A 72,089-nucleotide genomic window follows, 5' to 3' on the forward strand; every position below is an offset into this window, starting at 1 on the left:
TGACCTTCATAATTCTAAGTAAAAGGCCTAAGATGACATGCATTTCTGCATGTCATCACACCCCCAAACTTAAAATCATGTTTGTCCTCAAGCATGCGTTATACTCAAGAAATTCTAACTCACCTTCATGCTTTCCTTTGCGATGACCAATTTCTCAGAATATAATTTACACACACCTCTGACCATCACCGCAATGCTCTCCTCCACTTTGGTTGCTTCTTCAAAAAGATCTTTTCTAAGTTTAGATCCGGCAAACCTTTGCACAAAAACTTTTATTCATTCACCGCAATTTTGTGTTTAGCTTTTAAGAATGCGTTCATTCAAAAATACTTCAAAACTTTGCGATGACTTATTCAAATGCGGCGTTGAACCTGGTTATGCCCTTCGTTTTGCCTTACCCCCACGTGTGTCATGCGGGCATCCAACTTCGGTTGCGTTCCATATTTAACTCAACTCTTGTCTCGTTTGTTTTGTCTTGCACCGGACAGAGGAGTTGCGCTTATGCGCTGATCCTGACGACTTGCCTTCGTTTTGGCTTGCCCCCACGTGTGTCATGCGAACATCCAACTTCGAGCAAGTGCCTTTCACAGCTTAACTCTTATCAACATGGGTTTCCCCATTGCGTTGACAGTGGAGTTATTATTCCCAAAATCTCACTTCAAATTTTTTTTTTCAAATGATCGCAATATAATGAACGTAATTCTCCGAGACTGCTGCCACCCCCAAACTTAGAGGTTGGCAGCGTTCTCACCGCAAAGCTAAAAACAAAATTACAAGAATGCGATAATGAATTTTTGAACAAAGGTTTGTGCAAAATAAAACTTAAGACTTTCAAATTTTGAAGAAGCTAATAAAAGTAAAGAATGCCTTATGTTGATTAGTTAGAAGATGCGATGAACTATACGTACCAACATCGCAAAACAATGCAATCGAGAAAAAGAGAATTTCAAAAGGATAATGCATACAAGATAACAAGACAAGACCTTAGGTGGAACAACGCATGCGCTCATGGGTTAGAATCCATGCGATTGAAGCCATGCGTTGAAGGGTGAAAGGAATTCTTCCATTGAACTATGAACCAAGGAGACTTATTGTTGCACCTACAAGAGCAAACATACCACAACCAAGGAAGCAACCATATATCCAAAATAACAATGAAAATAAAATAAATAACCTATACTAAGAAAGCAAGTTAAAGATAGAGTAGAAGATGTCCCTGGAAAAGTAGGAGTGTTGTCACCGCAAGGAGTCTTCCATGTAGGAGATGGTTCTCAACTGCTTGGGTCAAGTTGCCTTGACCATTGGAACTTCCGGTAATTGTTGGGCATCTGCGGTCATCATATGCTTAGAATTACCTTTAGCTCTTTTACGACTGATTGCCCTTCTACCTTGGGGTCAACATTGGCTTTCAGCGCGTCGTCTATACTTCAATATTGTTTGCAACCTGGTCGCACAAGCTGTAATACTCCCAAGATAAAAAGTTTTCTCGTAGAGACACAAAACATAACAAACATTTAGCTGCCAAGTCCCCGGCAACGACGCCAAAAACTTGGTGGTAGGAAATTAGAAGTCAATTTTACTTGACAACCAAAATCTCGTGGACGCGGTACGTGATGCATGTTCCTAAGATATGCGTTGATAGTCATGCGTCAATGGTCATACATTGGTCTGATAATGCGTTAATGAATGTATGCAATAACCATGCGTCCTGCCACAAGTTTTCTGGTACTCACGCTAAGTATAACCCGAACGAAAGTTTCTCGGGTAATCCAAGGTCAAACACAGGGACTTGTAGCTATATGTATGTGATAATGTGCATGCGACGGTTTAAATAAAAGAATGCAAGGGATGTTGCTAAGTTAATCCTACTTCTACTCCTATCCAACAGACAACGCAATGAGAATATGCATGAAAGGTAGAGATATGACAAACTTTGACATGAAATAAATGTGTGGGAAAATAGATAAAATACGGAGATGTTTTCATTGCAACCCTTAAGAGTGACCGCAAGGGCAACCCTAGTTAACGCAAGCCAATGCGATCATGCTACACTCATGCACGACAAATCATTTTCCAATGAAAATGTGGTGCTCCTATGTCTAGGACGCATGTGTTGAATGCAAAAGTGTCCACAGAGCTTATTCCTAAGTCTCTACTCTTTTCCTATGCGATGATGCAAAATGCACACAACGCTGCGGTGACCGCACACAATCGTATCCAATCTCTAGGATGCATGCGATGGGTTAATAGTAAACAGTACTTATTCCTACGCTTCCTATCTCTTGTATTATGAGTTATAATCTGACTTTCTCAAGCCTAGATTCTGACCTGACCTTCCCAAGCCTAGATCCTCTCCTTAGACTACCCTCTCGAGTATCCCCAATGGACGAATGAAGCATACATAATACAAGACAATCGCATGAACTTGGTTGACGCAAGATCGTTACTATCCCTAGTGAACAATGCATGTCTTGCTTAATGCGCCCAACCACTTACGCTCCCGAGCAGTTGATTGTTACTGACTTTACTCATAGACAAGCAATGCATTAGCCTATAGACAGGCGTTGCAGCAGCTTCACACTAAGCAAATAAGTTTACTCTCACACTCACACAACGCACACCTTTCGGTGGGTTGCTACATGCTTCATATCCCTAATCCACATGACTAAGTATGCAATACCCAAGCAGTCCCACTAAGTGTTGCAATGAAAGTAAAGATGCTAAGCAAAGAAGATGGAGATGGAGTCAAAGGAATAGAAAAATGCATTGAAAACAAATTGTATTAATTCGTTAATTCCAAGATGTCATACAATACAATATAAGAAAGAAAGGAAAAGGAAATGACCGGCTGGAAGCAAAGATTTGTTCCCAGCGGATGTGCGTCAAAGCTGCCGGTGGTGCCATGGATGGGCAGAGGAACTAACTCTTTTGAGATCTAGCTCATGTCACAGGCTCCGGTCGTCACTCGGAATGGATGAAAGAGGTGAAGAACTCTCAGCCATCTTCTCACGCGTTTGTCTGGATCGCGGGGAAAATCCCTAAATTACTTGAACTTCTGCTCATCGGCTTCTATTTATAGAGCTTGGGTTGCTGACAGCATTAATTAGACTGCTCTGAGTCTGACGTTTGGCACGTTAGTCCTTTTTTAACCTCTGCCACTAACGGCGTGGTAGGTGAAATGTCAGCATCAGCTTTGGATTTTCTCAAGATAGTTGCGTTGATGCGTTCATTCCACCTACCTTGCGTTGATTCCATTAGAATGCGTTGTTGCGTAGCTGCAATCATTCAATGGTCGCATTCGCTTAATATCGCAACTTTACATGATGACTGCAATCGCTTGACAAGCGCAACTCCCATGTGATGGATGCATATGGTTGATTACCGCAACATCCATGCATTGATCGATACGTTTGCCTTTGCGATGGAGTGTTTCTCTGCATGCGTTCGTCTATGCGATGGTCTGATTTCCGCATTTGCATTCATTTTCTGCATTAGCTACAAAAATAGAACATTGAATGCATAATAACTCAAAATAACGGGTTAGCTGAGATTCAACATGCTAATCAACGCAAGCTCATTTTCTCATGAATTCCTATCATGATTGCCGCATATTCTGCCTAACGACCTTCATAATTCTAAGTAAGAGGCCTAAGATGACATGCATTTTCGCATGTCATCAATATAAGATACGAAAGCGCTCGCTCAGCGATCGTTTAGACGATAGTGCTTCACCGCATCGTTGTCATTTAGATGACCGTATAAGGCTTGCGTTGCAAAGCGCGCTGCACAATCGCGTAGCATCATCGCATAGTAAAAGGTACACGATCGTTGCTAAACGATCGTTTAGCTCTGGAAGCGTAGGTAAACGATTGAGTAAAGCATTTACTTTTTCGTGTAGACAATCGCTCGGTATTTGGTACATGATTAGTGGAGATGCGTTGCTTCGCTTGGACGGCTCAAGACCCGGTTCGCCTGTTTGAACCTGAGACTCTTTGCATTTGTAATAGTTAGCTTTACTTTTTGAGGATTTGAGGCAATTTTTCCCCGTTCATCAACATTTGTTTTGTTGACATGAGATGTATGTGGTTTATATGGCATAGTGTATGACATATATATTTGAAACCCACCTTAGGTTGTGTAATTATTTCATGCATCATGTATTATAAGTGTTATAATATTGCATGAAGAAATTACATGAAAGCATGCACATGCATCATGAAATATAAGAGTTATATTTATACATGCAGTGAGCATATTCATGCATTATCTTTATATTATAAGTGTTATAGTATAAGGGTGAATGGAAGCATGTTTTGCTTGGTTCATTGCTGTTTTGTATAAGTGTTATATAAAAAGGTAGCAATGAATGAACAATGCATGGAGCATGACACTTAGGCTGTTTGTAAAAGTTATGAATGCTTTGTATGTGTTAGCTTTGCGTTGTGGTTGGTTTAAAACTAAAATCTATCTATAATAGAAATTAGATCTAAAATTGATAAGAAAGAGTTACATGCAGACTTAGAGTGAACTCATGTTTTAAAAGGGTTTTAAAATTGGATTGAGATAGACCTAAGTTCAAGGTTCTAATGGGATTAGCAACCTAGTTTAATCTTTTTAAATCGGTTTAATAGGATTAAATTGATTGGCATAAAAGATTAAAATTGTATTAAATCTATCTGTAAGGGACCTTTTGTCTAAGGCGGCTTCTGTCTAGGCTGGGATACTTAAGCTGGCAGAAACGAAAAACTCCTACTTGGGAATCTACCTGGAAAGGTGAATTAGATAAATTTTTTACAAGCATGCGACAGTTGGTCAAAAACTCCATTAAAGAGTTTAATGGATGATGATCAAAAGTTGTTTCAACTATCCAAGGTAAAAGTTACTCTTGGGCAAACCTAAAAAGTCACTTAAATCTTAGCCGTGTTTTTTCCAAGTAAACTAAACCCTAGGTTATAAAATACTCAGTGGGAGAAAGAGATGTATCCGATATTTCAATGATTCCACTCACGTTTCTCCCTGAATGTTCACGCCATGAGATTCATGCTTGGCCTCGTGGTGCCCTGGGAGCATCCCCCTTTGGATGGTGTTTTCATGAGTCAATATCAAGGTGGATGAAAAGAGTGTTTATAGTGAGTGTGTGAAGGGTGTGTGTCAACACGTCCTATGGTCTCTATCATTGATTCGCACCGTGAGATCATTCTATACTCCCTCGTGGCACCCTCGGAGCCTCCCTTTCGGATAGGTTTTGTGCAATTGGTCAAGATCAAAGTGAACTCCAGAAATGGATCGCTTTAGGTTTTGCCCCAACTGGATTTTTTCCCTTCGGATTGGCTGCTTGGGGCGGATCTCTAGAGCCTAAAATGGTGGGTCACACTTACGGAAGATTGTTAAGTAAGTTAATGAATTCTTGACCAAATCAATGATGGCTAGTCATTATAGGAGCAAGAGTTGTTTTGGTATTAATGACTGGTTCAAAATTTCTCAATTCAAAGGAGGAATAATTGGCCTCCCTTCGACGGATTTTTCCTAAACCTTTGAAGCGTCATTGCGAAACTAGATGTCATACGGGGTTCATGTTAGTTTTGCTAAACCTTAATGGATGTTGTTTGTTTTTCAATGGGTATTTGCTTAAAACCTAACGTAGGTCAATGGGTTTTTGTTTTCAGCAACTTGTTTGTATTTCCATTTAATTTGACCGGTTATATATAGTGGAAAGAGTCTTGTAAAACATATTTTGTGGTAAACAACCTCGAATTTGTCATGGTTGAGGAATGTTCTCAAGTCCCGACCCTTGATGCACTGTGAAGTGTTCGTAATGCATATGAGTTGTGGATGAAGGCTAATTCATTGGCCCGACTTTACATATTGGCTAGCATACCTAATGCTTTGGCCAAAAGGTTTGAGAACATGGTCATTGCACCGAGATCATGGACTCGTTGCAAGATTTTTTTGAACATCGGTTCTTACTTTTCGAGCACAAAGGGATGGATGACAAAACCAGTAGTGTCAATTCCCAAGTTAAACTCCAGGAAAAGGAAGCAAGTGTTGTTGACTCTGTTCAGAGAAAAGAAATGTTCTCTGACATGGAACTTGGAGATTATTTAGGTTCTGATACAGATCCCACTACTCTCCAAAAGAGAAAGATGCCTAAAGACAATAAATATGATTTATTGGTCTTGAAGATGTGTTTAATAGAGAATGATGATTCTGCCTGGATCCTTGATTCAGGTGCTACTAATCACGTCAGTTTCTCTTACCAAGGATTTAGTTCCTGACAAACGTTGCCACAAGAAGATATGACTCTTTGAGTCGGTACTAATGAGATTGTTTCAACTGTTGCTATAGGCAGGCTGAAGTTATTTTTAGACAAGAAATGTTATTTGTTACTAGATAATGTTTTCGTAGTTCCTCATATTAAGAGGAACTTAATCATGGTTTCTTGTCTCATTGAAGAGGGTTATACCGTCTTCTTTTCTGAGAATGAAGTGTTTATTTTCAAGAATGGAATGGAGATTGGTTTTGGTTCAATGGAAAGTAACTTATATGTACTAAGGTTGTTAGTCATAAAAGCCTTGTTTAACACTGAAATGTTCAGTACAGCAACAACAGCTAAAAGACCAAAAGTTTCTCCTAAGGAAAATGCCCATCTTTGGCATCTAAGGTTAGGTCACATCAACCTCAATAGGATTGAGCAGTTGGTGAAAAGTGGACTTCTAAAGAGTTTAGAAGAAAACTCCTTGCCGGTGTGTGAATCATACCTCGAAGGCAAGATGACCAAATGGCCTTTTATTGGAAAATGTTACAAGGCCAAGGAAGCCTTAAAGCTTGTACATTCAGACCTCTGTAATCCGATGAGTGTTAGGGCTCAAGACGGGCATGAATATTTCATCTCTTTCATAGATGATAATTCAAGGTACGGGTATCTCTACCTAATGCAACGTAAGTTTAAAGCCCTTGACAAGTTCAAGGAGTATAAGGCTGAAGTTGAAAACTTGTTAGGTAAGAAGATAAAAACACTATGATCTGATCGTAATGAAGAGTATATGGACCTCCAATTCCAGAACTATATGATAGAACATGGGATTGCATCCCAACTCTCGACCCCAGGTACACCTCAGCAAAATGATGTATCAGAAAGGAGAAACAGAACCTTGTTGGACATGGTTTGGTCTATGATGAGTTATGCTCATCATCCAGACTCGTTTTGGGGTTTTGCAGTGGAGACTACTTGCTATATTCTGAACAACGTTCCCTCAAAAAGTGTTTCTAAAACACCTTTTGAGTTGTAGAGAGGCCGTAAAGGTAGTTTATGTCACTTCAGAAATTGGGGATGTCTGGTATATGTGCTTGTGACTAACTCAAAGAAGTTGGAACCACATTCGAAAGTTTTCCTATTTGTAGGCTACCTCAGGGAAACGAGGGGTAGATACTTCTATGATCCTTGTGAGAACAAAGTGTTTGTTTCTACAAATGCTATCTTCTTGGAAGAAGACCACATCTGAGATCATAAGCAACGAAGTAAGCTTGTTTTATGTGAGATCTAGTGAAACTAAGACTACTGAGGGTTCAACAAGAGTTGTTGAACAGACTGACAGATCAACAAAATTTGTTGAGGTCGGTACATCTAGTCAACCAGCTCAAGCGTTGAGACTGCCTCGATGTAGTGGGAGGGTTATGAACCCACTAGATTGCTATATGGGTTTGACTGAAGACCAAAACATCATTTCTAATGATAAGGCCGAGGATCCATTATCTTTTAAGAAAGCAATAGAGGATGTTAACAAGGATGAATGGATTAAAGCCATGAACCAGGAGATGAAGTCTGTACTTCAATAACGTCTGGAAGCTTGTGGATCCTTCTGATGGGGTAAGACCCATAGGGTTTAAGTGGATCTATAAGCAAAAGATGGAAAGGTGCAAACCTTTAAGGCTAAACACGTGACAAAGGGTTATACCTAGGTTGAGGTAGTTGACTATGAGGAAACTTTCTCACCTATTGTCATGCTCAAGTCTATCAGGATACTCCTGTCCATAGCCACATTTTAGGATTATGAGATATGGAAAATAGACGTCAAGACTGCCTTTCTTAATGGTAATCTTGTGAAGACCATCTACATGGCTCAACCATAGGGGTTCGTAGTTCCAGATCAAGAGCAAAAAGTTTACAAGCTTAATAGGTCCATTTATGTGCTGAAACAAGCGTCTCGATCATGGAACATTAGATTTGACAGTGCGGTCAAGTCTTTTGGCTTTGACCAAAACATTGATGAGTCTTGTGTTTACAAGAAGATCATCAACTACTCAATCGCTTTCCTGGTACTGTATATGGATGATATCTTACTCATTGAGAATGATGTAGGGTTTTTTACTGACATTAAAAAGTGGCTAGCTGCCTAGTTCCAAATGAAACATTTGGGTGAGGCACAGTATGTTCTAGGGATCCAAATTATTCAGGATCATAAGAACAAGAGGTTAGTCTTGTCTCAGGCATCGTACATTGATCAAATGTTGATCAAGTGTAGGATGCAGGATTCCAAGAGGGGTTTATTACCCTTCAAGTATGGAATCGTTTTGTCTAAGGATCAATGTCCTCAGACACCTCAAGAGGTTGAGGAGATGAGACGGATTCCCTATGCTTCAACTGTAGGTAGCTTAATGTATGTAATGTTGTGTACCAAACCCGACCTTTGCTATGCAGTAGGGATTGTCAGTCGGTATCAGTCCAATCCAGGATTTGATCACTAGATGGTGGTCAAGACGATCCTCAAGTATCTTCAAAGAATGAAGGACTACATGCTCATGTATGGAGATAAGGATCTGGTCCTTACATGATACACAGACTCTGACTTTTAGACCGATAGAGATTCTCGTAAATCGACGTTAGGGTTAGTGTTCACTCTGAATGGAGGGCCTGTAGTGTGGTGAAGCATCAAGCAAGAATGTATCGCGGACTCTATTATGGAAGCCAAATATGTAGCCGTTTGTGAAGCAGCTAAGGAGGCTGTTTGGCTGAGGAAATTCCTTATAGATTTGGAAGTTGTTCCAAATATGAATTTGCCTATCACTCTTTATTGTGATAACAGTGGGGCTGTGGTAAATTCGAAGGAACCTCAGAGTCATCATCAAGGCAAGCATATCGAACGAAAATATCACTTGATCAGGAAGATTGTGCATCGCGGTGATGTGATAGTCACAAAGATCACGTCGAAGCACAACGTTGCTGATCCCTTTATAAAGACTTTCACGGCTAAAGTGTTCGAGGGTCACCTAGAGAGTCTGGGTCTGCAAGACATACGGCATCTTATCTAGGGCAAGTGGGAGATGATACTAGGGTATGCCCTAGTTTATTGTATATTGTACATGTATTTATCTTGTATTATACATTAGTCTCCCGAGGCATTAGGATAAGTAGGAGATTGTTGGGATTGGTGTCCTAATCCTCCCGGAGTCTCGTAGTTTGTAATCTATACACATTATTATGAATAAAATATGAGTTATTTTATTTAGCATTTACTTATATCCAAAGCTCCATGGTTATCGTTTGTAAACTTAAGCATGTATATGAGATATACAAATGGACCATGCCTTAAGAGATAACCTAAATAGGTTTGTAGTATAAGGATTGAGGAGGGATACCTGATCCTGGTGACACTACGGATACAACCCACTTTGTAGAGGTTTGTAAGTGTTGTAAACTACTACAGATGGTAGATCCTGACCATTCATGTGAAGACATGCGAGCGGGGGTGTCTTATATAAAGAGTTTGTATAAGACCGTACCATGAGATGATTCATCTCTGTATATAACACCGTTGATACTGGAGACTTACATCTCACCTAAACGACCATAGGTGACATGACCTTAATCCTGAGTGTTTTTGGAACTCCTGCCTTTGAAGGCGGTCCTTTGATTAGTATGGGTGAGAGTGGCTAGATTGCCAACTCAACATGCCTACCTTTTTGGGGACTTGTCTAATTTGGGAGCTGGGAACTCAGTTACACAAGGTGGAATTCACTCCTTCCCCAAAGCAGGGGTAAGTAGATAGATTGCTCCCTTAAGGGCTGATTCTGGGTCTTGAACATAGTGGCCACAGCTTCTCTTTGGAAGAGAGGACTCAGTCATAGTAGGAATATGACTTATGTTCATTAGAGGGATTAGTTGTACTTAAGAAGTTAGATGTAACTACATGGGCATAACAATTATTGGTCCAGCTGTACTTACGAGCGATATGTGAAGGGTTATCACACTGTTGATTGGTTGATATGGACACATAATATATATGTAGTAAGGAGAGTTCAGCTGTCGGTCTTTAGTGGAGTGCCTGGTAGTTAACAGATGGTGGATCCCGTGACTAAAGAGTTTAGTCAGTTATTACGTACGGTTGGAGCTTCGAACTACATGGCCATAAGGTGCCCTTGGTAGCTCAGTGGATTCAAGTTGAGAATCAGTTTTTGGTGTCGATTTGAAATGTTCAAATTGACAAGAGGTAATTCGATTGTATATGATGTAATCAGTGTGATGTATGAGATACATCAAGTGGAGGATTAATGTAAATGAGATTTACATTAAGGACCATGAAATAGAAAAAAAAGCTATAGTTCATATGTTTCATGAGATGAAATATTAAAACTATAGGTTATAAATATAGTATGGTAAGTTAGTTATCATATATATTTATAATAATAATAATTATTGGATAATTATCTCTTTTTCTCTAATAACCAATTAAGTGGGAGGTTATTAGTAGTTTCATGGTAACCATGAGATAAAAAGAAAAATGTTTTCCTAAATTCAGGGTGGTTGAAAAGAGATTTTCCATTCTCGAAAGTTCTCATGGTTGGCTGTCAAGTGAATAGGATTCACTAAACAATAGCTGAAGAGAGACTAAACGATCGTGGAATGACACTATACGATAGTTCACTCTACTGGCCTTTAGTTAAACAATCGTGGAGCTTTTGCTAAACAATCGCATAGCATTTTTTAAACGATTGGGCATCGTCTATACGATAGACCTTGTCATCTCCCACTTGCTCAATCGTTTACACGATTGTTCTTCCTCCGGTCTCGTCCTCTAACCAAGTCGACACAGAGCCCACACTTCTGGATTCTCACACCGAGATTACCAAAGTAGCCATTGTGGTGGTGTCGTACTCAACTCAACATAGTTCGAGGTATTTGGAGGTCGTTCGTTGTGTTCGTGGTCTTGGAGTTCATTGTGTTCATGGTCGATGTAATCGTGCAGTGTAGCAGCCATAATGTTCATGGTCGATGTGTTCATGGTATTTGGATTGCTATCTTGTTGTTTGAACGATCGTTCATGATCAAGGTAGATTGAAGATGAGTCTTCAAAGGTATGTGTAATTCTTCCCTTGATCTTATAGAAAAGCATGTTGTAATTTCGTTTTGTGCATAGCCTGTATGTTTCCGTTTCTTGATTGGAATTGTTAATGTTCATATACGAATGAAGAAATGATCATTCTGCTGCTCATGGAAATCTTCATGTCTAATTTCCTTCACTTAAGATTCAAAAAACTATATGATAGAACATGGAACTGCGTCCCAACTCTCAGCCCCAAGTACACCTCAACAAAATGGTGTATCATAAAGGAGAAACAGAACCCTGTTGGACATAGTTTGGTCTGTGATGAGCTATGCTCAACTTCCTGACTTGTTTTGGGGATATGCATAGAGACTGCTATTTATATTTTGAATAACATTCCCTCAATGAGTGTTTCTAAAACACATTTTGAGTAATGGAGAGGTTGTAAAAGTAGTTTATGCCACTTCAGAATTGGGGATGTCCAACCCATGTGCTAATGGCAAACCCCAAAAAGTTGGAAACTAGTTCAAAAGTATGTCTATTTGTAGGCTACCTCAAGGAAACGAGAGGTGGGTACTGAAGGAACTCGTTTTATAAAGAACCTATGAGCAGAAACGGATCATCCAAATCCCATTTCGATTAAAACAAATATTTACAGTAAACAGAACAGATTATGCATCAAAACATAAATTATAGCAAGCTTTTGAATAAGAAAACAAAGTTCAGAGACTATACCTTTGAAGAACTCTTCTTCGCGTTAATCCCATAAACTTGCATGAACACTTCAAACAGCAACTGAACTCCTCGAACAGCAACCAAACTCGAACCAAATGAAGAGGACACTACCACTTAGTTACCTTGGTATTCTCGGTGTGAGAATCTAGGAGCGGTAGACCCTGACTATTTTGGTTAAGAGGGAGTTTGTGGTTTAGAAGAGGAAGACGATTGAAAGAAGAAAATCTCTATTGCATAGATAATTCTTCAATCGTGTAGTGAAAGAAGTCTCAACCAAATCGTGTATCTCTCAATCGTATAACACTTCTCTTTTTGGAATTATAAAATCATATTTCATTTATTTCTTTTGCCACAATAAACCGTTTAACCTCCCACTAAGGTGGTTAGAGAGAAAAGAAGGATTAATTATCAAATAATTAATAATATAAATAAATATGATAACTAACTTATCATATTATATTTATAACCTATAGTTTTAATATTGCATCATATACAATATAAACTATAATTCTTTTTCTCTATTTATAGGATTTAATATAAATCATATTTATATTAAATTTAACAACTATGAATCTTATTCATAGAAAATATATTTGAATCACATTCAAACATTTATTCCTCCAATTAAACTATAACGTATCAAATACATTATGTCAATTATATCAAATATGATTGAATTAATTGAATTATATCATATATAATTAAATTCCCTCATATTAATTTGAACATTTCAAATTAACCCAAAAATTGATTCTCAACTAAATCCTTTGAGCTACCAAGGGGACCTTATGGACCTGTAGCTTGAAGCTCCAACGGTACGTGAATAATTAATTAAACTCTTTAATTACACGACTCACCATCCGTTAACTGTCGGACACTCCACTAAAGACCGACAACTACACTTTTTGTACTACAGATATATTTCTGTGTCCATTGGATATAATCAATCAACAGTACGATAACCCTTCACAAATTGCTCGTAAGTACAGTTGAGCCAATTTACCGTTTTGCTCCTATAGTTACATCTAACTCCTTAAGTACCACTGATCCCTCTGATGAACAATAGATCATAGTCCCACTATGACTAAACCCCTCGTGTGGCGCCACATTGTTCAAGACCCAAAATAAACTCTTAAGAGAGCAATTTATCTACTTACCACTGCTTCGGGGAAGGAATGAATTTCATCTTGTGTAGCTGAGTTCCCAGCTCCCAAATCAGACGAATCCCTAAAATGGTAGGCTTGTTGAGTCAGCGATCTGGCCATTCTCACCCATACAAATCAAAGGATCGCCCTCATAGGCATTCACAACTCACTCAGGATTAAGGTCATGTTACCTATGGTCATCCTAGTGAAATGAAAGTCTCTATTATGAACGGCATTATATAAAAAGACTAAACATTTCATGGTCCGGTCTTATACAAACTCCTTTGTATAGAATATCGCCACTCGCATGTCTAATACATGAATGATAATGATTAGATCATTTGTAGTACTTTACAACATTTGTAACACCTACAAAACGGCCCATAATTGTAGTGACATTAGCATAAGGTACCCAACTTTATTCATATACTATAGACCATTTAGGTTAACACTTAAACATGATCGACATGTATGTCTCCACATACATGTTTAAGTTACAACAATAACCTTGGATGTTAGTTTATTGGTTTGTGATTAATGCAACTAAAACATCATATATTTCATAGACAAAGTGAATAAAATATCATATATTATTAATCACAGAAATGTTTGTTCATATAAGGTTTACAAACTATAGGATCCTACGAGATTTAGGGCATCAACCCCAACAGATACTTCTTTGATCCAAGTGAGAATAAAATGTTTGTATCGACAAATGCTACCTTCTTAGAAGAAGACCACATCAGTGATCATAAACCCCGAAGCAAAATTGTTTTAAGTGAAATTTCTAATGAATCTATTGAGACTTCAACAATGGTTGTTGAAAGGCTGATACATCAACAAGAGTTGTTGATATCGGTTCATCTAGTCATTCACATCCATCTCAAGAGTTGAGATTGCCTTGACGTAGTGGGAGGGTTATGAACCCATCTGTACGCTATATGGGTTTAACAGAAGCCCAAGACATCATAGTTAATGATGGTGTTAAGGATCCATATATAAACAAGCAATGGAAGATGTTGACAAGGATGAATAGATTAAAGCCATAAATCAAGAAAATGGAGTCTATGTACTTCAATTCTATCTGGGAGATTAACCTGATGGGGTAAAACCTATAGGTTATAAATGGATCTACAAGAGAAAAAGAGATGTAGATCGAAAGACATCAACCTTTAAAGTTAGACTTGTGGCAAAGGGTTATACCCAGATTAAGGGAGTGGACTATGAAGAAACTTTCTCACCTGTTGTCATGTTAAAGTCTATTAGAATTCTCTTGTCCATAGCAATATATTCTAACTATGAAATATGGCAAATTGATGTCAAGACTACCTTTTTGAATGGCAATCTTGAAGAGACCATCTACATGAATCAACCAGAAGGATTCGTTGAGCAAGATCAAGAGTAAAATGTTTGCAAGCTTAATTGGTCCATTTATGGACTAAAACAAGCATCTCGATCTTGGAATAATTGATACTACTATCAATCTTATGGCTTTGATTATAATGTTGATGAGCCTTGTGTTTACAAGAAAATCATCAACTCAGTAACTTTCCTCGTGTTGTATGTGGATGATATCTTACTCATTGGGAATGATGTAGGTTTTCTTACTAATGTAAAGAAATTGTTGGCCGCCCAATTCCAAATGAAAGATTTGGGAGAGGCATAGTTTGTTCTAGGGATCCAGGTCATCAAGGATCATAAGAACAAAAAGTTGGCTTTGTCTCAAACATCACATATTGACAAGATGCTTGTCAGATATTCGATGCACAATTCCAAGAAAGGTTTATTACCTTTTAGGCATGGAATTGTATTGTCTAAGAAGTAGTGTACTAAGACTCCTCAAGAGGTTAAGGCATGAGACGAATTCCCTATGCATCGACTATTGGTAACCTTTATTACTTTTCAGGCATGGAATTATATTGACATATGCTTGTATATGGAGATAAGAATTTGATGCTTATAGGATACACGGACTCTGACTTTCAGACTGATCAGGATTCTCGAAAATCCAAATTAGGGTTAGTGTTTACTCTGAATGGATGAGATATAGTATGGCGAAGCATCAAGCAAGGATGCATCGCAGACTCCACTATGGAAGTTGAATACGTAGCCACTTGTGAAGCTGCTAAAGAGGTTGTTTGGCTTAAGAAGTTCCTTACTAATTTGGAAGTTATACCAAATATGTCTCTGCCCATCACACTTTATTGTGATAACAATGGTACTGTGGCAAATCTTAAGGAACCTAGGAGTCATAAAAAAGGCAAACACATAGAGCGAAAATATCACTTGACTCAAGAGATTGTGCATCGAAGTAACGTGATTGTTATGAAGATTTCTTTGGAGCACAATGTTGTTGATCCATTTACAAAGGCTCTCACAGCTAAAGTGGTCATCTAGAAAGTCTGGATCTATGGGACATGCGGCAAATTGTCTAAGGCAAGTGGAAGATGTTATTGGGGTATAGTGTATACCCTAGTTTATTGTATTTTGTACTTTATTTGCATTGTACATTTGACTTCCTAAGCTTTAGGACAAGTGTGAGATTGTTGGGATTGGTGTCCTAAATCTCTCTTGTATTCTTGTAGTTTGTAAACATTGTACAAACAAATTGTCATTAATAAAATAATTGTTATTTTATGAGCATTTACTCAATTAAATAAACTAAGATCCTAGGTTATTTTATGTAATTTATGAAGGATCTATTAATGAAGAGCATGCATGAGTGCGTTCGGATCTTTCTGATGTCATTGTGACCGAAATTACCACACACACATTCTATCAAACAATTATGCAATTTATACTAATTAACGGCATGCTTTGAACACTAAAATACAAGGGAAAGAGTTCTCATACCAGTTGAAGACCCTCTTCAAATGTTGAACTCAAAAGCAGCGGAAGAACCTCTACGAGAGCCCTATCGCCCAACAAACTAGTCAGCTACAGCAGCACGATCGTCTATATGAACGGCAGCAACACGAACAGTCACAAACAAGTGAACAGCAGCGGGGACGACACCACCAAATGGAGCCCTTGGCATTCTCGGAGTGAGAATCCAAAGTGTGGTCTTTGGTGAATTTGGTAGGTCGGAGAAAAATCGTGTAGACGATAAGCAAGTGGGAAAGAAAGATCTATCGCATAGCTGTGTGTTTATCGTTTAGAAGAAGCTACACAATCGTGTAGGTTTTACTAAGCGATCGTTTAATAAAAGGTAGACGATCATTTAGAAAATGCGGCACGCTATGCGATCGTTTAGGAAAGCTAAATGATCGTTTAGAGACGGGCATGATCGTTTAGGCACTGGTGTGCGATCGTTTAGACGATGAGCAACTATCGTATAGGCTCTTAAGCTAGGCGATTGTTACGTTTTCACACCAATTGCAAATTTTCGAACTTCTTGCAAAATGAAACAAATTTTCATTTTATTCTTTAGTTACAATAACCGACTTCGAATTCTCCCGCTAACGCACGACCAAGGAGAGATTTTCGACAAATTATCATATATTTAACCAATATAATAATTAATAAATATAGTCATATTATATTCTTACCCTATAGTTTAATATCACATATCTACTATAGTAATTTCTCTTCCACTTGATATAAATCATATTTATATCTAATTTCCTCCAAAAAATGTATCTCATACATTTAGCCAATTATGTCATATATAATTAACCAGTTCAATTATATCATATATAATCGAACTTCCTCTTGTCAATTTGAACATTTCAAACTAACCCAAACACTGATTCTCGACTTTATCCAAGCTACCCAAGGGACCTAATGGACCTGTGGCTCGAAGCTCCAACGGTACGTGAATAGCTGTCTAAACTCTTTAGCCACGAGATCTACCATCCATTAACTATCAGGCATTCCACTAGAGACCAACAACTGAACTCTTCTTACCACAGATATATTTTTGTGTCCGTCAGATATAACCAATCATGAGTACGATGACCCTTCACAGATGCTCGTAAGTACAGTTGGGCCAATTTATCGTTTTTCCCCTGTAGTTGCATCTAACTCCTTAAGTGCCACTGATTCTTCTAATGAACAATACAACATAGTCCAACTACGTGTGAACACCTCTCGAGCCAAGAGAAGGTGTGTGGTGCCACATCGTTCAAGCCTTGGAATCAGCCCTTAAGGGAGCTATCTATCTACTTACCCCTGTCTCGGGGAAAGAGTGAATTCCATCTTGTGTAGCTAAATTTCCAGCTCCCAAATCAGACGAATCCCCAAAATGGTAGGTTTGAATCGCCGACCTGGCCACTCGCACCCATACAAATCAAAGAACCACCCTCAATGGCAGGAGTTCCCAACTCACTCAGGATTAAGGTCATGTTACCTATGGTCATCCTAGTGAAGTAAAGTCTCTGTCATGAACGGTGTTATATAACGAGATGTTAACACTTCGTGGTCAGGTCTTATAGAAACTCTTTGTAATAGAACACCCCCGCCCGCATGTCCCCTACATGAATGATCAGGATCAGATCATCTTTGACAAGTCACAACACTTGTGACCATTCCACAAAGCGGGCCACATCCTTAACGTTACCAGGATAAGATTTCCCTCCTATATCCATATACTACAGACCATTTAGGTTATCACTCAAGACATGATCCACTTGTATGTCACCACATACATGCTTAAGTTACATACAGATAACCAGGGATTTTATGTTTATTGGTTTGTGGTAAAGTAAATAAAACATAGAACTGAGCAAAATCAAGATGTGAAGTAAATATCATATATTATACAATACAAGCATTTGTACAAACTGTTTACAAACTACAGGACATGAGACTTTAGGGCATCAACCCCAACAATTTAAACATGTATGTAAGAACATACAGATGGATCATGTTTAAATGATAACCTAAACGGTCTGTAGTAGATGGATAAGGCTGGGTACCTTTTCCTGTTGACATTACAGATACGGCCCACTTTATAGATGTTACAAGTGTTGTAAAATGCTACAAATGATCTGATCTTAATCATTCATATGGAGACATGTGAGCGGGGGTATCCTATACAAAGAGTTTATATAAGACTGGACCACGAAATGACTAGTCTCATTATATAACGTCGTTAATAGTAGAGACTTACATTTCACTAGGATGACCATAAGTGACATGACCTGAATCCTAAGGGAGATGTGAACTTCTGCCTATGAAGGCGATACTTTGATTTGCATAAGTAAGAGTGGCCAGATCGCTGACTTAATATTCCTACCATTTTGGGGATTCGTTTGATTGAGGAGCTAGGAACACAACTACACAAGATGAAATTCACTTCTTCCTTGATGTCGGGGTAAGTAAATAAATTGCTTTCTTAAGGGCCGATTCCGAGGCTTGAACAATGTGGTCACACCCTCTCTTGACCTGAGAGGGATTTGGTCATAGTTGAACTATGACTTATTGTTCATTAGAGGGATCAGGGGTACTTAAGAAGTTAGATGTAACTATAGAGGCAAACGATAATTTTGGCTCAGCTATACTTACAAACAATTTGTGAAAGGTCATTGCATTGTTGACCGGTTATATCCAATAAACACAGAAATATATTTATAGTGCGAAGAGTGTAGTTTTCGGTCTTTAGTGGAGTGCCGACAATTAATAAATGTTGAATAATTTAATTAAGGGAGTTTGATTAATTATTTAAGTATCATGGGAGCTTCAAAGTATAAGTCTATGAGGTCCCCTCTGTAGCTCAATAGGGATTTAATGAGAATAAATTTTGGATTAATTTGAATTGTTCAAATTAATTGAGGGAATCAGTAATGATTAAAAGTGGGTATTTAATTAAAAATTGAGTGTTCAAACATAAAGACCAACTTGAAACAAAATTCAAATCATAATAATAGAAATGTAACCTTTTTAAGTTTATATACTAAATTCAAACCAAATTAAAAAATTAACGTAAATGTGTAACATTTTATAACTTAAACTAGATCCAAAACTTAGGGAATGAAAATATATTTTTCTCCCCAAGAAAAAGGTATTAATAATAACTAAAATAAGTTTTCTTTAGAAACCTCATTGAAAATCATCTTCTTCTTTTTCTCTCGCCCTCAATTAGCGCTGCCACTAGTGTGAAACTCGGATCTCCATTTTCCTACTTAAGTAAGTGATTAAGGGGTTAATTAGGAGAAATTTAAATCCTATGTTATGTAAATAATCTAATAATTTTACAATTGTCATAATAACTGTAATAATTGTCACCTTCTGTGGATCAACAATTAGTAAGAATGTAAACTATAATGGTTAGGTATTAAAGTTACGATAACCATATTTGATCCTGGAGTACGAGTAGAGAGGACCCTAAAAGGATAAAAAGAAGAGAAAACCTTGAAGACTTAACTTCTGAATAGTGAAGAAAGGATTGAAGAACTGAGGAAAATATAGAAAATTATTTGGGAAAATTCGTGTGGAAGTTGCACGAAGATAAACCATATTCACAATAGCTAACGAGAATGGAAAGAATGAGAGTGGAGAGAGCAACATCAACGAGAGTGAGGCAGCGAGAGAATGGGAGAGAGTGAGATTGATTTGAGCGAGAGAATGGGAGAGAGAGCGAGATTGAAGAAGAGCAAAAGTTTGAGCGAGGAAGTTGGAGAGAGCGGGAGTAGAAAAAGCGAGAGTTTGAGCGAGAAAGTTGGAGAAAGCGAGAGTGGAGAGAGCGAGAGCAGTGAGAAAGTGGGAGAGAGCGAGAGCAGCCTGAACGCCTCATTCGAACGTCACGCTCACGCGATCAAAGGAAACCGCCTGTGCATCGAACAGACAGGCATTTATTTGTTGAATTTGGCCACGATCTTATAGATTATGCATTGAAAACCCTAAATTGAATACAAACAAAGCTTGAAGACGTAAGGGCAAACGTCAATTAAAATTTAGGTGTCCGATTAAGAGAAATTCTTAAACCCTAAGAAATTGTGTTGGATGCGTTTGGGAAGAACACATTGAACCAAGGTGAAGTCAGCTTACGTTGATAAAGGGAGGATTAAAAATTTGGCCATGCAACCAAGTAGGTGGTATCAACACCATAGGAGGCTTGGACGCCTATAAATAGAGCCTTTGGGATTTCATTTTCAAATCACAAATCATAAAATTCGTAAAAAGAAGGGGAGAGTAGAGTGCATTGGATAGTAAGGGTGGAGGAGAATGCATCAACTTGAGACGAGAAGATCTCCCAATTTACTCGAGCGTTTGATTTAATTCCAAAGCCATCTGAAAGATAAGAGAGTCTAGTGTTCATGGTGAGGTTACCGGAGAATAAGCTCTAAGGAATTAGGCTGGAAAATGAGAAAAAGACAGAGGGGTCGAGCTATCGGGTAAGCTGGGCTAGTCTTGATGTTTGGATGATTCCGGCTAAACCATGAAGAGTTATGAGCTAAGATTTTATGGTAAGCTTCTTGAGACATTTTAGAATAGTTTTGTAGAAGAAAATATCTTAAAATAAGGTTTAAAACTATGAGTAATCTAAGCTGTAAGTTAGATCTGGATTATAGGGGTAAAAGGAAAGCCCGAGGTAGAAAAGGGAACTATTAGAAAGGCTCCTAAGCAATTAAGGTGAGTTATAGTTTTGATAGTTAATATATATCATGAGTGTTATAGTTTTGATAGTTAACATATGTTGTGAGTGTTATAGTTTTGATAATTAACATAGTGTGAGTGTTATAGCTTTGATAATTAACACATAGTGTGAGTGTTATAGCATTATAGTTTTGATATATCGTGAGTGTTATAGCGTTGATAATTAACACATAGTGTGAGTGTTATAGCGTTATAGTTTCGATATATCATGAGTGTTATGTTGCTTTGATAAATAAAGAATATTGTGTGTTTATACAGTGTTGATAATAAATGCATATTATGAGTATTCACTTAGTTTATACTCTGATATTGAAATATATGCATTTGCAGATACAAAATACATGTTTTTGGTGATAGGATGATTGCTATGATATTGTTTGTGTGTGACTATGAAAACTGAGATTATGCCCGGGATATAATTAGCATGCTTAACAAAAGGTGCTTGGCGGGAAAAATATGGTAGGCTTCGGTCGGCAGGAAATAATAGTCGGTGATGATCGGCGGGAAATATGGTCAAGTACCTAAGCATGACTAGCGGGATAAATAAAATGGTCGATGTGTACATTGGCGGAATTGGGGTCATAGGAAGGTTTCCATAGATGATTGTATTGATTGATGATATGATATGCATGCTACGTGGAGCTTTTGGGATAAAGATTACTGGTTGCATATTATATCTTTGACTGTGCATGAGTTATAATGCGAATGTTGGCATGTGATTGATTTCCCAAAAATGATGATTTTCAAAATGAATTTCATCTTAAAAGAACCACTCACTGGGCTTAGTAGCTCACACTCTTCAAAATGTTTTCTTAATCCCCTCCAGGTAGCGGAAGATGAGGAGTTCCAGGGTGCTGCTAAGGTCAAACCCTGCCACGTGCCCCAATTACACTTCCGGAGAGTTTTTACGGTTGTCGTTGTAAACTTTATTGTTAAATCCTTAAGTTGTATAAACGTTATATCACTATCATAATAAAAGATGGGCCTACTTAATCTGTTATAGTTTATCTCCTTGACTTAATCATTTCGCTGTGTATAAGTTATAGTATGGTATCAGAGTTATTCCGCAAGAATCATTAGGCAGTAAGTGTCAGCTCAAGGGTTGATAACTGCTGCAATCGCATTCCTCTTCCAGGCTGAGAAGGTAGTCTGGGGGCGGGGTGTGACAGCTAGTGAGTTGGTCCTTCAGCTATCATCCGCCTTCCATCGCCGACCAATCTCCCCATCTCCGCCGATTGTAGCTACACTGTCGACTGGGTTTCTTTTTTTTCTCTCTCTTTGCACTTGCACTCTCTATAGGTTACTACTTGCAGTTGCTACCGCGCCGTCGCCCTTACACATCTCCAGTCACATTCGTCGTCGATTCAAGTGTGTGACAGAGTAAGGGTATGTTTGGAATATATTTTCAAGTGTTTATTTGAAAATTATTTATTTTGAAAGAATTTGAAGTATTTGGCAATCTCAAAATAGCGTTCCAAGTTTATTTGAATCTATTTTTAGCAAAAGTGTTTAAATAAAAATGAGTATTTTGAAAAATATTTTTTCTCAAGTCAATCCAAACATACCCCAAGATTTTGGGCTTGTTTGAGTTTCCTTAATTTCTCTTGAATCTATTAAGTTTTTTGCCTGAAAATTATTTACCAATGATGCTTTGGTCTTAAAAAGTCGAGTCGTTGGACTTTATGAAATGAATTAATATTCAAACTCAAATATAAGGTGGAGTGTTGAGAATACACCTAAAGATTCAAATAAATCTAAACTTAATGACTTAAAAACTTTTGAATTTAGAGCTAATCACCGTTACATTAATTCTCTTGCAGAATTGAAATGGAAGAAGTTAAAGTTGATCGCGAGTCAAAAGAGAATGCTTTTGAGATTTTTAAAGAGTTCATGGCTAGGTAATTTCGCCTCATTTTTTCCCTTAGTTTTATAAGATAACACCGAACGAAGAGTTTGCTGCCATTTCTCAATTGCTTTTTAAGATTTTTCAGCAAAGCCTTTGGATTGTTTCGGCCCCTGGTTGGTGTGTTAATTGCCACAAGGACAATGAGTGATAGGACCCAAACAATATATCATCAATCTACTGGGATCCTCTTCAAGACAATCAATCAAATTATTGTACTCCAAAATACCACAAATAAATACTAAATAATCATCAAGCAATCAATTAATAATGGATAGCAATAAGCCATAAAATTTTGGAAGACTAAAAACAAAGAGCTCACACACGAATTCGACGTGGAAAACCCTTCCGATGTAAAGAATAAAAACCATGGGACTTGTGAGGAATCTACCCTTGTTAACTTCTCTTATTATGATAAATTTGAGGAAAAAGAATCCAAATCAGTCATACAAATATTCACTACCCACCAATACTTTTACATGTAAGAGATCAACACTTGAGTGATAGAATGAAAAACCAGTCAGTTTTACAGATTCAGTTCAGCAGCGATTACGGACAAACCAGAGTCAAAATGAAACTCTATGTGTTCCCAACAGACTAACCAAATTCTGGCCTTCTGCTTATATCATCATTGTGTGAAATTAACGCTTTAACCCTAAATGCATTCCTCTTTTATTTTCTTTGTTTTGTAGCATTTTTTTTTCGTTTTTCTAAGTTTCTTCTTCTTCATTTTTCCTTTTTTTTTTTACGATTCTTTTTTCCGCTTTTTTTCCCTACATTTCATCTTCCATTTTATTTTTTTTTTGTTCTTTTTTATGCATTATTTTTTTCCCATTTTTTCTATGTTTCTTCTTCTTCTACTACTTTTTTTCTTTTTTTCGTTTCTTTGCATTGAGCATCAAACATGGAGTATGAGCATTAGAACATCGAGCATTGAGCATCAAGCAAATTTCTAAATTGAGCATAGAATGTACAAAATAGACCATAAAGTGTTGAGGATTGAGTAGCATGTAGCTAGTATATAGCATAGAACATATAACATAAAACATAAAACATAGAGCGTAAAGCATTAAGTATCAAGGATCGAGTAGCATGTAGCTAGTATATAATATAGAGCGTAGGGCATCAAGCATCAAGTATAGAAGATCGAGGATCGAGTATCAAATATCAACAAAACTTATAAATCACAATGTACGGATGGTTTTCTAATCGAAGGAGAATGCAAGCAAAATGCTACTTTTCATTCCATTAAAAAAAAAAAAAAAAAACTTTTTTCAGGGCCACGCTTAAAAAAAAAATCATAATCTTCTTTTTCTCTCGCCCTCAATTAGCACCGCCGCCAGTGAGTCGGTCTTCCGGCTGTCGCCCGCCTTCCATCGCCGGCCAATCTCCCGTCTCCGACGGTTGCAGCGACACCGGGGTGTGGGTTTCTATTTCTCTCGCTTTCGTCTTCTCTCTCTCTCTCGGCACTGGCGCTCTCTGTAGGTTACTGCTTGCAGCTGCTACCGCGCCGCCGCCCTTGAACGTCTCCGGTCACATTCGCCGCCGCTTCAAGTGTTGTGCCAAAGTAAGGTTTTGGGCTCGTTCGAGTTTTCTTAGTTGATTTTGAATACCATTAAGTTTTTGGCCTGAAATTTATTTACCCATGATGCTTTGGTCTTAGAAAGTCGAGTCGTTGGACTTTATGAAATGAATTAATATTCAAATCCAAATATAAGGTGGAGTGTTGAGAATACATCTAAAGATTCAGATAAACCTCAACTTAATGACTTAAAACTTTTGGATTTAGAGTGATTTAACATCTCTACATTAATTCTCTTGCAGAATTGAGATGGAAGAAGTTAAATTTGATCTCGACTCAAAAGAGAAGATTTTTGAGATTTTTAAAGAGTTCATGGCTAGGTAATTTAGACCCATTTTTTCACTTAGTTTTATAAGATAACACTGAACGAAGAGTCTGCTGCCATTTCTCAATTGCTTTTAAAGATCTTTCAGGAAAGAAAATTGTCAACTCTGTACTTATTGGTATATTGGCTGGTTTAGAAGATCTTATCTGTAATCAGTTCAGATTACTCAAACTTATGTCATGTTGCTTCACATAATAAGGAACCTCTTGTGCATGACTTAGCTTTGTACAGCCTTTTTCTTATTTTGTTCGACTTGATTGGAATTAAACGTTTAATATCATTAATTTTCTAGTGTTGCAAAGCTTGAGGAATTGGGAACCTTAGGAAGTCAGTTGCTTTCTGGCATTCAGCAAGGGCTTGGTTTGTGTCCTGCATCTGATATAGTTCTTGACATTTCTTCTACTGTTTGGATGAAGTGTTGTGTAGTGATTTGTTTTAACCCTTGCAGAGCTTCTTCGGCGACCTGCGATAAATAGAACATCAAAGTTGATTGAGAATGTCATTGAAACGAACAATACGGAGAGTCTTAGATCATACATTGAGGCTGGATGCATCAATACTCATGATGCCGTGCAAAGTACAAAGAAGTGTATGTTTAACTTTAAGTTTGTTGTAAATTCAATGCTTGTATTGGTGAAGTTGTTGTCTTGTGTTTTACAAATAAGTGAAAGGGTAGTCTCAATTTTCTTCACATTCCTGTCCTTCTGTATCTCAGAATGTGTTATTTCCATTAGATGCATCCATTACTTCGTAATTAAACAATAGCTTAAAGTGATATAGTTTGCTCTTTACTTTTCCTTTTATTTGTCATTGATGCCCCGTTATCTTCCTTATCCATTTTTGTGGTCTAACTACAATTTCTTTTTCACATATGTAGTGCATTCATGTCGGGTTGGACTGGATGATCATTTAAAAAAAGGTAAATAAAAATTCTCTATCAAGGTTGAAACTGTTGCTATCTATTACATTCTGTAACCATATATGTTTTGTAACGATAACTTCACATATTTGTTCTTGATTTCGGTATGCCTTGCACAGCTTTTGTGGAAATTCTTTGGCCCTATGTTCTGTTGCACATTCTTTTCCTCTTTGTTGTTAACGAGACTTATTCTCATAGAAAGATATTTTCTTGTTCGGCATCATGTATGGTAGTACTTTGGGTACATTATCTTTATCTCATATTGATATCTAATTATTCCATGGGAACAAACAGCAAGGAGCATAATTGACAAACTCGAGCGCCTACTCAATGATGTAAATATTGCACTGGAAACTGAAAATCCCCCATGCAGTTCAACAGTGTCAGATGAAGATCTAGAATTCAATGAAGATGAAGCAACTGTTCCTAATAAGGCAAACTGCAACTTCCATTTTCTTTATGTTTTCTGTAAAGCTTTATAATTATTTTTCCTTTAAATTTTTGTATATTGTTACTTGGATGTTGAAATTGGAGTTTTTTGTACGATGACCCTTTCACGGGCACTTTTCTGATTGATGACCCACCCCTACAAACATATGGAATCTAATCTTTGAGAGAGGCATATTGATTCGTTCTATAGATGAAACATTTGTGTGTCTCATTCCTAATAAGGAGAATGCTAGTAGGGTGAAGAAGTTTAGACCCATCAATCTTATCACTAGTGTCTATAAGATTCTGGCTAAGGTTCTTGCTAATCGTCTCAAGAGAGTGCTCTATTCGACTATTGCTAAGTTGTAGGGAGCTTTCTGTAAGGCCACAAATTATCTACACTTACAAAAGAAGGGGTAAAAAGGGAAATGATCTAAATCCAAAGAAGACAAGGAAAAGAATGTGGGAGGAAAAGGAGAGGGGGACCACGAGGTCGTTATAAGGGACAGGGATCGTACGGGAGAAGGCAGGAAGGATGTGCTGAAAGCTGTGTAGGCTTTGGTGAGGAGAGAAGTGCCCAGCTCTCTCTAAGGTGCTGGGGAGGTCCTTGTTGTATTTCTTCTTTTAGGTCAGCAGACGAGAGATATTTTGGGGAGAGTGTTGGTATAGTTTGGGGAGTGATTGTAGAGGGAGGTTGCGGAATGTTCTTGAGAGGCCAAAAGAAGAAGTTGATAGATAAATAAAGAGCAAAGGATCTTTGTGTTCTTCATTATTCTCTTCTCTCTGTTTTTTTTTTTTTTGTGGTGGTTGTTAGTTTTTCTGTGTGCAGGGAACGAGAAGCTTACAAGTGGTATCAGAGTCGCTTCATCCTAGGGCGTACCGCGCGATGGCTCAGAAACAAATAGAAGAAAGGATGGAAAAGAATGAGAGAGAAGTCTCCAAAATGAAGGAAATGTTGCTAGGGCTTTGCAAAAATATAGAGAAGCTGACAGAGGAGATGAGGGAGAGTAATGCCGCTCGGAAAGCCGAAGAGTCGGGTGCATCTGATGGTCAAAGGATGAAAATGAAGGGGAAGGTAGATGAAGCCGATTTAACCCCCAGCAATGGAGGAGGGGGATCCGACAAGGCAAATACAAAAGGTTAGAAACACCTGTTTTCACTGGAGAGAACCCGGAATCGTGGGTGTACAGGGAAGAGCACTACTTCGAAATCCACGAGTTATCCGATCAGGAGAAGGTGAAGGTCGCAGTCATTAGTTTTGGGCCAGAGGAAGTCGATTGGTTCCGATGGAGCCACAACCGGAGACCCATCAATACTTAGGAGGAGCTGAAAAGAAGAATGTTCGAATATTACAAACCCACCGGAGAAGGAAGTTTAGGCGCGAGGTTGCTGAGAATAAAGCAAGATGGCTCATATTCAGACTACGTGAAGAAGTTCGTTACCTATTCGGAACCCCTACCCGATTTGGCCGAAGAAGTTCTCAAAGATGCCTTCATAAATGGGCTGGAACCAATGTTGAGGGCCGAAGTCATTAGTAGAAAGCCGATTACGCTAGAGGAATGTATGCACGTAGCCCAGCTGGTGAGCGACCGGAATGTGGCCCTGAAGTTGGCCTTAGCTGATCTGGGGGTAGTTGGGCCTGGCAAAAAAGAAGTCCACGTGAAGGAGAGACTGACGATGGAAAGGAAGAGCGGGAAAGCCTTGGAAGTGCAGGGGACCAAACGGATCACCTTGCTTGTGAAAAACAACTTCATAAAGAAGGATCCACCCATGAAACGCCTCTCCGATAGTGAGTTCCGAGAACGGTTGGACAAGGGACTCTGCTTCCGGTGTAATGAGAAATATGGACCAGGGCATCGATGCAAGACTAAGGAAAATCGAGAGTTGATGTTGTTTATCACCAATGAAAGAGAAGAGACAACAAGAGAAGAGGAGGAAAGGGAAAAGTTACGGGAAGAAGAAGAGCCGGAAACAGAGGAAACCACCGAAATAGCCTTGAGATCAATGTACGGCCTATACGTCCGAGGTATGACGAAGTTGAAAGGGAAGATGAGGGGGAAAGAAGTAGTGGTGCTAATCGAGGAGCAACACACAATTCCGTGCATCGAAGGTTAGTGGATGAGCTGGAATTACCAATGAATAAGAAGAGTTTCTCAGTGGTGATCGGCAATGGAGCGGCTATAAGAGGGGAGGGAGTATGCAAGGCAACTGAACTGAAGCTCCCCAACCTGAATGTTAAGGCAGATTTCTTGGCGATCGATTTGGGGCAGATGGACGTGGTGTTAGGGATTGCCTGGTTATGCACAACTGGTTTTATGGGAGTCCATTGGCCATCACTGACCATGTCGTTTTTGGCAGGGAATTCGCACGTCATGTTAAAGGGTGATCCATCTCTGACCAAAGCAGAGGTCTCATTCAAGGTGCTAACAAAATCTTGGGAGGAGGAAGACCAGGGATTCCTGGTGGAATTTCAGAACTATGAATGCGCTAGTGAGGAAGGGAATGAGGAAAAGGAAGAAGTCGAAGAGTCCGGGGAACTTCCGGTCATGATTCGAGCCCTACTCGAGCAGAATGTGGATATATTTGAAGAGTTAACAACACTTCCCCCTAAAAGAGCCGTGGACCATCGCATTTTGATGAGTGTTGACCAGAAACCAATCAATGTGAGGCCATACAAGTACGGTCACAACCAAAAAGAAGAGATTGAGAAGTTGGTAGAAGAAATGCTCAAGGCCAGAATTATTCGCCCAAGCCACAGTCCATACTCCAGTCCTGTCCTGTTAGTGAAGAAGAAAGATGGTGGATGGAGATTCTGTGTTGATTATCGGAAGCTAAATCAAGCAACGGTGGCCGACAAGTTCCCTATACCGATAATTGAGGAGTTGTTAGATGAGCTACATGGATCGGCGGTCTATTCCAAGTTGGATTTGAGGTCGGGGTACCATCAGATCAGAATGAATGAGAGGGACATTGAGAAGACAGCCTTCAAGACTCATGAAGGTCACTATGAATTCCTTGTTATGCCGTTCGGACTCACAAATGCACCAGCCACCTTCCAATCATTGATGAACCAGGTTTTTCGACCTTTCCTTCGTAAATTTGTACTAGTTTTCTTTGACGATATATTGGTGTACAGTCCTGACATTTCAACACACGAGACACACTTGGGAGTGGTGTTCAATGTCCTTAGAGACCATAAGTTGTTTGCAAATCAGAAGAAATGTACTTTTTGCCAAACCAGGGTCCAATACCTAGGCCACTGGATATCAGCCGTGGGAGTAGAAGTTGATGATGGGAAGGTCAAAGTCATCAGGGAGTGGCCACAACCGCAAAATGTATCTGAATTAAGGGGATTTCTGGGGCTTACAAGGTACTATAGGCGATTTGTTCAAGGGTATGGAATCATCGCAGCTCCACTTACCAAACTTCTTCAGAAGAACTCGTTCAAATGGAATGAAGAAGCCAATCAGGATTTTGAAAATTTGAAACAAGCCATGGTGACAGCCCCGATCCTAGCTCTTCCGGACTTCTCCAAAGGCTTGATAGAAACAGACGCATCAAGAACTGGTTTAGGGGTTGTCTTATCACAGGACTCGAAGCCTATAGCCTACTTCAGTCAAAAACTTTCGACTAGAGCCTAAGGAAAGTCCATCTATGAGAAAGAGCTTATGGCAGTTGTCCTAGCAGTGCAGAAATGGAGACATTACTTGTTGGGAAGCAAATTCACAGTAATTTCAGACCAAAAGGCATCAAAGTTCTTGATCGAGCAACGAGAAGTGCAGCCCCAATTCCAACGGTGTCTAACCAAGCTGCTTGGATACGACTTTGAGATCTTATACTAGCCGGGGTTACAAAACAAAGCGGCAGACGCCTTGTCAAGGGTGCCAGCTCAAGTGGAGTTAAGTGTTTTATCAGCTCCAACCATCATAGACATTGAAGTGGTATTGAAGGAGGTGGAGGAAGATGAGGAACTCCAGAAGATCATCACCATACTGAAGGACAATCTCGAGGGGAAGTCAAAGTATAAATGGCAACATGATAGATTAACCTATAAGGATAGATTGGTGCTCTCTCGAAGGTCTAGTCTAATTCCCTCACTACTTCACACATTCCATGACTTAATGCTAGGAGGGCATTCCGGTTTCCTGAGGACCTACAAAAGAATGAGTGGAGAACTATATTGGCAAGGGATGAAATCTGATGTGAAGAGATATGTAGAAGGTTGCGAAATATGCCAAAGAAACAAATATGAGACTCTAACACCAGCAGGTTTGCTACAGTCCCCTTCCTATTCCCTACTTGATTTTGGAGGATTGGAGCATGGATTTCATGGAGGGGTTACCAAAGGCCGAAGGTTTTGATGTCATAATGGTAGTAGTGGACCACTTGAGCAAGTATGCACATTTCACACCTTTCAAACATCCCTTCTCGGCCAAGCAAGTAGCTGATATATTTATTCAAGAAGTAGTGCGACACCATGGAGTTCCTTTTATCCATTTTGATGGACAGAGATAAAATCTTCTTGAGTAACTTCTGGAAGGAGATGTTTACTACTATGGGGACTAAATTGAAAAGGAGTACGTCATTCCATCCTCAAACGGACGGACAAACGGAGAGGGTGAACCGCTGCTTGGAGATCTACTTACGCTGCTTTTGTAATGAACAGCCAAGGAAATGGAACAAATGGATAGCGTGGGCTGAATTGTGATACAATACGACCTTCCATGTCTCGATCAAGACAACCCCATATCAGGGAGTCTACAGTAGGCCTCCACCACCTCTAATCACGTATGGAGATAGGAAACCTTTAACAATGCGGTGGAGCAACAATTACAAGAACGTGATTTGGCTCTCAGTGCATTAAAGGAGAATTTGGCCATTGCTCAAAACCGGATGAAAAAGCAGGCTGATAAACATAGAAGAGAACTGAGTTTTGAAGTTGGAGAAGAAGTTTACTTGAAATTAAGGCCCTATAGATAGAAATCATTGGCGAGAAGGAGTGAGAAGCTAGCACCGAGGTTCTATGGTCCTTACAGAGTAATTGAACGAGTGGGGGAAGTTGCATATAGACTAGCCTTGCCAGCCGAAGCTGAAATACACAACATGTTCCATATATCGCAGCTTAAGAAGAAACTAGGACAAGGCCATCAGATACAACGACATCCACCCATGTTGACCGAGAAGTTTGAGCTGCAAACGACCCCGGAGACTGTACTTGGAGTGAGATGGAATGGCGATCTTGCAACAAATGAGTGGCTGGTCAAATGGAAGGGAATGTCGGATAATGAAGCAGCCTGGGAAGATGTTCGGGCCATGAACCAACAGTTTCCACGTTTCAACCTTGAGGACAAAGTTCTTTTCGAGAAGGGAGGTATTGTAAGGCCACAAATTATCTACACTTACAAAAGAAGGGGTAAAAAGAGAAATGATCTAATATCCAAAGAAGACAAGGAAAAGAATGTGGGAGGAAAAGGAGAGGGGGACCACGAGGTCGTTATAAGGGACAGGGATCGTACGGGAGAAGGCAGGAAGGATTTGCTGAAAGCTGTGTAGGCTTTGGTGAGGAGAGAAGTGTCCAGCTCTCTCTAAGGTGTTGGGGAGGTCCTTGTTGTCTTTCTTCTTTTAGTTCAGCAGACGAGAGATATTTTGGGGAGAGTGTTGGTGTATTTTGGGGAGTGATTGTAGAGGGAGGCTGCGGAATGTTCTTGAGAGGCCAAAAGAAGAAGTTGATAGATAAATAAAGAGCAAAGGATCTTTGTGTTCTTCATTATTCTCTTTTCTCTCTGTTTTTTTGTGTGGTGGTTGTTAGTTTTTCTGTGTGTAGGGAACGAGAAGCTTACACTTTCTTAGCTGGGAGGCGGATCCTTGATCAGGCTCTTATAGCCAACAAAGCCGTTGAGGACTATAGAGCTAGAAAGTAGGAGTCATCCTCAAACTTGACTTCGAGAAGGGCTACGATCATGTTGATTGGGACTTTTAGGATGAGGTGATGGAGAAGAAAGATTTTGGGTATAAATGGAGAATGTGGATGCGGGGTTGTATTAGAAATGTGCATTATTCTATCCTCATTAATGGAACTCCTAAGGGATCAATTAAGACATCTAGAGGTTTAAGACAAGGGGACCCTCTGTCTCCCTTCTTGTTCTTAATTGTCATGGATGTCTTAAGTCTTCTAATCTTAAGGGGTGTGCAAGGAAATATCATTGACCCTTTCAAGGTTGGTTATGATGAGGTTGCCTTGTCTCATCTGCAGTTTGTTGATGATACGATGTTGTTTTGTTCTGATAACGAGGATTCCTTCCTAGTCCTTAGTCAATATGGTGGGTTTTTTCGAGGCTATGTCCGGCTTTAAAATTAAGGAAAGTAAGTGCCAAATCTTGGGTATTAATTGCAACCAGGATAAACTTGGAAGGTGGACAAATGTGATCGATTGCGAGGTTGGGACCCTTCCTGTCTTTTATTTTGGCCTTCCCTGGGGGGGGGGGGGAATCCAAGGGCTTTGTCTTTTTGGAATTGCATTTCTGAGAAAATTTATAAAAGGTTAGCCTCTTGGAAGAAAGGTTTCTTTTCCAAGGCTCGCAGACTAACTCTTGATCAAATATGTGCTGAGTGACATTCCTGTTTACTACTTTTCTCTGTTTCGAGCTCCCAGTTTGGTTTGCAAAAGCCTGGAAAAGTACATCAGAGACTTTCTATGGGATGGGGTGGATGAAGGAAAGGGTTCTCATTTGGTTAGCTAGGAGGTGGTTGGGCGATTTATGAATAAGGTTGGGTTGGAGATTAGTAATTTAAGTCTTCGAAACAAAGATTTGTTGGTTAAGTGGCTTCGGCGTTTTTCCCTTGAGCCCGAATGATTGTGGCGTAAGATTATTGTGAGTAAGCATGGCACTCATCCCTTTGAGTGGGTGGAGAAGGGGGTCAAAGGCATACACCGAAATCCTTGGAAAGATATTTCTTTTGAGCTTCTCTCTTATTCTTATTTCGTCCGTTGCATTGTAGGGGATGGTAAGGACACTTACTTTCGTGAAGATCAGTAGGTGGGGGTTAGTCCCCTTTGTTCCCTATTTCCTTATCTTTATCAATTGTCTTCCTTTAAAAATCGTACAATCCTTGACTTTTTGGTTTGGTCGGGGAGCTTTGTGTCTTTTTTTTCAAGTTTCTTCGTCATTTATCCAATAAGGAGATGACGGAGGTTGCCTCTCTCCTGGCTTTGTTGGAAGAATGTAATTTTAGGGAGGGGAGAATGGATGTTTAGGTCTGGAGTCCGAATCCTATCAATGGATTTTCTTGCAAGTCCTACTTTAGATTGTTGTTGGGTCCCTCTCCTATTCATAAGTCGGTCTTTGATATGGTTTGGAGGATTAAGATACCAAAGAAAATCAAGTTCCTTATATGACAAGTTTTACTTGGTCCAATGAACACTTTGGATCAGTTGGCTAGGAAGATAGCCTCGTTTATGGGCCTTTTTTGTTGTAACTTTTGTCATAAGGTGGAGGAAGACTTGAATCACCTTCTTTAGGGCAGTTAGTTTACTAGGTCTGTGTGGATTTGCTTTTTGCAAGAGTTTGATGTTCTGATAGCTGGCCGGAGGGATGTTAGTGCGGCGATCAAAGAAAGGCTGTTTTTTGTGATTTGCTAGGGTATGTGCTTTATTGTGGGATGTTCAGGGAGAGAGATAGGGTGTTTAGAGGTTTGGAAAGTGACCCTAGTGAGGTTTGGTCCTTAGTGAGGTTTCATGTTTCGCTCTGGACTTTAGTTTCAAAGTTTTTTTGTAATTATTCCTTGGTAACATCTTACTTAGTTGTCATATAGTACTAGAAATTTTCTCAATCCTCATACCACTCAAGTTGAAAGGGGTGCTTTTGTGGGCTTATTTTTTTGGATGCCCTAACAGCAATTTATATATAACCGCGTTAGGGATGGTTATATGTATCCCTAATGCAATGACCATGTGTATCACAATGTTCATTTTCCTCGCACTTTGTTGTGTTTTCCCCATGAATTGCGGTTGAGTGGAGAAAGATGAAGATCACAATAGACATGATTATCACGTTAGGGCTATGATAACATGGTCATCCCTAATGCGATACGTTATAAAATGTCATCGCGTTAGGGCTACAATAAACATTGTCATCTCTAACGTGATACATTATAAAATGTAGACATGGTCATCCTTAACGTGATACATTATAAAATGTGGTAACGCAAGCATAAGGTTAAATTTCATTTGTTTGTGGGATTGGGTCGTTAATCATTTAGGGGGCTAAGAAAGAGTCATCTATATAAAAATCTCTTAAAATTGTCGTCGGATCATTTACTGTTTGATCAATTTCTGCCTTTTCTTATCCAGAAACCTGATGCGAATGAATATGCTTTATTGATGGGGATCATCAAAGTTATGGTCAAGAAAAACCACAGAATGCAGGTAACTTCCATTTTTGTTATTTTCCAAGTGAACATACAATGCACATGGCATGGTGGCTAGAGCGCACGTTTAGTCATAGTGTTGGAGTTCGATCCTGCAGTTTGCAGTTTGTAATTAACTAATAGGCAATGGTATCGTTTTTATTTTTTTGTTACAACTGTATATTGGAGCTGTACTCCTTGGATTTATGATCCCTCCCCCCCTCCCCACCCCCCCTTTCTTCCAGATTATCGAAACTGTAAATTGTTGCAGGAGAAGATTATTTCAGGTTTAAGTCTCAAATCATCCTCTGGGGAACTCGAAACATATTGCTTAATGTGGTCCTTACAACCGTATATAGACGATGAAATTATGCATCAAGCATGGAAGCTTGTTTGATGACTGGTAACAACTTTGACTCTGAATGAATTTGTCTATAAGATGTTCATAAGTTGCTGCAGTTAATGAGTTAAGCCAATGTCTGATAGTTGGAGTTGGAGTTTTCTCTTGGATCAATATCATCTTCCAGGGGCATTAAAGGCTTTAAGTTGAACTGTTCGGTTCATCTGTGAACATTTTTTTTAGATTAAATGGTTATTTTTTAGTTTCTCCAATTTTGCATTAGTGAATATCCAATGTAAACAAGTATGTAAAGTTCAATGTTGTATTTTTGAAGCCATGTCAAATGTTGTTAATTAATGAGAAATGAATAGCAATGTTTAGTCCATTCAAACAGACAGCCTTGCAAACCTTGGGGAGAATCATGTTAAATCATTTTAATTTTCAATTATTTTATTTTTTAAAAAAAATTAAATGTTTCAGATTATTTGTCATCTAATTCAATGATTTTGCCTAAGTAGTTAAATGAAGAAAAATCGTCGTACATACTCTTCTCATTCATTTTGTGATGCCATTAAATGGTTTATTTATTTATTATTCATTTATTGAGTGAATTCAACATAATTTTTAAATGCTACTTTTGTGCCAAGTAATAAATGGAAGTAGTAAGAAAAATTTTTTACATTATTTTAATACTAAAAAATTTTCAATCGTGATGCCACTCATGTCAACACTTGGGCATTTGGTGTGTAGAGTAGAGTAGAGTTGATAATTATTATTTAAGAAGTTAGAGTATTGTATGGGATGCTAAGTTGAGTCAAGTAAAAAGATCTGTGTTTGGGAGTGTACAATTTAGTTAGAGTTGAGATATCTAGTGCAATTTTTCAAAATGAAATTGATTTGGTCTTGGACTTTTTTTTTTTTTTAAATTTCTAATTACGCACATTTTCCTAAAATTTTCTTTTTCTAAAATAATTTATAATTACACACATTTTCCCAAACAAATGAATACTTTTTACAACTACTTGGCCCTTAATCATGAACGTTAAAAGAAGCTTAAAAACTGGATGATTTTTTGTTTTTCCTTCTTAATATATTTTTACCACATAATTTGAACACTCGATTATATTGCATAACAATTTTATCTACATCGTCAAAGACATATCATATTCCAATAAAATGTACGTTTTCTCAAGTCCATAACCCTCAATGTTTAGCCTTCAATTAATTTTAACTCAATCATAAATGTTAATTTTAAAAATTAAAAAAAAACATACAAAACAAAATCAATTTTTATCTTCTTTTTTTCTTTTTTTCTTTTTTTTTTTTGTACATTTATGAAATATGAATTTCAATTTTATGGTTAATGATTTTTTTGTCATTTTTGTGCAAATATTTTATTTTTTACATTTTACACTAATGCAACTTTATTTTTGTGCAAACTCGTTTTTGCTAAACAAATTCAAACATTTTTTATGGTTAAGTCTAATTTGTCACTTACAAATGAAACAACGATATCTACAAAAATGTCCATGTACATGTTAAAAAGATCCATAGCAATGAATAACATACATCACAAATTGTTCTCCAACAATTAAACAAAATTTAGACTATAGAAAGTAGACTCTGAACTTAAAATTAATGAACCTCGAACTAATTATTAGAGAAATTGTGCAATTAGCTTGAGCCCTACAAGTAAGATAACAAACTATAGTTAGATTAGAATGAAGCTAAAAATGCAAATAAAATTGAAACCAAACATACTACAACACACATTCAAATGTCCAGAATGAATAAGATTGAAACACCAAAACTAAATGGAGGCAGAGCAAAGATGTGATTTAAGAAAATGTGTATGGAACCACATCAATGCAAGAACTAACTTATTATAAAAGAAAGAAAAGAAGAATACATTTTCAGTACCATCTTTCTTTTAGTAACCACTCTTATATGAATGTAAAAAATGAAAGTGAGAAGTGGAAAATAATAAAGTTACAAAATGATAACACAGTTTTTCTTTTAGTAACTATCCTTCTATATATAAGTATTGCATTTAATGTAGACAAAATACTATTGTTTATATAACCAACAACCATACAATATACTTTAATGGTCGTAGAACATATTAGTTGAACATACACAAAAAATAGAGTTGTCATTAAAGATCTATTTATATGTTCACAAAAATTAGGGTTGTCATTAAGGGTCTCCGATAGAGATGGTCATCGTTGAAGTTGGTCGCCTAAGGTGAATATTAGTGTTGGTTGTCAAAGGTGGTTGTCACCAAAGTTGATCATCAAAGGTAGTTTTCGTCGGAGTTGCGAAGGTGGTTTCCAGAGCCCGCAGTTGGTCGTCAGAAGTGGTTGTCAGATCCCAGAGTTAGTCGTCGCAGTTGACTGTGTGAAGGTAGTTATCAAAGTATGTTGTCGGAGTTGTTTGTGCGAAGGTGGTCGCCGAAATTGTCATCGGAAGTGGTTGTCGAAGTCCAGAGTTAGATCGTCAAAGTTGTGACCGAAGGTGGCAACCACTAACGATCTATGAAGCATAGACACAGATACGGCTACACGATACAGATACGATCGGATACGGCGATTCACCAATTTCTAAAAAACTAAGATACGAATACGTCTAAGGATGCGTCATTTTTTTTATATATTTTTTAAATATATATATTTCTAAAAAATGAGGATACTAATACGTTGAAGATACATTTTTTTTCTTTAAAAAATCTAGGATATAGATAAATTTAACATACAAGTTAATAACAATAACATAAAATAGAATACAAACACTGAAATACAATACAAAAAAAGCAACATCTAAGATGTTGAAGTACAATAGTTAATAAAGTGCAATAGAAAAGTGACTCATATTGCAAAGAAGAAGAAGAAGAAGATTAGAGAGAGAAGTATGAAGATAAACGAATAACTTATTGTTGAAGATATCCATATGGTTTATATTTTGGTGGACTTTGTGGGGATTCAAATGTGAAGATGGAGATTATATGATTCTAATCTAGGGTTTAGTCCGTTATTTATTATTATTTTTTTTAGTTTTGGACTCAAGTAGTGAGCTTTTTAAATAAGTTGCCTAATTTTAGATTGGGAAAGATTAGATGAGTTACTTGTATTTTTTTTTCTTTTAAAAAAAAGTACGCATAAAAATAGATACATCGCATGTCAGATACGTATCTGGAAAGTATCTGTATCTGATACGTGTCTGATTCTTTGCCTCACATGAAGTATCTGTATTTCATAGTTGACAATGGTCGATGGGTGGAGCCATTGAAAATATTTGAGGGAAGGAGAAAGTTGGTTTGAGTTAGAAGGAGAGTTAGGACAAGTTGGAGTAAGTTAAGGTGAGTTGGTAAAAAGATTAATTCAACTCTATCAACACTTAAAGTTGGTGGGCACAAACATTGAATTGACAATTTTTATCAACTCAATTCATATTGGTAAGCCAAACACTAGAGTCCAATCGGTGAGTTTAAAGTTAAGTCAAAGATCATTTATCATTTATCATTTAAGATCGTTTGGCAAAAGACCAAGTGTATCTTGTTTAAAAAACATAAGATTGTTTATTTATTACATAAAATAATGTATTTTTAATTTTTTGCTTTCATAACTTTTCAAAAATATCCAACGTCATCGATATTTTCATCAACATTTTTGTAAAATTCAAAATTTGAAATCTTGTCATTTTCGTTGACATTGATATTGTGAACCTTGTATACATAACCATATATAAATGAGTATACGTAGAATTATATGAGAAGAAAATTAAAAGCCCTCTCGTCACACACTCTATATTCCTCCACCTCTTCTTCCCTCTCATACGCACCCCACCTCCTAAAATTTCATCGTCGCCGCCCTCCTCCATAATGTACCAACGGCATATTCGCGTTATTGCTGTTCGTGGAGCATTGCTGCAAGGAAGAAGCTCAAACCACCATTTAGAGACGGATCACCGGAGGAGAGCTGCATCACTGCTGGACAAATACATCACCAGATCTGCGCACAGTTGACCAAAAAATGTAAACAAAATGGAGGGAATTGCGGGAGGAAGAATGAGATGAAGAGAAGGAATGGATTGTTGTAAACAGTAAACACGAGAGAGAGATAAAAAAACGAGAAAAGTTAGGATTTTTTTCCATTTGTGATTTTCGTTTTTCTATTTTTAAAGAACTGGTATTGAGACATAACTTTTGTGAGAAAAAAAACTAGCCCATTCGTCTATTTGTAAGTTAAATTACCACTAAACTCAACGGATGAGTTATAACAAATACAATATTTTGTCAACACTTTACCAAAGTTTGTCAGGATGAATTCACTAATCGCCACTTATTGTACTCGTCCATCCTGATCATAAAAGAACTTGAACTTGGCGAACCCCCACCACCATAAGCCTTCAGGATTAAAATGCTAAGAAACTCAGTAACTGGCTAACTGAACCTCAATAACTTCATTACAACGAACTAACAGGTCAAGCAACACTCACTTTGGAGACCTCAGATGTGTCGGTAGCACCATCCGTAGTCCTCAAACACATTTTAAGATTGTTTCGTTGCATGTATATGACAGCTCCTATAGGCCTGAAGCACTAAATAATTTGTGATTTTGAGATAGAAATAACTAAAAAGAGAATCAAGCTAACAAAGAAGCATGGACACTTTAGTTTGGCTAGCGTGTCTGTCCATATCCAATACATGGGTGGACTTGTTGGATACGTACCAAACACTTGTTGGCACAATAGATATGTGTCAATACTAGTAGACACTAGTTGCACAAAGTCAATCTAGATCAAACATTTGTTAGACACATATTGAACACTTCGTTAAGTATACTAAATAAACACACAATAATATAGGACAAAAGAAAGTTTGAAATCTAAATGCATCAAACCCATTATTTTAAGCTTGTATAAAAAATTAAAATATTTCAATATACGTGTCCTTATTGTGCTTTTTAAGTTGATGTGCGGAGAGACTATACCGTGTCGTATCCGTATTCACACTCCTTCACGAGCTATGAAGGAGCTATGAATAAATGTTGTAAATACCACAACCCTTTGGCTTAAGGTTGGAGGATATGCAGGGTAGGTGATTTGTATTTTTTGTTCTCCTCTTTGGAGAAGTTGAGTTCTTTAGGGTATGTTTGGTAGGCAACTCAGGTTCTATTTTATATTTTCAGATTCATTGAATTCATCGAATATGTGTTTGGTAAACAATCTAAATTTTGTTTTCGAAAACTGTTTTCATATTCTGTGATCCAAACAGTACAAATTCATAAAAGAATATTTTTATATTTTCATTGTAATCAAATTTTGAATATGAAATTTTAAAGTGTAGAATTATTTTAAAAAAATATAAAAACATTAACAAATACAATATTTCATATTATAAACTCAACCATTTTTCTTAAATTAAAATATTTAGTATATTATATGATATTATAAAATAATAATTATATACAAATTTTTTAACATAAAATAAGTTCATAAATTAATTAATTATAGTGTATATTCAATATAATATTTAGTGAGTAACTATAATTAGTCTTATGATTTATAAATATATTATCAAACATATTTTGAAATTTAAATTCCGAATCTGCTATCAAATACATATGTAAAAACATAAAATACAACCTTGTTTTTATTGCATTCTTTGTTTTCAAATTTTCATTTTCAGATTGCCTACCAAACAGGCCCTTAGCATCTTCGCTATACTCTAGAAAATTTGATGACTCATTTTTAGAGGTACTGAAAAGTCTACAACTCTTCAAAGGAGGTGAATTTCAACCTCTCAAAGGGGCTTCCTCATCTTTGAGGGGATGTTTAGTCCACGGAATTGGAGTTAGGGGAGTACAACTACACTCGTTGTTTGGTTCCGGAGTTCATGGCCCCACGACTAAAAATCATTAATTTTATGTTTTATCAACTCCTAACACTATGGGCCCAAAACTTCACAACTCTCCAGATTTCACAACTTCACTCCTTATCCCAAACACCCCCTAAAGTTTTATAATTATCTTTAATTTTGGATTCTCAACAATTAAAGCAATTAAATCTCTTTGAAGTTGGCTGTTGTTTGGTTTTATGATATGATATCTTAATTCTTACTAGAATAACAATCAGCAGAAAGAGACCTTGTATAGAATTTAATTTACACAAGGACTTTAAGGCTATTGTCTCCGATATCAACTTATTTCCCACCTGAAAGATAACCGGGTATGTTTGACAAAGGAAGACCATTCTCATATTCTCAAGTAACTATAGGACTTATGCAAAAGTACCAGAGATAAAGACCAACGTCAGTTTTCCTTTCTTATAGTAGTGATTCTAATAATCCGATTATACATGGATCTTGGATGTTCTACGTATTCGAGGACAAATATCATCTAGTTATGTGGTTTCAACCTTAGGAAATATTCATCGAGTTTCCTAACATTTAAGATAACTACAGTAAATCATTGACCGGGTTGGAGACAACCAGGAAATAATAACTTCATACGTGGTGAGACCAACCTTGAGTCTCTAATCTCCGAAAGGTCAATGGTCAATCCACAAACAATTTTCACCATAATTACCCAGATAGGTTAACAGTAGACACCAGAAGAAAACGGCCCCGAGAAACTCTTATACAACATATTCAGGGAAAAGCTTCACGATTTACCTCAATCCAGCTGCAACACTTCTCATACTCAGCTGCTTCCCAATTTCATCGCTCAAGTTGGAATTCCCATCTGCTCTTACTGCCTACGCACAGATATTCAAATCCTTGGAGATAAGCATAACAAGTTCAAGCAAAATGCAAAAATTACGAAAAATGACATGAAACTAATATCCATCTATGTTCAGCATATAAAAAGTTTTTTGTTGGAAGGCCAAATTGAAAGATGGAGAAAAAGGTCTATGCCAGCCCTGAAAATATTTGCAACAAATCAGTTCTAAACACATGAAGACATGTTCTTACCAGACACTCGCCATAAAGTCCCCTCCCCAAACGAATTTTAAAAGACTTGTCTAGATATTTATTAGCGGCATTTTCACGAGAAGCAATGAAGTCAGTTCCCTTAGCAATCAATTCCAAAGAATTCATCTCCAGCAACTGCAAGAATGTGATACACAGTTCATTATATGTCTAATATTTTTAAGTGAAAACTATAACTTGAAGACATAAAAGAGATGTCAGCAGCAGAGTTATTTTTTATGATATGTAATGTCAAACTAATACACAGAAGTAGCGTTGCCTGAAATAAAAGACATGAAAACCATTTCTCAAAAATTTGAAGCCCGAGATATAAGAGTGCAGATGCTAAATACTTAGGTTCAATGAAAACTTTCATATCTTTTTTTTTTTATTTTTATTTTTATAAGCAACAACTTTCATTGAAAAAAGATGAAAGAAAATTTTCATATCTTATCGATATTGTAGCTCAAACTGAATCCCCATATTTAGCCTGGACCTCGATATTAGCTGGAGACCCTTCTTTTAGCCAGACTCCTTTTTGTGGGATAGTTCTTTTTTTAAAAAAAAAATAAAATAATGCCCATATATTCTTTCATGTTTATCTCAATGAAAGTTGTTTTTATCCCCAAAAAGGTTATTTTAGTCATGCTATGATGCTACTATACATACTATGATACTACATTTAAACTTTTGATAGGCAAATGGTCACTTATACGTCCCTTATCCAAGGAAAGGATAGAGCAGTAAAGAAACACGTTTGGATTTGAATAAGGAACAGCTTTGCAACGTGAAGAATGGCAGGAAAACAGATTCCAAAACTTCCTATAGAACAGCTATGGAAGCTTAGTTGCAGTTTGTAAATAGTTAATGAAACAAACAACTTTAGCACTACACTGCACTAGAGTATCGAGATAAAAATCAAACAGATAGACTAGCCCAAACCTGTTCATACATGTATGGATTAGTGATACAGTTCAATTTTGATCGCCACTCACTGATCCCAATGTTAAATGCCCTAATATCAGGTAAGCTCCACCTTCGAAGATCCCCATCCTCAATGTACTTAAGAACCATTTCAATTCGACTTCTATCTTTTAATTCTAAAAGGTCCTCCTGATCATGAAAAGAGCAGAACAAAACAGTGAGCCAGCCAACATACAGAAGCAGATGAGCTAATGGCATATGAATACAAGTCCATTTTCACTTACACAAGAAATTTCCATATCCACAAGTCTAGAGGAGAAATATTCATACACAGCTATGGAGCTACTCTTTTCAAGATTTACACGAACTGACAGATTCTTAGGGCGATCTTCCGTGGGGATAATATGTCGAAGTGATGATTTCCGATGATCGAAACATAGAACCCTAGTTCAATTAACAAAATCAAGATTTCTTAACAAACCAGAATTGGTTTCAAAACATAATTACAAGGGATGGGGGCAAAGAACTTAAAGCGGATCACTGATTAGCAGAACAAAATCAACTTACTCACATGTGGGTCGACGTGAAACGGCGGCTGCAAATCCTTTCGGACCCAAGAAGTCAAGAAAATAGCACCGCTCAAGCCCTTCCACATATAAATCCTCAATCCTGAAGAACAGAAATTCAAAAGGTAAAGGGAAAATTACTGAATGGCAGCATTGGAGACAGGGAGTTGGTGGTGAAATAAGTGAAGCGCTAAGATAAAAGCGATGGAACCTGAGAGGAGCAACAGAAGAGAAAGGGAGAATGAGGCAAGGGAGACGAAGGCGAGTATGAAACAAGTGTGCGAAGAGGGCTGAGAAAGCTCCAGAAAAAGAGGGATAGTTGTAAAGCACAACATTGGGAACTCTCTCTTCTGCAGCTTTGGCTATGGCTTCCAATGCCGCATCAGAACGGAAGCTTCGAACCCTTGAAAATGGCGGGAATCGGGAAGCTGTCCTTCCCCATAGTCGGAGAAGCAGAGGACCCATTGAAGCGCTTGGAAAATTTTTAAGATCAAACTTTAAAGATCTGTTTCCCACTTTGTTCATTCTTTATTCACAGGTCATCTCCATTGATCCTTTCTTTCGACTCAAGCTCAAAGATAACCTACTCAACCAAAATGAAGAATCAATTCCTTTGAATCTGAAAAGATTTAAAGAAAATTGTTGAGATTGAGCACCAACACCAACTACTCCAAAGAACCCACTTTTTGCAACGGTTGTGCATGGTTTGGTTCGATCCGATTTTGGACAAAATCAATAACCAAACCGAGGTGCTCGATTTATAAGAGGGAAGAAACATGAAAAATCGATATTACTCGGTTTCGATTTATGAACCGAACCAATATGCTTTGGTTCAGATCAATTCAATTTGGTTATTAATCAATTTTCTTTTTTAAAAAAATTTAAAAAATTGCTCCCTCATTTAGCTATAGTAAAGAAAAATAATAAAACCTTAGAAACAAAATCTTTTGTTTATTCATCTCGAAGCGGTGGCAAAAATTGAAATTGAGCTTAAAGATGAAGACTTGAAAAGAGGCTAAAGAGAAGCTGAAGATGAAGACATGTGTCGTGTGCGTACATCGAAGATGAAGGCCGGTTCGGAGACTTAAAGATGAACACTTGAAGAGAAGTTGAAGATGAAGAATGACTATTGAGACCGTGAGAGGCAAAGAGAGGCGGCATTGAACACAAAGATGAAGATTGCTAAAAGAAAAGACAGAAGAGAGGCGAGGAATGAAGATGTGGATCGAGAGAGGATAATGGAAATGGCAGGCGATGTGCGACTGGGGAGGGTGAAGCGTGCATGCGACTGCTTCTTTAGTTTTAGGGTTTTGTTTTTTTTCATTTTGTATTCTTTTACTTTTTGGAATTGGGTTAAGGGCTTAGGACTTTTCAAACTAAAAGGAATCAGTGGATTGGGTTGAGCTCATACAATCAGAAAAATACATAAAAATATAATAAAAGTTAGTTCGGTTCGGTTCTACAAGTTTTTTAAAACTCTTGAACCGAAAACCAAATAGAATTGGTCGGTTCTCTCTGCTAGTGAATTGGTGGTCCCAATTGGTTCAGTTCAGTCCAGTCTGATTCATCGGTTCTGTCTAATTTTTGCATACCCCTACTTTTTGCCACACAATGCATGACATGGATATGGACCAACACCTCGAAATCCAGCATTCATGGAAGTCTTGATGAGTAAAAAGCTTGGAATGTGAATAGGGTTTACACAAAATATTGAGGTCTTTGATTTTATGAAAGTATGATAAAAATATCGAAAATTTAAAAAATTTATAGAAATTGTTATAATTAATTAATGAAACTTAGATTATGACTCCACTAGACTATTGATAACTTGTGGAAATACAAGTTATTTGTAGCCGTTTATTTAGAATAATTAAGGAAAATGAGAAGAAAATGCATTAACTTGAGATGAATTCACAAGAATTATCTAAGCTACATGATCACATGTTTACAAAAGCCAATATCTTGAAATTTATAAATTTTGGCATCTTTGAATGCAGGATTTAGTTGAAAGAAGCAAATATTCTTGAGGATTGAAAGTTGTAGCCTTGATCGTAGAAAATGAAGAAAGGCGATACAAACTTGCGCACGTAGAAGCTCCATAGCCTGTAGTAGCTCAAGAACAAAAAAAAAAAAAAACTTTACAAGAGATTGGCAAAAGCTCTATAAAAAATTCATCCATCTTCAACCTCTCGATTTTACTCTAAAGATTCTAAATGAGAGCTTAGTCTCTTCCTTAAAAATTGAGAGAGCTCATCCTCCATCCCAATAGCAATCACCTTGAGCAGATAGCATCAAAGCCAAAGGAAGTAAGAGATTGCAATCGGTAGCTTGACATTTCTTCCTTCCACTTTTACTTTTGTCTTTCATTTCATGTTTGTATTAAGAATCACGTGTTTGAGAAGTCTGATATTTTTAATATGAATGTGAATACCACTCATTTCCTCTCATCAACATTCGTTATCTCTTTCATCATGTGTAACTAAATTTTCAATGAGTTGAGAAGATAAACCAACATTTCCAAAAGCATGCATACGAAGAAGTATATCTTATTTAGTTTGTGTTTAATTCAGTGCCTAATCCAGTGAGAATTTGTTTAGGTAAAATGTAGTCAACTACTCGAGAGAGTAACTTAGACTTGGAAAGAATTAGCTTTAGAGTAAAGTTATATCTTTTGTGTGAAATCAACTTAGCATGCATTATGGAATTAGAGTAAATGTGGCATTCAACACCGAGAGGTAGACTCATTGTAAGAAGTTAAAACATGAACGCCTACTTATGCATTACTCAAGGAAATGTTAGTGAATTTTCTTGACTCTATTTCATCAATTATTTTTTCTTCACTTTCATTGTCAACTGCTCTTAGTGATTGTCTAAACCACTGGATCCATACACTTCACCATGTACCACCTCGTATTCATCGCCTCACCATCACCACCTTTGTAGTCATTAGATTGTACTTAGTTAAATCACATACACAAATATTGCATATAATTCACACTTCACCGCAAAAGATCATTAAAGCATTCAAGACACTCACGTTACTAAGTCACTGTGTTCGACCCTGGACTTATCAAGAAATCTTGTTGGGATTTATACTTGGATTCAAACAAGGAAAGCTTGTGTTGCATTGTTATATTTACTACATACATCATCTATACATGAATTAAGGCTATAGAGGACATATTCTCTCATTCTTTGAACTACAGGATAGCTCATCGCCTCGAATTTACAAGAGAATACACGAACATAATCAAAATCAATCTACATCAAAAAAAGCAAACAAACAAGCTAACAAGTTTTTGGTGTCGTTGACGGGGACTTAGAGATTAATTGGCTATTTGATTTTTTTTTTTTTTGTTCTTTTGTTCGGCTCCAATTTCAGGTGTATTTTGTACTTACTCGAAGAGTAGCACAAATAGTATATGCGTAAAGGTGACCAGCCTGACTTGTATTTGACCCTGAGATTGAGCTTGCATTTCGGAGAAGGAATAGAGCAAACAGAAGAAGGAGGTTGAGGAATCCAGACATGAGAGATAATCTCAACAATTTCAACGAGGATAATTAGAATCCCAACGATTCAATTTTGGCACCCTTGCATAATGCGGCCAATAATGCCAACAATAATGTTGTGGCCCCAGTTCACCAAATACTCCTAGCCCATGATCACAACAGACCCATAAGGGAGTACGCTTCACCAAACTTGTACGACTTTTCTCCAGGAATTATGCGGTCAACTTTTGAAGGAGCAAGATTCAAAATGAAGTCGGTAATACTTCAAATTATCCAAACTGTTGATTAGTTTGGAGGATGTTCTAAAAAAAGGCCCTCATGCACATTTGGAGAGCTTTTTGGAAATTTGTAATACATTCATCATCCCAAACATCACTCCTGAGAAAATATGATTGCCACTCTTCTCCTTCTCCCTAAAAGAAGAGGCTAGATGATTGGCCTACTCTCTAGAACCTGGTGAAACAACCACATGGGAATAGATGGTGGAGAAGTTTATGAATCCCCTAAAGAGAATGCTAAACGGCGAAGGCACATTACAAAATTTGAGCAAAGAGATCAAGAAACTCTCAGTGACACATGAAACAGATTCAAGAAGTTGGTAAGGAATTGCCCGCATAATGGCATTCCTGATTCATGCAAATGGAGATTTTCCATGATGGACTAAACAAGAATCCACAACAAGCGGCAAACGCTACTACAACAGGAATTGAAAGACTGTTAGACAAAACCTACACTGAGGCGAAGGCAATTCTGGATAGAATCTCAAGAAACTATGAGGATGGGGAAGATAATGACTTTCGCTCGATGTCAAGAAGACAATGAAATGACCGGGGAGGAGTTGATAAGGAAACAGTGACTGCTTTGCAAACTCATCTGGTTGTCATGACAAGTTTATTACAACAAATGACAATGAATAATGCCAATGCAAAAACTAGTGCCCATGTTAAGACAGTGAACCATATTTATGATACCAGCTGCATGGGATGTAGCGAGCCTCAAAATTATGATTTGTGCCCATAGAATTTGCAGTCTGTATGTTGTTAAGCATGATACTTTTTCCAATACCTACAACCCAGAGTGGATAAATCATCCCAACTTCACTTGGGATGGGAATAGAAATCAGCCAACGCAGCATGACAGGTCAAGCGTCTAATAAATTGAAGTGGACTGCCAAGATTCCACCAAAATTACCAACGACATCAACAAGAACATCACCAACCTGCACAGAAAGCCAGTTTATCCTCTTCCTCGATAGAAAATTTGCTGAAAGAGTATATGCAAAAAAATTATGCTCTTTTGCAAAGTCAAACTTCCTCAATCCATAGCATTGAGATGCAGATGGGCCAACTTGCTAGTGAATTAAAGGCTAGACTGCATGGTTCCTTGCCAAGTAACATGGAATTTTCACGCAACACAGGGAACACAGGGAAAGAGCAGTGTCATGCTTTGACATTGTGAAGTGGAAAACCTTTACATGACAAATCAGACCTGCAAGAATCGACAATAAAGAAATCAACCAACGAGACCAATATAATTCGTGAATCACAAACTTTGGAACAATCAACAAGCACACCAACTCAAGATTCAGACAAAAATGATTCAACGCGTAAGACAACCAAGGAAAAGGAAAAAGGAGAAGCGAGTCATTGATCACAAAAAATCTTCTGTGAGTACTTCAACTTCAGACAACAACTACATAAGACAACCTCCTTTTCCTCAGCGACTAAAGAAGAAAAATGATGAATACCAGTTTCGTCACTTATTTAACATCTTGAAACAACTACATGTGAATATCCCCCTAGTTGAGGCGTTATAGTAAATGCCTTCATATGTAAAGTTTTTTAAAGACATTCTACCAAAGAAAAGAGGGTTGAATAAGTTTGAAACAATGGCTCTAATGCAAGAAGCTAGTGCTTCCTTTAAGAGAGATATTCCTAAAAAGATGAAGGATTCTAGAAGCTTTACAGTCCCTTGCTCTATTGGAAATATTGATTTGGGTCACACCCTGTGTGACGTAAAAGCTAATATTAACCTAATGCCACTTTCAGTATTCAAGAAGTTGGGGATTGGGGCAGTGAAACTGACAACAGTATTGCTTCAATTAGTTGAAAGATCCATTGCGTATCCAAAAGGAAAGATAGAGCATATTTGGGTACAAGTGAACAAGTTTATATTCCCAGCCGACTTCATAATTCTGGACTATGAGGAGGATAGGCAAATGCCTATTTTTTTTGGTAGGCCATTTTTTATGCATAGGGAAATTCCTTATAGATTTTTACAAAGGTGAACTGACAATGAGGGTGAATGATTAGGAAGTCATGTTCAACATATTCGACATGTTGAAATATCTCGAAGAAGTGGAAACTTGTAAATTAATTGATGTGTTGAAAAGGGAACTTGAAGTAGATGAAGTTCATTTTGAGTTGATTTGTAAAGAAAAATGTAAAGAATACTTTGATGAAGAACATGAAGAAGAAGTTGTTAGTGCTATGACTGAAACAAAAAGGAAGATTGAATCTCTAAACCTGAATGATAGAGATTTAAAGAGAACCAAGCCATCGTTTGAGGAACTGCCAACACTAGAGTTGAAAACATTACCAACACACCTGAAATATGCATACTTAGGGAAGGACATCATGCTACTAGTTATAGTATCTTCCCAATTGAACACCTCTAATGAAGAATCATTAATAAAAGTGCTCAAATGCCACAATAAGGCCATTGGATAGACCTTGGTAGACATTAGAGGTATAAGCCCATCATATTTTATGCATGAAATTTGACTAGAAGAGGGGCACACGGGGACAATCCAATGTCAACAAAAATTTAACCCTACGATGAAAGATATCATGAAAAAGGAGATCACCAAATGGCTTGACGTGGGAGTCATTTATCCCATCTCTGACAGCCAGTGGGTAAGCCATGTCCAATGTGTGCCTAAGAAATGGGGCATGATTGTAGTCACTAATAATGAAAATGAGCAGATACCCACCAGAACAGTGACTGTATGGCGAATATGCATGGATTATATAAAGTTCAACGTCGCCACCAAGAAAGATCATTTCTCTTTACCTTTCATTGATTAGATGTTTGATAGATTGGCAGGTAATGAATATTCTGCTTTTTGGATGGTTACTCAATTATAATAAGATAATGATTTCACCCAAAGACCAAGAGAAGACCACCTTCATCTGTCCATATGGAATCTTTTGGTTCATCGCATGTCGTTCAACTTATGTAATGCACTGGACACCTTCCCGAGGTGTATGATGGAACTTTTCTCTAACTTCCTAGGACAATTTGCGGAGATTTTCATGGAGGACTTCTCTGTTTTTGGACATTCTTATGACGAGTGCTTGATCAACCTAGAGGTTGTACTCAAGAGATGTGAAGAGACCAACCTTGTGTTGAATTGGGAAAAATGTCACTTTATGGTGATAAAAGGGACTATACTTGGACACAAGGCCTCTTGGAAAGGTTTGGAGGTAGATCCTGCCAAGGTTGATGTGGTAACAAAATTGCTAGCATCTTCTGATATTGAAACATTATTAAGCTTTTTGGGACATGCTGGTTTTTGCCGACGCTTTATCAAAGGATTTTCCCAAATTGCCAAGCCTTTAACCAACTTACTCGGACTCAATCAACCCTATGGAGGCGTTTGGCGCGTAGGTTTAGAATCTTAAACCTGGGAATGTTAAGCCTAGGAGATGTAGCCTAGGTTAAGCAAATTGTGTTTAGAGTGCAGGTTTTGGAAGTATGGGTTTAAGAAGTCTGCGTTTGGAGTGCAGGCTTAAGTAGCCTGGGAATGAAGTGCACATTTATAAATATTTAATTTGTGAAATATTTTCTTGTATTTAATCATAATTTAGATTTTAGATTAGTTTAAATTTGTCACCTTAATTATTTTAATATAGTTATGTTTAAAATAAACTAAAAAATTTAGAAGAATATTTGTCTAAATTTTTTTAAATAGAGATTTTGACTAAAATTATAATTTTATTTAATTTATTGTTTTAATAATTTGATATTTTAATCTCACTAGATTTTGAAATAAAATTTCATAAACTTTTGTCACTTTAACTAATTTGAAAATGATCAATTTTTTGTTTTACCATAATACGTTGACTTAAAATTGAAATAAACTAGTATTTTAATATTAAATTCAATGATTGAAAACTGTACTTTTTTTTCTTATCAAATTACAATTGAGGAATAAAAAATCATAAATTTTGAGTTTTAGTTTTTATTTGGTCACTAAGCTGTTTTAAACATTTTAAATCTTTACGTTTAGAAAATGATTCTAAGTCTTCGACCTAGTTAAATTGACCAACAAAAAAAATTAAAATGTTATTAAATTAAATTAGACATATAACCTAAATAAATATAGCTATACAATTGCAGTAGACTGCATTTTTTGAATGACTTAGGAAAAAAATATCTTTCAAAAATTTATTTTTAGTTAAATTTTTTTTATAAAAACTCATTAAAATAAAAAAAAAACATACATGTATTGCAATTCTTTCTTAAAAGTGTTTTTATATACAAATTTTTCTAGTTAGTTATATACTAAGAGTATTTTTATTAATGTTTTTCAAGATTCGTTGGTGGCAGTCGACGGAGGTGGTAGTCAGAGGGTGGCCAATGGAGTTGGTGGCCAGAATGTTGCCAGTGTGGGGGGAAGGGAGGTTTCCAGAGGTTGGTCGATGGTGGTCGGAGTTGACCATTAACAACTGGAGGTTGGCCAACGACGGTCATCAAGGTGGCAGCCAGAGTTGGCCGGTGGCGGTCGCCAAGGTGGCAGCCGAAGTTGGTCAATGATGGTCGCAGGAGGTGGAGACCGGAGTTGGCCGGTGGCGGTCATCGGAGGTGACAGTCGGAGTTGGTCGGCAGTGGTCATCGGAGATGGTGCCAAAGTTGGTACATCTTTGGCCACAATGGTCACCGAAGGTGGTGTATGGAGGTTGGCATACGTACTTCCTAGATTAAATTTGGGAGAAAAAAAAAAGATAACCTTTGGGTTTGAATAGTAAATATTATTCAAACCCATGGGTAAAGGATGTAGGAAGCCAAGGCTTCCTAAATCTATGCCTCAAACAAGGGTTGGACTTAGGATGCCTAACCCATCCAATCCCAACCCTTGAAATAAACACCCCCTACGAGTTTACTGATTCATGTGACCACGCATTTCGAACTCTGAAGCAAGCATTGACTTCAGCATCTATTCTCATAACCCCAGATTGGATGCATCCCTTTGAACTTATGTGTGATGCAAATGATGTGGCAGTAGGCGCCATGTTAGGTCAAAAGAAAAACTAGATGATTCATCCCATTTACTATGCGAGTAGGACTCTGAACGAAGCCTAAGAGAACTATACAACTACAAGAAATGAGTTGTTAGCAATAGTTTTCGCAGTAAAAAAATTCTATGCTTATCTTGTTGGATTAAAAGTGACTGTTCACATTGATTATTCGACAATCAAATATCTTATGGCGAAATGAATGCTAAACCACAATTAATTTGATGGATTTTATTACTTCAAGAGTTCGACTTGGAGATTGTGGACCGCAAGGGTACTGATAATCAAGTTGCTGATCATATTTTAAGACTTCAGAACGAGCCTTTTCAACGAACTACATAAGATATTTAAGACAGTTTCCCTGATGAGAAGCTAATGCGGATAGAAGAAAAGAAGTCGTGGTTTGTTGATATTGTAAACTACTTAGTCTGCAGGAAGTGGCCAGATGATTTCAACCACCACTAGCACAAAAAGTTATTCCATGGGTGCAAGTTCTATAGATGGGATGAGCCCTTCTTATACAACTTGGGTCCTAATTACATTTTGAGAAGATTCGTTTCGAAGTTCGAAATGCAAGAAATTTTATTGAAGTTCCATGAAGCACCTTATGGTGGGCATTTAGGGGGACAGAGGACAGCAACAAACTTGTTGCAATGTGGTTATTATTGGCTAATGTTGTTCAAAGAATCCCACGCCTATGTAGTCAATTGTGACCTTGTCAAAGGACTGGAAATATATCCCAGAAACATGGGATGCCACTCACATTAATCATGGAGGTTAAATTGTTTGATGTTTGGGACGTTTACTTTTTGGGACAGTTTCCTTCTTCAAGTGGCCACCAATACATCCTTTTGGTTGAAGACTACATATCCAAATGGGTTGAAGCCATTGCCTGTAGCGGCGACCGTATGCAGATTCTTGAAGAAGAACATCTTTACACGCTTTGGGACACCTCGTGCCCTAATAAGCAACGAAAGTACACATTCCATTAATTGCATCATTTCTAAATTACTGATCAAGTTTAATGTTAATCACAGAGTTGCTGCCACCTACTACCCACAAATAAACGATCAAATGGAAGCATTTAACAGAAAAATAAAATCTATTCTTGAAAAAGTAGGGAGCACTTCAAGAAAAGACTAGGTAGAACACCTGGATGCGGTACTTTGGGCCTATCATACCGCGTACAGAACTTTCATTAGGATGTCTCCATAAGCATTGGTGTTCGAAAAGGCCTACCACTTACCAGAACATAAAGCATTTTGGGCACTTAAGAAAATTAACCTTGATTAAGATCTTACAGGTGAAGCGAGGAAGAATCAATTGCATGAATTGAATGAATGGAGGCTCAAGGTGTACAAGAGGGCCAAAATTTATAAAGAAAAGACAAAGGCGTGGCATGACAGCCGCATTCGCAAGCGAGATTTTTATGTTGGACAAAAAATTTTACTGTTTAACTCTCGCCTACGTCTTTTTCCAGGAAAGCTAAAGGCAAGATGGTTTGGCCCCTTTGTCATCAAAGATATTTTCCCACACGTTGTTGTAGAATTGACAAGAGAAAATAGGACGAATGCATTTAAGGTCATTGGCCAACACATTAAAGCATACTATAGAGGTGATATCAATAGAGAAAAGTCCTCCATAGACCTAACTGACCATGAGTAATGGAAGAACGCGTGGATGATCCCTGCGGTGAACTTGACCACACCAATTCAGGGATGCATCATTCTCTCTTTTGTGAAGTTTTGAATTTTTCTTGCTTTCCTTTAATTTTTCTATTTGTTTAATCTATTGTTTTACGAATTGTTGTTTGGATGAATATGATTGCTTTGAATGGAGTTCGGGAATTTTTTAATTGAAGGAAAAATGAAAATGAAAAAGGCGATGAGTTACTGTGGCATCGAATAATCGTATTATTCGTATCCAGTTCAGATCATCGCCTGGGATAGAATACTAAGGGTTTTTATCTGTTAAGTAGTGGAGGCGTGCACCGACAGGGGTCAAATCAGCATTTAATATGGAATGATCACCTGACGATAGCCCTTACACACACGTCAGCCTCCACATTCACGATATTTCCTTTGAAAATCCTCCACTATGTCCCTTCTTCCCCTTCACTTTCATTTTTCAGAATTCCTCAACACCCAAATCCTCTCAGTTTTTTGGTGATCGTCCATCGACCATTCCAAATCAAAGCTCCCGTTTTTGTTCCTACATTCCTTTAGAAACACCCATGGCCGACCAAAAGAACACTGTCTTTTCTCCTTCTGGAGCTAAACTTGGCCCTAAGACCAAAAGACATTCACCTTCCATCCCTCATCCCAGCTGAAGTCATCCTTCTGTGAATTTGGGTGTTCGTCGTCCAACATAAGCACTCAACAGATTTATTCTATCCAAATGTCATAACTTCCCTTCCCAAACATTTAAACTTCCTCATTCGTTGCCCCTTCATCTGCCCAGAAGCCAAACCTTCTTGAAATCGTTGAGCCTTTAGCGGTAATCCACCCACCATGACCTGCCCTTTCATGTTCATCCTTATCACTCGAGAGAAAATCTCAAACAAAGCCTTCCACCACCAGGCAGGATAGAGAGAGAGAGTTTGACTCGATGGTTCTAAATCGAGAGAAACCCAGTAACCATTCCCACCAGCTGCTAGTGACTTGGTGGATGTGAGCGAAGTAAGGAGGTGAAATGAAAGGCATGTCTTTAGAAATATTCTCCGAACGAAAGGAATGAGGCGAAGAAGAAGAAGGAAACGTCACACAACCTAGAAGGAACGAACCTATTAAGAAGAATAATGTTGAGAATAAAATAATGGAAGTTTCGCCGCGTAGGTTAGTCCCTGTGGCAAATGGCCCTAAGGAGCTGAAGTCCAACCAACCAATCCTAGTAGGCTCTAAGGTGGGACCAGTGAAGAGAAAGGCAGAAAAGGCATCAAAGAAGAAAGGAGCTAAGGTGCAAGGTGAAAGCTCAATTGCTAAGCCTCCAAGGAAGAGAGCTTGTGAGGAAAAAGTCGACATAAAGGCGACCAACTCTGAGGTCGGCCATATTGAGGTTGAAGAGGAGGAACTATGTGAAATCATTCTCCCCAAGTCCTCTTTAGAGCAAATGGCAACAAATTAGCTGAAAAATGAAGAAATTCAGGCAAGGGCTTAAAAAGTCAAAAGATGAATCCCAAAGCCCTCACGCGGTTATTGAGAAAAAGAAAGTGTTGCACAAGGAAGTTGTAGGAAAAGGGAGTAGGGTGCTCAAAAACCATACTCAGAAGAAAGGAAAAGAAATTGATGAGGAGGAAAAACCAAGGGTAGAAGGCCAACCAAAGTTGCTCTTGAAACTGGGATTCTTCCCAACTAATGGGCCTTTTCCCGCATTGATCACAGATGTGGTCGATGCTTTTGGGTGGAAGAACCGTGAAAGCCACACATCAATTAGACCAAGCATTACAGTCACTTTCTACGCCAATAACTTCCATCGCACGTTGAATTATGTAAAGATTAATGGGGTTAGGTTGCACTTCGACGCAAAGACAGTTAATGAATTATACAACTTGCCCAATAACCCCAATGCTGAAGGGAATCACATAATCCACAACTCTATAGAAGAAGAGTTGTAGCATGCATTTGAAGGTGGTGGCCAAGCTTGGGGCTGAATGGACTTCATCACCTACAAAGTTGTTGTCCTTAACCCCAAATTGCCTAATGCCTGAAGCCAACATGAGGCTTTACTTCATCAAGAGGAAGTTGATGCCCACTCGCCACAATAGTTCAATCACAAGAGACAGGGTGATGACCATCTACTGTACAGTGCAACACATCCCTATGGATTTCAGAAGCATTATGGCCACCCAAATTCATGGCATGCATCAGAGGATGAAGTGAAGGGGACGAGCTTTCCTTCCTTCAACGGGAACGAAATTGGCCATTCCTAAAATGGCAAATGAAGCGGAGGAGTCCATCAAAGGCACTATGACCAACACGATCCTCCATAGATTATTGATAAATTCAATGCACCAGCCAGAAGTGGTCAAGATTAAACGACTAATAAAACAATCTCAAACAGCTCATTCCCCACAGCCCCCTCAGCTGAAAAGAAGAAGATTGGTGGAAGTTGGCGCAACGAGCTCCCAGCTAAAAATTGAGCAGCTCGCCGCCTCTTCGAGCATCAGAACCCTTGTCCCCCTCCTCTCCTTCCTCTTCAAAAAGAATAATCTCCCACTCCTCCAAAATAGAAAACTTTTCCCCCTCCTCAACAACCAAATCCCCTTCTGCACAAAAATCAAACAGAGCATCCCCTTCCTCGCCTTAAAGAGGAAGAAATTTAATGAACCCCTTCCCCCTTGGCCATTTTTCCAAAACAAATATTATCGCCTCTTCCTCCACCAGTTGAGATGAGACAAGAAAAGGCTTGGAGCCTGTGGAATCCTTGCAACTCATGCTTTTGCATCTCGCAATTAAGGCACAATTTCACATACTCAGCCTAGGTTGCCTACTGGTTAGACACGGCTGCCTCCAAGCACTCCAATGATTCATAACCACAAGAAGTCAGAAAATTTTGCCTTCATTACCAACCATGTCATGCACCCTATCCTCGACACATTTGACCAAGTTTCAAGCAGCCAACAGAGCTTGATGTTTCGACAGTTTGATTTTCGACACAATAAAAAAGTGTTAGTTAATCAAGTTGAGGTGTTCAGAGAAGTTGTACAGCAGCAAGGTGAGCAACGTGCCCACTTTTAGCGCAAACAAGATCAAATCCTACACCAGCTAGGACAGTTGAGGAAAGAGTAGGCCGAGTTAAGGAACTTCGTTTAGAGGCAATCCCAGCTGCAAGATGATCAATTTACAACATTGATGAATTACATTCATGATGTCTTTGTCCAGCGCGTTCCTGCTTCAATCATCCCACCAACACTTCAACAAACCCTGTCATTCCAATCGAATAACACTCTTGTCGCTCCCAATGATGACAATGATGCGAGGAGAAACTATATTTGGGGGTGTTGTATATTTTGGTTGTTTCTTTCCTTACTTCATCTACATTTTTGTTAAATTTATGATTGTCATGTTCTCATTATCATTTTTATGAATACATCGCAAGTTATCCATTTTTGGCTCGCCTTTTTTTTTTCGTTTGTCCCTTGTTTATTTTGATTGTAGTTTAATTGTTTCTTCTTGTTTTTGATGTGTTTGTAATTATGACTTCAGTTATAATACTTATGCTAACCCTTCCTTGAGATTCAATAGTTAGGCGTTCAACTCTAGTAATGGGATATTTTCCTTAGGAAGCATTTCTTGCATTTACTATGCGCGCAAGCTTTATCTCAAACCGTTTTTAATAAATTTTTCTATGACAATCTCATTCCTCGATTTCAGCAATGAGGACCTTGTTGCCTTAAAAAATTTGGAGCGGGTAGGTTTGAGCTAAATGCGTTAAATTTTTTTAAAAATATCCTTGTTCATTTTTTTTTTTACTTTATCTAAAAAAGGGCATTAAAATTAGAAACTGCTCGTAGTTGGATGTCCGCATGACACTTGTGGGGGCAAACCAAAACGAAGGTGCGAATCATGATTAACGCAGGAAGAAAATAATTACAACTCCATTGCCTATACTGAAAGAAAATTTCAAGGTAAGAGTTGAGTTTGAAAAGGGTTCTTGCTCATAGTTGGATGTCCGCATGACACCCATGGGGGCAAGCCAAAACAAGGGTGAGATGCCCGGATCAACGCATAACTACTTAGTCATACAAGGAGAAATAATATCGTCCAGAAATGAGAAAAGGTATTTTGAGACTTAATCTTGCCACATATATATTAAAGAAATACTCTTAGGACATGGAATAAAACTTCAAGGCGATCAGTCTGCCTAGTGAGTATTAAACTTGGAAGCATGTTAAGAGGTCTATTTAATGTATCAATCTAAATCTAGAATATTACTAAAGCTATTTTTTTAAATTTAGAGGTGTGATAACTTGGGGCAACACAAGTTATTGTAGCCTTTTATTTAGAATAATTAAAGAAAACAAGAAGAAAATGCATTAATTTAAGATAAATTCACGAGAATAATATAAGCTATGTAATCATATGTTTACAAAAGCCAATATCCTGAAATTTATAAATTTTGACATCTTTGAACGTAGGATTTGGTTGAAAGAAACAAATATTCTTGAGGATTGAAAGTTGCAGCCTTGATCGCAGAAAAGAAGGAAAAATGATACAAAATTGCACGCGTAGATGCTCTATGCAATGAAGTTGAAGCACGCGATGGGAACCTTAAAATGACAACGTTAAATCATAGAGCAAGTTGGTAGCCAACTTCGACTCAAGCATGCTTGATCTATTGAACATGTGACATGTTTGGCTAGCGTAGTGATAACTTGTAGAAATACAAATTATTTAACCTCTTTTATTTGAAACAATTAGGAAAAGATTTGAAAATGCAATAGCTTGATGAGGAATTCACGTAAATAATTATATCATGCGATCACACACACACAAAGTCTCTCTATTTACAAAAAAAAATCATGCTTTTTTTGGGTGTAGGAAATCTTCTTATGCAATCGCAAGAAATTTTCGACACTAATATAGGAATCGCATAGTTGGTAGCCTCATGCGATAAGGAATGACATGACGCATGATTTATGTATTTACTTAGGAATGTTAGTGAATATTTTTCTCAACCCTACTTTTATTCATTCAAATTTTGTCTGCTCGCATAGACTGTTTCGTTCAAGGGTGTAATTTCCATTGCATACATCATTTTCTTTTAGTAGTAGATTAGGAAAAGAAAACCATCGCATATTTAGTAACAACTCGCGTTAAGATCGAACAATATTTGCCAATGCATATATAGAATGCAATTCCTGAGTTCGACCCTAGACTCCTGAGGACTCTAGTTAGGGTTATATTTGGGTTTAACTAGGTAAAACAATGCATTAACAAGATTTCGCATAGCATTCACTTCATCGCATAATTAAAACACATTAAGTGTTTGGCATCATTGTTGGAAATTGCGGTAACTAAGATATTGTTTCTGATTTTCGCAGGTCTTGTTTTTTGGTGTATTATACCTTTATCTACCAAAAAGGTGCAAATGTTTTATGAGCGAAGGATTTACACCTGAGTTTGTATACGACCCAGAGATCGAGAGGACCTTTCGCAGAAGAAGAAGAGAAAATAACAAAATGAGAAAGGAATAGAGCTCAGAGGATGGCAGATCAACTAGATAATCCAAAAGAGCCACATGTAGTAATCAATAATAATGTGGATGCTCTCACCAATCTCATTCTTCTAGCTAATGCTCGCACTAAACCCATCAGGGACTATGTTTCGCCAATCCTATATAATTTTTCACTTGGGATCATGCAACCAACGTTAGATGGTTCCAGGTTTGAAATGAAACCTGTGATCCTGCAAATGATTCAAACAAGTAGTCAATTTGGAGGAAGAGGAGGCGAAGATCCTCATGCTCATTTGAGGAGCATCGAAATCTATAACACATTTGTATTTCCCAACATCAATCTAGAAGAAGTTAGGCTCACCTTGTTTCCATTTCCATTATGTGACAATGCCAGAAAGTGGGCATATTCACTTGAACCTAGTGAAATCACATCATGGGAACAAGTCATGGAGAAGTTTATAAAGAAATACTTCCCACCTACTGAAAACACAAGAAGGAGAAGGGTGATCACAAATTTTCAGCAAGAAGAAAATGAAACACAAAGCGATGCTTAGGCAAGGTTCAAAAGGCTAGTAAGAGATTACCCGCATAATGGACTCCTTGATTGTTTACAAATGGAGATTTTCTATTATGGAATGAATTTAGCATCTCGAATGGTTGTAAATACTGCGCATCTTGAATGGTTGTAAACACTGCCACAATAGTCGATTTGTTGGATAAAACTTATGTTGAAGCTAAAAACATCCTTGATCACATTTCAAAGAATCATGAGGATTGGAAGGAAAGTGAATATGATTCAAGATCAAATGACAGAAGACAGAGCAACGATGTCATCGCATCACTTCAAATGCAGGTGAATGCGATGACGAGTCTATTGCAAGTAATGACCATGACAAAAATCGACGTCAGAAATGGACAAGTGAATACGGTCACTCAGATGGCCAGCGAGAATTGTGTTCTCTATGAAGAACCTCACGCATTCAAGGTATGCCCATGTAACCCACAATCAGTTTGATTTGTTAAAAATAATCCATTTTCAAATACTACAACCCTGGTTGGCGAAACTACCCAAATTTTTCTTGGGGAGGAAATCAACAGGGGTAAGCCAACCATCACAATGCTCCTAGAAATGGACCACCTAGAGCATCGCTCATCGCAACAAGTGACAACTTCACCTTTAAAAAATTTGTTAAAAGATTACATACAGAAAAATGAAGCGATCCTGCAAATCAAACGACACATCGTCAAAATATGAAATTCAAATAGGGCAGATCGCTAAAGAGTTGAAAAACAAACCACCAGGCTCACTACCAAGCAACACCAAAGTTCCATGCAATGCGGAAAGTTCAGACAAGGAACAATGTCATGCACTGACATTGAGAATTGGTCGCATCTTGAAAGAAGATCCGAAGGAAAAATCAAGCAAGCTTACTGATGAAGCACATAAATATTCTTTTGATGAGCACAACGATACATAACCAATGCAAGAACCACAAAGCCCTCGCATGAAAACCAAGAAAAACACAGAGACTCATCTGTGATAGCTTCTACTTCAAAGGCATCACATAAAGTGCGACTGCCTCCATGTCCACATAGATTGAGAAAGAAGAATGATGAAAGCCAATTCAAACGCTTCCTCGGGGTGTTAAAACAGTTGCATATTAACATCCCACTCATTGAGGTGTTGGAGCAGATGTCATCTTATGCCAAATTCTTAAAAAAATATAATATCAAAGAAAAGAAAAATGGGGAATTACGAGACTGTTGAAATGTGAGATCCAAGGAGTTTCACCATTTCCTCTTCCATTGGAGGAGTTTATATAGGACAAGCCCTTTGCAACCTTGGAGCCAACATCAATCTTATGCCTTTTTTAATCTTCAAGTAACTGAGAATGGGAGAACTTGTACCCACCATGGTTACATTTCAATTGGCGGACCGTTCCTTGGTATACTTAAAGGGAAAACTAGAAGATGTGCTCGTAAAAGTAGACAAATTCAGTCTGCCAGCTAACTTCATTACATTAGACTACGATGCGGACAAAGATGTACCCATCATTTTGGGAATACCCTTCCTATCCATAGGAAGAACCCAAATTGATGTACATAAAGGAGAAATCACCATGCAAGTTAATGGCCAGAAGATGAAGTTCAACATTCTTAAGGCAATGTTGGTGAGATCAACGCATGTGAAACAATTGACTTGGAAGAAGTTTGGCCCTATAAGCTGGAATTTAAAATTAATGAAGAAAGGGAATTAAATGATGAGGTGAACATAACATTTGAATCCTGCTACGTGGTAAAAGAGATACAAAATAATTTTGAACCCTTAAGTTTGGAAGATCGAGAAGGCAAAATCAAGCCTTTGCTTGAACAATCATCGGTTTTAAAATTGAAAGCACTCCCTGCCTACTTAAAATATGCGTTCCTTGGTAAGAATGATATCTTACTTGTCATTATCTCAGCAATACTCTTAGAAGAAAAATAATAAGCTCTCTTGAAGGTTTTGAAGAAATACATTAAGGCGATAGGGTAGACCCTAGCTGATATCAAGGGAATCAGTTCATCCTATTGCATGCATAAAATCAGACTAGAAGATAGAAAAGGAGGTTCCATTGAACATCAGCGCAGGCTCAACCCTAGGATGAAAGAAGTTGTTAATAAGGAAATTATTAAGTGGTTGGATGCGGGGATTATTCTTCCCATTTCAGATAGCACATGGTGAGTCCCATGCAATGCGTTCTGAAAAAAGGTGGAATAACTATAGTTCTCAACCAAAACAACGAGCTAATCCTGATGTGTACGATTACAGGTTTGAGGATTTATATGGACTATAGGAAGCTCAACATGGCTACTGAGAAGGATCGCTTTCTCCTGCCATTCATTGATCAGATGTTGGACAGATTGGCAGGGAACAAGTTGTTTTGCTTCCTAGATGACTATGCGGGGTATAACTAAATCATGATCACACCCGAAGACCAATAAAAGGCGACTTTTACTTGCCCCTATGGGACATTCGCCTTCCGGCGCATGCCCTTTGGGCTATGTAACACCCCAATCACCTTTCAGAGGTGCATGATGGCCATCTTTTCTGATTATTTTGAAGAGTCGGTGGAAATTTTGATGAATGATATCTCAGTGTACAGCAAGACATATAAAATATGTCTAGAGAATCTCGAGAAGATTTTGAAGAGGTGCAAAGACACCAACCTGGTTTTGAATAGGGAGAAATTTCATTTCATGGTAACCGAGGGAATCGTGATTGGGCACAAGGTGTCTAAATCTAGGCTAGAAGTTGACAAGGCCAAAATTGAAGCCATAGAAAAATTACCACCACCCACCAATGTGAAAACACTTCAAAGCTTCCTTGGACATACTGGATTCTACCATAGATTTGTTAAGAAATTCTCCAAAATCGCAAGACCATTGAATTTGTTGTTCGAAGCCGATAGACCCTTAAAATTTGATTCTAACTGCTTAAAAGCATTTGAAACATTAAAAGAAACGTTGATTACAACACCCATTTTGATCCACCTGGTTGGTTAAAGCCATTCAAATTAATGTGCAATGCAAGCGATTATGAGATAGGAGCAGCCTTGACCCAATGCAGAGACAAAGTTCTTCATCCAATCACTTATGCGAGCAAAACCTTCGATAGTGCACAGGAGAGTTATATTGTAACTGAGAAGGAATTGCTCATTGTGGAAAAATTCAGACCATATTTGTTAGGATCAAAGGTAATCATTCATATGGATCATTCAGTCATCAAATATCTTATGACCAAGAAGGACGTCAAGCCGCGATTAATCAGATGTATATTACTCTTACAAGAATTTGACACTAAAATCACTAATCGCAAGGGTTAGAAAACAAAGTTGCAAATCATCTGTCGTGGCTTGAGAATGTTGAAAGTGATCGCCGCCAGCCAAAAGTGAACATTTCTCTTCCTGACGAAACAATATTAAAAGTTGATGAATTATTGCCCTGATATGCAGACACTGTTAATTTTCCAGTCTGCAAGCAGTTCCTAGAGGACTATACTGCACAACAAAAGAAGAAACTTATGCATGAATGTAAGTTTTACTACTGGGATGAGCCAAACCTTTATAAAAGAGGCCCGGATCATATCCTAAGGCAATGCGTTTTGGAAGCTACCTTTCATCGCATTTTATATTAATGTCATCAATCACCATTTAGTGGCCATTTTGGAATTTAGCGCATAGCAGCTAAAGTACTCTAGAGTGGGTACTATTGGTTCACACTGTTTAAGGATGCCAGAGACCACATTATGAAATGCAACAGTTGCCAACGCACAGGAAACATTTTCGATAGAAATGAGATGTCGTTGAACGTTATCCGTGAAGTTGAACTGTTTGATGTATGGGGAGTTAACTTCATGGGCCTATTCTTGCCCTCCAATGGTCATAACTACATTCTAGTAGTCGTTGATTATGTATCAAGATGGGTTAAAGCAAGTTCATGCGCTGCGAATGAAGCGGCAACAGTTTCAAAGTTCCTACAGAAGAATATTTTCACTCACTTTGGCACCTCACGTGCCATTATGAGCGATGAAGGAACTCATTTCATCAATCACATTGTCAGTAAACTTCTGGTTAAATATAATGTTCATCACAAAATCGCAACAATTTACCATCCTCAAACGAATGGTCAAGCTAAGGTGTCAAATCGGGAAATCAAATCAATACTTGAAAAGGTTGTCAACTCAACGTGAAGAGATTGGGCACAAAAGCTGGGTGAGGCATTATGGGACTATCACACAACATATAAAACGCCCATTAGAATGTCCCCATATGTGATTGTCTTTGGTAAGGCATGCCATTGGCCTTTGGAGCTAGAACATAAGGCATTTTGGGCCACCAAGAAGCTCAACTTTAACATGGAAGCCTTAGGAAAAACAAGAAAGTTGTAGTTGCTAAAGCTAGATGAATGGAGATTACAAGCATATGAAAATGCCAAAATTTACAAAGAACACATGAAGTGTTGGCATGACCAACACATTAGTAAGAAAACTTTTCAAGATGGCCAAAAAGTCCTGTTATTTAACTCACGCCTACGTTTATTTCCAGGTAAATTGAAATCACGTTGGTTGTTACCCTTTATTATTAAGAAGATCTACCCTCATGGAACGGTAGAGATGGCGCATGAAAATAGGTCCAACACATTTAAAGTCAATGGTGAAAGAACCAAGCCATATTTTGGAGATGATTTTGATCGTGAAAAAGCCTTCATCGATCTGGGAAAGCCCAAATAATGATGATTGGAAAGTCCTTGCGCTGAGAAGCTGATATCTTTTTAGGGACGCATCATATCCTTTTTTCTATCCTTTTATGCTTGTCTTTTATTTTGCTTATTCTTAATTGATTGCTTTCTTAAATACTTTGTGAACAATGATTGCTTCATAAGATTGGATTGGTGTGGGTTAAGAATATGGTTTAGGAACGTTGAGTGTTGCGATGAGTTTTGGAATGCGTTGAATCCTGACTCAACGAATCTCTGTCAAACTCATTGCAGGTGAGGGAATCTTGAAATACAAAAGCTTATCATTAGGATAGCAAAAAGACGTTATCAGAAGCATCGCCTGACATCTCATTTATTGCATCATAATGACCTCAATCCTTGAGTCGAGTGACCGATCGTTTCCTTTCCCACTTGCGCGCCTATTTAAACCCCATTTTTTCCAATGTTTACCTATGTTTTCACAAAGAACCCTAGCTTTTTGCGATTTCTAGCGAACCTAGTGACCGACGATCATCAGCCAGCCTCCAACCCATAGCTTTTTCAATTGCCACTACACTAATATATGTTTTGTCACCAACTGTGGCGACTTCTCCCCCATTCAACCCAAACCTCATTATAACCACTGCCCCGATCTGACCTGAACCAGCATTATCACGCTCATCATCCCCATACGAACATATTCAACCACGTACATCTAATGCCAGTGAAGCAAGGAAAAGAGACGAGCAAGAGGTGTACGGAGAGATTCTAAAAAACTTAAAGCCATTTGATTCCCTCGATGATGAAGGCGTTGTCAACTAACCCAGCAAGGTGGGGGTTGGATCTGAAGTTTCACAGCATGGTTTTGGGCATGAGATAAATGGCCCAGAGGCGTTAGCATCCAATGCTTCAAGCCCTATTAGCGTCAAAGAAGGGCCTCTCGAAAAGATGTTCATCGCATTCGAACAAAAGAAGGTGAAAAAACAAGGCTACATAAAAAAGGCGGAGACTCAATGCACTAACTTGTTGGATGAAAAGGAAGAGCCTCTTCGACGAAAGAACACGAAGAAAGGTAGAAGAAGTGAGGAAGAAGTGGTAATCATGCCCGCTTCTGTTACAGAGCGATTGGTGGAAAAATTGGCTGCTAAAATTAAGAAGGTTAAGGAAGGCTTCTAAGAGCTGAGAAAGAAAGCCAACATCTTCATCGTCGCAATAGAATTTCATCGTGAGTTATGCGATGAGGATCTTGAGAGAGTTGGTGCCTCTTCACAAGCAAGGTCGGACAAGTCGATGGTAATGCGAAGCATGCTACACTATAATTTGAAAACGAATAGAGGGAGAAAAGCATTGAGGAAAAGAAAGACCGCAGGGAGAAGGCTCAATGCATCAAGCACTTTGAAGAAGATTCAAGAAAAAAAAAGGTCTTGAGAGAGGAGGAACAAAAGAAAAAGGCGGCCGAAAAGAAAAAGCAACCTAAGAAAGAAAAGGCAAAAGCCTTGAAGAAAGAAGTGGTAGCAAGAAAAGTGGCATCAATGAGGGAAGGAAAAGGCAAGACACCCATGGTGAAGGATGAAAGAGCGTCAAAGAAAATGCCACAAATCTTAATCGAGATGGGTTTTTTCCCTAAGAATGCACCATTGCCCACCTTCATCACAGACATTGTAGATGCAATGGGGTGGAGAGATTTTTACAAGGGAGTCAGAACGGTTAAGTCGACAGTGGTTCGTGTATTCTATGATGGGACGATGCATTTAGAAATATATAGAGCAGATGTTGGTGATGCGACAATCAGATTCGGCGTCAAGAAAATTAACGACATATATAATTTGGAAGACATCCCTAACACAAAGGGAAATCGAATCATTGAAAAGCCAATTGCTGAAGAATAGAAGAATGCGTTGAAAGTGGTCGCCCAACTAGGGACTGGTTCACATCTGCCAAGGGAGTAAAGACACTATCGCCACAGCCTAACGCCTAAGGCAAATGTGTGGCTCTACTTTGTAAGGATAAAGTTGCTCCCGACGACACATGACCACTCAATTTCAAGAGATCAAATGAATGTGATTTACTACATAATGTAGCAAATTTCGATCAACGTTGGTCGCATTATTACATAACAAATATGGACTTCGTTCTCGAAGCTGAGGGGGCACAGTTCTTCTCATAGTTGATTACAAAGTTGTTCATTGCACAAAGATGGCTTGAAAAAGAAGAGGATGTGGAAGTGAGAAGTACACTCACGAGTAATTCTCTTCGCCACCTCATGAGATTACCAGTGCAGTAAGTTAAGAATTAGCCTAAGCAGCTAGCGAAGCGGCGACCTAGATAGTCCCTTTAGAGCCTGCTCAGCATAAAAAGCGAAAGGTGGTTATTTCATCAAGTGTTGAAGAGAGGGTGACAACATTACCCCAAATTGAGAAGCTTCCCTCCTGTCAAAGCCAAACCTTCTCGCCTAAACCTAGGACAGATTCTCTTTCGCATCTAGACAACTTTGATGATCTACCAGAAGAGTCCTCTAGGTTAGGCGTTGACCTAAATAAGCGCCCTCCTTCCTTTGAAGAACTCCCACTCCCCATTTTGCCCGTCGCAACAAAACTACCAACACCTTCACCCTCCCCCAAATCCAAACAAAGCCCATGAAGCATCCTCCCAACCATTCCCGCTACTGATGACTCAAGTCTACCAACACCTACACTTGAAGTAGGCAGCGGATTAGGTATTGGTGAGGCCAGTGGACACCAAGCTAACGAAAGAAGCCAATGCCATAACCCCAACGTGTCTGAAAAAGAGGACCCAGAAGTTGACGAATGGTACAGATTCCTTTATGATGACCTCCGTGGGCCTATCTTAGGAGGACTTGATGAATTGTCGTGGCAGCAAAACATGATCGCATCTAAGATGAATGACCTGATGCAGCAACAAAAAAAACATATTGTGCAACACAACGAGTTAAGGGAATTTGTCCAACGCCAAGTTCAAGAAGTCCAACGCCAATAGACCGTCACCAGAAGCTTCATTCTCCAGCAAATACAAAGGCAGCACGAGTAGTTTCACTTCATGATTCAATTTTTTCAAGATTTCCTAGCTCACCTCGTGGTTGGACCACCCATTCCCCCACATCTCCAAGCTCCTTTACAGTTCCCAGAAGAAAACGTACCACTAGAGCAAGATAACAATGATGCAGGCGAAAATTAAATTTGGGGGTGTTTGCTTTTCAATTTTTGTTATCTTCTATCTGTCATCATGATATAATTATCTTATCATCACAAAAAATTATAATTAATCTATGAATTCCATCTTAAGCACCAACTTCTCTTTACTTTTTCTTTTAGTTTGTCTCTTGCAAATCTTTCTTAATCGTTATTCTGTGTTTTGTTGCATTCCACAAATGACCTTACTGATGATACTGTGTTACTAACGCAATGATTAGTATGACTAGTGTTAGTACTAAGCTTTAGGACTTTTCCTTAGGAAACATTTCTTGAAATTAGTATCCATGCAAATTTTATCTCAAACCTCTTTTGCGAAATCTTTCTAAGGCTATTGCATAATTCAATTTTCAGCAATGAGGACCTTGTTGCCCTCTAAATTTGAGGGTGGGAGGTTTAAGCTAAATATGTGCAAAACCAAGTTATTTTTTAAATCTCTTGAAATCCATTTGTTATTCAATCTGGAAAAAAAAATGGCGGTGAGATTGAAACCTGCTCCTAGTTGGATGTTCTTTGACACCCGTGGGGGCGGGCCAAAACGAAGGTGAGAATCCTGATCTACGCAGAAAATAATTGATCGCAAGTTTAAAAAGTACCTTGCTCGTAGTTGGATATCTGTATGACACCTGTGGGGGCAAACCAAAATGAAAGTGAGATTCTCATATCAGTACATGATCAAACTTAAATAAGTGCACAAGGAGAATTTATTTTTACTAAATTTTAAAGACCAAAACCCATCCTGAAAACGAAACGTAAGATAGCTTTGGGAATGAACAAGAGATTTTTCAAAGAAAGTTTGCCGCATCTAAAGGCTAGAAATGTTTCCATAAGTAGAAGAATAAAACTAAATAAAGCATTGGTCTAGCAAATCTAGAGTTGGAGGCACTTTGAGAGGTCTATGCAATTCATCAAAACATTAAGATTCATTAGGACTTTAAATGTATGCTTGAGGACAAGCATTGTTTTAAATTTGGTGGTGTGATAATTTGTAGAAATACAAGTTATTTTACCTCTTTTATCTGAAACAATTAGGAAGAAGCTTTGAAAATGCGATAGCTTGATGATGAATTCATGTAAATAATTATATCATGTGATCACACACGCATAAAGTCTCTTTATTTACAAAAATGTCATGCTTTTTTGGGTGCAAGAAATCTTCTTATACAATCGCAAGAAATTCTCGATGCCAATATAGGAATCACATAGTTGGTAGCCTCATGCAATGGGGAATGACATGACGCATGAGTGGTGGAAGTTAAATCAAAGACCAAGTTGGTGGCTGACAAGAAAGGTCCACGACAGAGCCAGTGAACTTCTGACGCGGAGCAGGCGACGCAACAGGGTATAGAATTTAATGAACCTTATCATCATAATCATTAGTAAGAAAAGATAAGCTACCCCTTGACGCCTATAAATACCTCACGAGAATTCTATGCAAAGAAGAACGAAGACATTGGGAAAAACTCTACCTAGATTCTCACTTCAAAAAGCATTTCCTCTTCGAGCCCTCGTGAAATGTTAAGTGAAAACTTAGGATTTCTCTCTGGAAGTAGAAAGGGAACTTCACCTTCAAACCCCTTTTGAAGTAGTCATCTACAGAGCCGGAGGGAGCCAGGATTTGCATACCACGACTTGATTCTATCTCTATCTCTTTTCTTCCATAGTTGCATCTATATTATGTAAACGTTGAAATACTTCTTTTTCTCAATATGAATGCATCTTCAATCTATCTTTTATCCATCTCTTCAACTTTTATTATGAGTAACTAATTTCTTTATGGGTTGAGAAACATTGTAGCTAACATTAACTAAATAAAGCTTAATTATGTGTTCAACTTGTTTTATGCATGCTTTATAAACCACTTGAATGAGTCGAGAGATTGTTATAAGTAGATTGAAATCTAGGTTTGAAAAAGTTAAAGATTTAAACCTCATAAAACAAGAAAAGAGCATCTTTAGAAATAAAGAAATATCTTTTGTATCAAACACTCATCGCATGCATCCTAGAGATAGGATATTGTGGCTAAATACACTGAGAAGTGTAGGTTGTAATTTGAATAAGTTGTTTGAACGCATGATTTATGTATTTACTTAAGAATATTAGTGAATATTTTTCTCAACCCTACTTTTGTTCATTCGAATTTCGCACTACTCGCATAGACTGTTTCGTCAAGGGTGTAATTTCCATTGCATGCATCACCTTCTTTCAGTATTAAATTAGGAAAATAAAACCATCGCATATTTAGAAACAACTCGCATCGAGATTGAAACAATATTTGTTAATGCATATATAGAATGCAATCCCCGAGTTCGACCATGGACTTACTAGAACTCTAGTTAGGCTTATAGTTGGGTTTAACTAGGTAAAACAATGCGTTAACAAGATTTCACATGGCACTCACTTCATTGCATAATTAAAACGCAACACACAACAAGGTATGGAATTAAATGCAAAGGTGCCAGATCATCATTGGAGAGATGCTCAGAACATTCTTTTTGACACCTATAAATAGCCCGTCGTAGCTCAAAAAAAAAAGACTTTACAAGAGATTGGCAAAAGTTCTGTAAAAAATTCCTCCATCTTCCACCTCTCGACTTTACTCTGAAGATTTTAAGTGAGAGCTTAGTCTCTTCCCTGGAAAGTGAGAAAGCTCATCCTCCATCTCGATATCAATCACCTCGAGCAGATAGCATCAGAGCCAAAGGAAGTAAGAGATTGCAACCAACGACTTGACATTTCTTCCTTCCACTTTTACTTTTGTCTTTCATTTCATATCTGTATTAAGAATAACATGTTTGAGAATTCTATTATTTTTAATATGAATATGAATACCACTCATTTCCTCTCATCCATGTTCGTTATCTCTTTTATCACGTGTAACTACATTTTCAATGGGTTGAGAAGATAAACCAACATTTTCAAAAGCATGCATACGAAGAAGTACATCTTGTTTAATTTTTGTTTAATTCAACGACTAATTCAGTGAGAACTTGTTTAGGTAAAACATAGTCAATTGCTCGAGAGAGTAAGTAACTTAGACTTTAATAAACAAGGAAAGAAATAGCTTTAGAGATAAAGCCAAATCTTTTGTGTGAAATCAACTTAGCATGCATTTTAGAATTAGAGTAAATGTGGCATTTAATGTCGAGAGATGGACTCATTGTAAGAAGTTGAAACATGAATGCCTACTTATGCATTGCTCAAGGAAATATCAGTGAATCTTCTTAACCCTATATCATCAATTAATTTTTCTTCACTTTCATCATTTGTTGCTCTTAGTGATTGTCTAAACCACTAGATCCATACACTTCACCGCGTACCACATCACATTCATCGCCTCATCATCACTATCTTTGTAGTTATTAGATTGTACTTAGTTAAATCTCATACACAAATATTGTATATAATTCACACTTCACAACAAAAGACCATTAAAGCATTCAAGAGACTCATGTTACTAAGTTCCTATGTTTGACCTTGGACTTACCAAGAAACCTTGTTAGGATTTATACTTGGATTTAAACAAGGAAAACTTGTGCTGCATTGTTATATTTACTACATACATCATCTAGGCACGACTTAAGGCTATAGAGCACACATTCTCTCATTCTTTGAACTACAAGATAGCCTATCACCTCGAATATAAAAGAGAATACACAAATACAATCAAAATCAATCTACATTGAAAGAAGCGAACAAACAAGCTAATAACTATACTGCCATTTTTAATCATAGAACATTTAAATGTATATTGTAAGTGTGTGTAATTATTGATGCAAGAACAAAAATTTTAAAAATAAATAGAAAAATAATTACAAAATAAAATAAAGTTTAAGAAAATTTTAGGTGAAATGAAGGAAAATTTTAATGGATTTTTTTGTTGGTAAAAAATTGAAGAAAGTGAGGATATAAAGGAACTTTCACCCATGTTGATATCATCTTGAAGCCCAAAAACAAGTTTTCAAACATGAGCCTGTTTTCATAAATGAAAATTAAAAAGATTTTTTTTTCCTGGATGGCCCCTTTTTAGGGGATCAAATGAAAAATGGGTATCTTTTTTAAATTGAATGAAAAGTGGTCTTATACTTGCATCAGTACCTTGTGAGTTTACCCATTCGACCTGAAAACCATTCGCACGCTATGATTCATAGGTTTTCTTGATACTTGATACTTGATACTCGATCCTCGATACTTGATGCTTGATGCTTGATGCTCTATGCTCTATGCTATATACTAGCTACATGCTACTCGATCCTCGATACTCGATACTTAATGCTCGATGCTTGGTACTCTATGCTCTATACTCTATGTTATATACTCTATGCTATATACTAGCTACATGCTACTTAATCCTTGATTCTTGATACTCTATGCTCTATGCTCGATTCAGAAGTTTACTTGAAGCTTGATGCTTTGATACTCTATACTCTATGTTTGATGTTTGATGCAAAGATATACAAAAAAAATGAAGAAGAAGAAGAAACACAAAAAAATGGGGGAAAGC

At 37.8% G+C, this 72,089-nt stretch overlaps 2 protein-coding genes across 8 annotated transcripts; one reads left to right on the forward strand and one right to left on the reverse strand.

The window, feature by feature from the left end:
* The first annotated feature begins 23,976 nt into the window (after positions 1–23,976).
* LOC120077932 (FAD-binding protein) lies at positions 23,977–35,092 on the forward strand. 2 transcript variants are annotated; one of them, XM_039032048.2, is made up of 9 exons: positions 23,977–24,267; positions 24,525–24,602; positions 24,900–24,967; positions 25,056–25,196; positions 25,485–25,526; positions 25,821–25,960; positions 34,306–34,380; positions 34,633–34,764; positions 34,848–35,092. In XM_039032048.2, exons 2-8 carry the CDS (start codon positions 24,532–24,534, stop codon positions 34,756–34,758), a joined length of 663 nt encoding a protein of 220 aa, XP_038887976.1. In that variant the 5' UTR covers positions 23,977–24,267; positions 24,525–24,531; the 3' UTR covers positions 34,759–34,764; positions 34,848–35,092. The 2 variants fall into 2 exon arrangements, with proteins under 2 accessions (XP_038887976.1, XP_038887975.1); XM_039032047.2 differs by having other exon boundaries at positions 34,633–35,092.
* A 3,271-nt stretch (positions 35,093–38,363) lies between these two features.
* Positions 38,364–43,778, reverse strand: LOC120077095 (heat shock protein). Of its 6 annotated transcripts, none has more exons than XR_016529509.1 (9): positions 43,370–43,775; positions 43,160–43,261; positions 42,877–43,036; positions 42,611–42,781; positions 41,672–41,806; positions 41,372–41,454; positions 39,196–39,297; positions 39,005–39,103; positions 38,364–38,708 (listed from the first exon to the last, which is right to left on the reverse strand). XR_016529509.1 is itself a non-coding variant. In XM_039030963.2 (9 exons), the coding sequence occupies exons 1-8, from the start codon at positions 43,681–43,683 to the stop codon at positions 39,014–39,016; spliced, it is 1,149 nt and encodes a 382-aa protein (XP_038886891.1). In that variant the 5' UTR covers positions 43,684–43,774; the 3' UTR covers positions 38,364–38,708; positions 39,005–39,013. The 6 variants fall into 6 exon arrangements, 4 of the variants coding, with proteins under 4 accessions (XP_038886891.1, XP_038886890.1, XP_090169782.1 ...); XM_039030963.2 differs by having other exon boundaries at positions 39,196–39,289; positions 43,370–43,774; XR_005481730.2 differs by having other exon boundaries at positions 43,160–43,778.
* Between the last annotated feature and the right edge of the window lie 28,311 nt (positions 43,779–72,089).

This window comes from Benincasa hispida, chromosome 5 (assembly GCF_027475165.1).
Source record: "Benincasa hispida cultivar pf3 chromosome 5, pf3_genome.v1.1, whole genome shotgun sequence".
NCBI lineage: Eukaryota > Viridiplantae > Streptophyta > Magnoliopsida > Cucurbitales > Cucurbitaceae > Benincasa > Benincasa hispida.

Excerpts from the sequence above, each read along its gene's own strand:
- LOC120077932 (XM_039032047.2), top strand. The coding sequence starts at position 24,532 with ATGGAAGAAGTTAAATTTGATCTCGACTCAAAAGAGAAGATTTTTGAG. Across the intron at positions 25,527-25,820 it reads GGATGATCATTTAAAAAAAG|CAAGGAGCATAATTGACAAA; the intron begins GTAAATAAAAAT and ends GGGAACAAACAG. Across the intron at positions 25,961-34,305 it reads AAGCAACTGTTCCTAATAAG|AAACCTGATGCGAATGAATA; the intron begins GCAAACTGCAAC and ends TTTCTTATCCAG.
- LOC120077095 (XM_039030962.2), bottom strand. The coding sequence starts at position 43,683 with ATGAACAAAGTGGGAAACAGATCTTTAAAGTTTGATCTTAAAAATTTT. Across the intron at positions 43,037-43,159 it reads TCACGTCGACCCACATGTGA|GGTTCTATGTTTCGATCATC; the intron begins GTAAGTTGATTT and ends TAATTGAACTAG. Across the intron at positions 41,807-42,610 it reads ATCCATACATGTATGAACAG|TTGCTGGAGATGAATTCTTT; the intron begins GTTTGGGCTAGT and ends ACATTCTTGCAG.